Source organism: Vigna angularis, chromosome 3 (genome assembly GCF_016808095.1).
Source record: "Vigna angularis cultivar LongXiaoDou No.4 chromosome 3, ASM1680809v1, whole genome shotgun sequence".
In the NCBI taxonomy this organism is placed as follows: domain Eukaryota; kingdom Viridiplantae; phylum Streptophyta; class Magnoliopsida; order Fabales; family Fabaceae; genus Vigna; species Vigna angularis.
In genome coordinates this window covers 9,847,297-9,919,385 of record NC_068972.1, presented here as the reverse complement: position 1 = coordinate 9,919,385, position 72,089 = coordinate 9,847,297, and the positions used below count along the sequence as shown (strand labels likewise).

General features: G+C 29.6%; 3 protein-coding genes and 2 non-coding genes across 5 annotated transcripts; 4 read left to right on the top strand and 1 right to left on the bottom strand.

Annotated features, from left to right (window-relative positions):
• Positions 1–14,631: 14,631 nt before the first annotated feature.
• Positions 14,632–19,060, bottom strand: LOC108325120 (receptor-like protein 4). Its single transcript, XM_017558131.2, has 9 exons — positions 18,783–19,060; positions 17,654–18,709; positions 17,421–17,571; positions 17,259–17,330; positions 16,813–16,881; positions 16,650–16,718; positions 16,347–16,424; positions 15,870–16,075; positions 14,632–15,118 (listed from the first exon to the last, which is right to left on the bottom strand). The coding sequence occupies exons 1-9, from the start codon at positions 18,895–18,897 to the stop codon at positions 15,012–15,014; spliced, it is 1,923 nt and encodes a 640-aa protein (XP_017413620.1). The 5' UTR covers positions 18,898–19,060; the 3' UTR covers positions 14,632–15,011.
• Positions 19,061–28,328: 9,268 nt separating this feature from the next.
• LOC108325047 (30S ribosomal protein S16-1, chloroplastic) lies at positions 28,329–30,276 on the top strand. The gene is made up of 5 exons (XM_017558034.2): positions 28,329–28,472; positions 28,590–28,741; positions 29,066–29,111; positions 29,689–29,843; positions 29,924–30,276. The coding sequence occupies exons 2-5, from the start codon at positions 28,609–28,611 to the stop codon at positions 29,965–29,967; spliced, it is 378 nt and encodes a 125-aa protein (XP_017413523.2). The 5' UTR covers positions 28,329–28,472; positions 28,590–28,608; the 3' UTR covers positions 29,968–30,276.
• A 1,205-nt stretch (positions 30,277–31,481) lies between these two features.
• Positions 31,482–31,553, top strand: TRNAD-GUC (transfer RNA aspartic acid (anticodon GUC)). Its single transcript has one exon. It is a non-coding gene; the product is annotated as a tRNA-Asp (tRNA).
• Positions 31,554–31,619: 66 nt separating this feature from the next.
• TRNAD-GUC (transfer RNA aspartic acid (anticodon GUC)) lies at positions 31,620–31,691 on the top strand. Its single transcript has one exon. It is a non-coding gene; the product is annotated as a tRNA-Asp (tRNA).
• Positions 31,692–37,660: 5,969 nt separating this feature from the next.
• On the top strand, positions 37,661–38,170 carry LOC108325697 (small polypeptide DEVIL 4). The gene has a single exon (XM_017558793.2). It carries the CDS (start codon positions 37,763–37,765, stop codon positions 37,901–37,903), a length of 141 nt encoding a protein of 46 aa, XP_017414282.1. The 5' UTR covers positions 37,661–37,762; the 3' UTR covers positions 37,904–38,170.
• The last annotated feature ends 33,919 nt before the right edge of the window (positions 38,171–72,089 follow it).

Genomic DNA, 72,089 nt, shown 5'->3' with positions numbered 1-72,089 from the left:
AATCTCCTATTTTATAACAATAACCATCTTTTTATACACATAATCATCAATAATAGTGACAATAAATGATGCTGTGTGTGTTTTTTTTTACCTAAAAGATGCATGCTCTCAACCAGAAACAAATTCTTGCCCATCCATCCATCAGTCCCCACCGAACTTAACATCCCAGTTCCAGTTTGTCTTTTCGACCAGGTTCGCCTAAGTATTATTCCACGATTTTAACAAAAATAGAAAACGAATAAAGAAAAAGCACATCCATTGCACTATCCTCCTTTTGCTCATCGCATTATCATTCATTTCTATTGTTTGTCCCATGATTTCTTTATCCACAATCCTACTTCTTAGAATGACTAGGATTCGGCTAAGACTATGCTCATTCACACAATTATTGTCAACCTCGGCTACAATTATATACCACAATTTACCCTTTTGGAGTCACTCTTCCTAATACCTATTGCATTACCATCACATCACTCACAAACAGTCTTATTATAACTTTCATTATTAATTATTTTGGTGATATATATATAGCTGTGTGTGAGTTGTGGGAATAAACGAGAGCCAGACATGCTATGAACAGGGAAACAGTTTGAATGATGGGACTACGAATAAAAAGAAATACGAAAATATAAAAGCGTGTTGTGGGTGTTAGCATGTAGAACAAAATTCCGTATTATTGGGGAAATAGACGATGTACGGAAAGAGTCCTTGGGCATTGGAAGGAATGGACCACATGGCAACAACAAGTTGATCAAAACCGGAGGGCTCTAAGACGGTGGGCCACTTTATTAGTTTTTCTTAGATGACTCGGTTCTTCTTCACTGGTTTTGGTTTTTGTGGACCACCTGGATGAACAAAATGATCCCACCCTAACTTTTCAATTATGGCCTCCAACAAAATTTTAAGGATTATCCATGCAGGCACATCGACATCCTGGATCATTAATTATTACCAATAATATATGCACCCTCTACATTAATCCAATAATACAATTCACTGTCCCTGGTTTAGCTCTCTACTCTTGTCTCAACCCATCCAATTCTATGCAACTTGTACTTCCATTTTATATTCTTCCTTATAAACATAATATATATAATATATTCTTTATATTTTACTGGGTTTTCTTCAATTTAAAAACTGAGTTCAACATTTTTAATTCAATTTTTTTAATAAATTTGTTTTTTAATTTCATTTTGAGAAATTATTTTGTGCAAGATGATTTAATTTTTTTTACCCAAAAACTGCATTTGAAACAGGTGCCCCCCAAGAATCTTGTTTTATCAAAACTTCTTTTTAAGTCCAGATATATAAACACACAATAATTTGTCGAGAACCGAACCAACTTTATTTAAAACCCACTATATATATAATTACCCGTAAAAAATACCCACTGTACATTGTTTATTTTAAGTGTAATTCGTATTTAAAACCGTATGGTACGAATAACTATTTTTTTTAATTAAAATTTATAGTAAGTCTACAATGTTAAACAAATATGGATTATAAATACACAATGTTGTTTTAATTATTAAATTTTAAAAATATTAAAACTGAAATTATTAAAAATAATAAATTAAAAGATATTTTAAAAACCCAAAAACCCTCATTTCCTACAGTAATCCAAAGGAATCACTAGACAAACATCGTATTGAAACAGAGACCAAACTTTTAGATTATGATAGACCATCATCTAGCATTTGAACGGTTTTGAAATTAGGTGTTTACTTCTTTTAACCTTCGTCCAATCAAATAAAGAATATGTGGTTATGAACCAAAAAAAGGAATGTTATCCATTGATGTTACGATCAATTTGATGGGAGAAATCATGTTAATAAATTAAATGAACAAAAACTAATTGAGAACTTAAAAAAGCAATGAGAAAAAATTCAAACCAACACAATAATAATGAAATGAATTATAATGTTAAACCTAAAAACAAACATAAACTACGATATCGGGATTCCTGAAATTAGTTTATTTGAAAAGTGTTCGTAAATTGAAGCAAATGTTTCCAAACAAAAATATAGGCAAAAATAATCAGGATATGTCAAGTTTAGAGTTCGATTCGATCAAAGTAGATAACATAAAACTACATTATTTGATTGAAATTAAATAACTAAAATTATACATATTTTCAAATAAAAAATGCATTTTGGCCTTTACTTTTAAAACAGTAAAAAAAGGATTTTTCATATGAAATAAAAAGGTGGAAAATATGATGTAATGAATAAATGGTCTTGTTGAGTTGAAGTGTGGTGGGAAACAAATATCCATTTGGATTTTTGCGGGCATCTAATAGTCTACAACTGGTGTTATTTAAATTCCGTCGACGCGACGCATCTCAAACCACAATCAATTTGTTTTTAAAAAAAATAGAAATTAAATAAAAAAAGTGTTAATAAATATGGATTCTTTATTTTAATTTAAAATTATACAGGTAAAAATTAGGGTTTTAGTAATGGTAAATAATCAACGATGCCAGATGGGATGGTTTGTAAAAGTCTTTCGGTTGATATTATTTGTACGCGGAAACGGTTTGGTGGTCAAACACGTGCACACTGACCTCTGCATCGCCAGGCTAATTAAGCCTCTAATTAATAATTAATTACCCTATGTTCATGCTTATCTTAATCGTTTGCGTAAATCACACACAGTTCCACTCTATGAGATCCGGCTTTCATGATGAAAGATATATACTAGAAGGAGCAAAATCCCTTTTTTTAATTTATGAAAGATGTCGACATGTGAATCTCTAAAATTGTTTTATGTTGATAATGTTACTATTAATTCTATTGGTAATGTAAAAATTGGATCAATTGTGAGAGTGTATATATTAAGTACTAGTGATTTTAAAAATTTATATTAAGTAAAAATGAAAAAAATTATTATTTTAAAGTTTATAATAAAAAATAATATTAATTTATTATATGAATTGGATTCAAGTATATAGTTCTTATGTTTTTCTAAAAAAAAAATTATTGATAAATCATCAGTGATATTAGAACTACAAATTTATTATTATTATTATTGATGTGAATTGAGTTAAGATTTTATTATTATTGTGTTTTTTTTATTAATTATTTTTTGAATAGATTCATCACAACACTAATTATGTGTTATACATTGTTGTCATTCATATTCAATTCAAGAAACCAAATTGTGTTTATTTCATAGTTTTTAATTATGAATTTTGATAACTGGAAAATGATTTTCATAATTTATCTTGGGAGTCTTTTGTGACATATTTAGTGTAGGAGTGGCACATGATGGAGGATCTTATTCCATGTTGTGGAATAAAGCAATGAAAACAAAACCTAGAAGTAGTGTTGTAAAGGAAGGAATAATGAGAAAAGGAGATTATTAGATTGGATTAGGGTTAGGTTGGTTAGGGTTACGAGGTAGAGGTATGGATGAAGTGTGATGGACACTCTGGCATTTTTTCTATTATTAGATATAGGTTGGTCCCACTGTACCATTTCCAAGTGTGTAACATAACTATTACTATTAAGTATAAAAGCCTTTATGATACAGGTCACAGGTGGTGGGAGGGAGCCTAATAATTTAATAGACTGCTTGATTCTCATTCTGATTCCCTTCCTTTCACCCTCAAAAATTAAACACTACTTTGCACAATAGCCTCCCACAGTTTCTGGGAATTCTGAAAAGGCCAAAATTTAAATGCATTAATTAAGTGTTGGTTGCGTTTTTGTTTTATTCAAGTTGGAAATACTATTTTAATAAGAGATATTGGAAAGTAGATTTTAAACTTAATTCAATTTTATAAAATCAGTTTAAATAACGAAATTTTTATCTACTTATATATTTTAAGAATTAATTTTACTTTTAATTAATATAAAACTTCTAATATACTTTTTTTATATCAAAATATATTATATGTAAAATTAAACATTAATAAATAATTAATAACAGATGAAACAATATAATAATAAATATCAAATTTTATTAATATTGACTTTCACTTATCATTTTATTATCATAATAAATTTTAAATCTAACTTAATCTTACAAAATTAATAAAATTTATATCTATTTATATACTATAAAATTAGTCTTAGTTTTATCTCTCATTAAAATGAAACTTTTAATAACAGAATTAAAAAAGAGAAAAAATATTTTAAGTTTCTCCTCAGTCGAAGACTTCATATTTAGTCTTTTCGGAATTTTGAATTTTCCCAAGGTTTCATAAGAAACACGGTTGTCAAAGTGATTCACTAAATTTAATTTGAACCGCTTATGTTATGGTTTTCATTTATTTTAATTGGTCAAATATTTTTTAAAGAAACTTATCTCACCGTATCTAGTAGCTATTAATTTGTATTTGGCCATTAGGAATAGACTGAAGCATTAAATTGGTGTCATTTAATTACAAATTATGAAACTTGTGTTTTTTTTAATTTACGTAAATAGACAAATCGAATTCAAAATCACGATTTCTTGAAGAAAAAAAAAGTATGTTCTCGAGTATGATTTAATTTTTATTGTTTTCGATTTGTATTACAAAAATAAAGTTTATAAACGTTAGTTTGGGGTTTTAAATGATTTTTGTATTCAGAATACACCAATGGACTCTTTTTAACCTGCTACCTAAATGAACTCAGGTCTATGGCTGACTCATTTAAAAAATAATTATTATATTTAAAAATTAAAGTGATGTTTTCTTAAACGTACTTATATTATAGTTTATATTTCTTTATATAAAAAATCATCATACCCGAAATTTAAATTTAAGTTCAATTACATGACTTGAAATTTTAAAATATAAATTTGTTTTTTTTTTTTAAGTTTAATATTCTTTTTCTTAAAGTAGACCAAGATGGTGTGTTAGCTTGACGTAGGATTAAGGTACGTGGAGTTAGAATGAAAATTTTGTAACCCAATTAAAAATAAAAATAATATTTTGATATGCATAAATATTTTATATTTATTTAATATATTTTTTACGCTCTTTTAAAAAAATATAAAAATTAACTTTTACTCAATTAAAAAACGAACCGGTCCAATTGAGATTTGTTGCTGTTAGTCCACATCAGACTGGCCCCATCTTACCAAGTATTTGCAAAATTTATAAAATTCAAGTTCGGTCAATTCAAAATCAAAATTACAGAAATTCATTATTAACCCTAATATGTGACGACCGTAATCGAGAAAATCAACCATTATTCTCGTTCACATTGAAATAAAAACATGCTTATAAACACAATTATAACATAATTTAATTCACAATAAAATCATATTTGTAATCTAAGTCTTTTTCTAGACACAAAATATATAAAACGCCAAGTTATATATAAAAAAACACGACCTTTAGATAAAAATTAAAAGAAAAAAAGTTAAAATTTCGATTTTGTTTATAAAGGTGTATTTACAAATATACACACACACACACATATATATATATATATATATATATATATATATATATATATATATATATATATATATATATATATATATATATATATATATATATATATATATATATATATATATATATATATACACACACACACACGTTCAGAAGCAAATTTCACTATTTCCGTGCTTTGCCTTGTAAGATACTTTATACATTCCCGTTGATATGTATGGTTTTGCTGCGTTGAAATTCAAAGGAAATCGCTCTCACTGTCACTCACAGGTCACACGAAAAACGTCACTCTTATTTTGACAGAAATAATGACATTGCATCTTTCTTATTATTATCTTTATTAAAAGTTTTGAGAAACATATTATTAAAAAAATTGATGATTTTTTGAGTATTCAATAAAATTAAAACTTAATTAAGTTTTTCAGTTAATTAATATATTATATATTATAAATAGCGTAAATGAATATTGTGGTAGTGAAAGAGAGATTAGAAGTTGCGGATATGACATGTGATAGTGTTTCGTTTGAATGATTTGGACAAGTGAGAGATCTAGATGTTTAATATGTTAATAACTTTTTTAATAATTTTTTGAGAATAAAACACGTGTTACCATTTTATTTGTATGTTTAAATTTATATTTTAAAAAATATTTAAAACAGACCAATCACACATAGTCACACATGCATTGTAAGAAAATGGTCAAAGAAAATAAGTTTATTACTGTAAGCCTTTTCTTTCTCACTAGAATGTGGTCGACCAAATATTTTCACTCTGGGCAATCATGTTTAACTCACATTTACAGAAATAAATGAAAGGTCAATGCATAACTACAGGACCACCTTACATTAATCCCGTCTAATCCGGTGCTACTTTGCATCCTAAAAAACAAACTTTAAGAAAAATAGAAAGCAATTGCACCAAATAACAACATTGACTTCTAAATGTCTTGTTCAAACAAATAATCTTTTGGTTCTAGAATGTTTTAGAACCCTACTTCTCATGCATGTAAATCAAATAATTAAGCCAGGTGAAAAACAAAAAGGGCACGAAGAAAAAAACAGTCTACAAGAGCTGCTACCAACAAACTAGAGCCAACAACATGTAACTCTTTCACACTAGATTCATCGTAATGGAATATCAAAATGTTTTTTTTTTATATATGGAATAATATATAACACGGAAACTTATTAATTATGAACAGATATTGATCCTTCAAACAGATACTTTAAATGATAAAAGCACCCTAATTTAAAAGAAAAAGAATAATTGTCACAAAACTCATATGACCAAATATCATAAATTCTTTTATAAATTAAAAAACTCATTTATATATAATCGTCCAAATTATGAAATGCAATAGTTTAAATGGTTTTGAATCAACTGTCTAATTATAGAACTTAATTAGTAGTAGAATTATTGAGTGTGAATCCGTGTTTTGAGTCAAAGCATCGGTGGAAGAGAAAAGGATTAAAAATAAAATTAATTGAGAGTGTGTAGTTGGAAATAATGTGGTTGAGTCAGACGGTTTGTTAAAGTCAATTTGATCACATGCTGGTTAAAGTCAATTTCAACACTTATGTCAGTGACTGTGCATGGGTTTGGCTTGGTCAAAACTGGATGAATACATAATCCAAATTCTTCTTTCAAAATAAAAATGTCGTTGTAGATACGCTTTTAGATGGAAGTTATTATGCAAACATGGTCATTTCAAAACGCGCGTTTAGTTTACCGCGTGTTTGGAAACTCCAAGAAGTCGTATTTCAGATGTTAAAAATTATAAATAATTTAACTACGCTGTCTCAAACATTGCCATGCCGATGACAATATGGAAAACTGAATCTGACTATGTCATAAAAAGTTAGAATAAAGTTTGTACGGATTACGAGTACGCAAACCCAATTTTTATGTAACTTTTTTGTGAGACGCAGCAATTGCCAAATTGGATCAATAGATAGGTGGGCTTAACGAGTTTGGGTGGCTAGAAGTAGTACGAGCATTGATGGACCAAAACTAGAATATAAAAAATGCCTAACCTCTGTAGTTTCTCCGTGTACTTTCTTAAGAACTGAACCGTTTTTATAGTTTATTCTTTCGACGCAGCACTTCTATTTATATTTTAAGTTATACAATTTAGAATATATTTTTTATTTTTTATTTTATATTTATAATTTATAATAAAAATATATATTTAAAATTATACAATTCAAAATGAAAAATAAAAAATATATTTTAAATTATACAATTAAAAATACAAAATTTGTATTTTAAATTTTTTTCAAATTTTATATTCTAAAGCTCGAGATAAAAAAAGATAAATTATTATTTTTTAAATATATGGAAGTATAACAAAGAATAACAATATTAAATAGAATAGTATATAAAAGGGTTAAGTGGATTCAATAAATAGATTCTCGAGGGTGACAAAATGAGTTAATATATCTATTTAAGTTCGGTCTAATTTTGGCTTATCAAAATAGGTTCCGTTGGATTAGTTTGCAACTTAATAATGGATTGATTTTTACAATATTGCTTGTTGAACTGTCGGGATGTCAGGCTGAAACAAATTTATGTTAAGTTGATGCTGAACTTTTAGACAGGTTGTCGGGTTACATTTGAATAATTTATCACTTATTTGAATATAACATCATTATCTACATTTGAATTTCCTATAATATATCAAAATCTAATTGTACACTAAATTATTTTTGTTTCCACAATCATTCGATTTATAATATTAAAAATAAAAAAAAATAACAATCAGTTCCATCATTATTCCTTCTTTCAAATTCATCATTTCCCCTTTTAAAGTTATTAGATGCAATATTAGAAGAACTCTCTTTCTCCACTTTCATCTTCAACAACATCATCATCTAAATCACGAAACTCATGCTTTTGTATGGAAGTACAAATTACTATTTCAACATTTTTTGACAATAGATGACTTTTATACTTATTCAAAAATTTTGAACCAATGCTGAAATCATATTTAGATGCAACTATAGTAATTGGGATACTAAGCACTCTAGCCAACAAATCTGAAAAACGTTGATAGTTACTCTTCTACAATTTAGTAATATCAGCATCTAATGTTGGTTCATCCAAATATATATCAAGTTGAGTCCTTCTCATTTTAACAGCAACCAGAAGCTTGCGTTTTTTATTTCCTAACATAAAAAGTGAAATCAAAATTTAATTTTTATGTATAATAATAGTAATTAAATGACAACAAAATAATATGACTTACATCAATAGTGGATGACTTGATTGAAACAACTCAGGATGACATTGACAAATCACTATCCTTACGTTTTATAACAGGGGAAGTCTCATTCTTTAAACAACATTCAAATAATAAGTTGTGCAACTTTTGCTTCATCTTTTCTAATTTTACTTTCTAGTTAGAGGATCTATCTTCTTATGGTAATATCCCAAGATTGGGTTGGTCTATCGAGCTAGATGAGTTGGTCTGTCTGGCTGAACAAGACAAGTTATGTTGGGTACTAGGATTGATGACGTCGTCTCAGAATGCGTTGTTTGACTAAACGATCAATTAATCTATCATACTTTATTTTTTTTTCATCCTTAATGCTTTATTTTTTTTCATCCCTAATTCTAATCATGTATGTTTCATTATTGACCTTTTAATTTGAAATGGACTTTAAGCAAGTAAAAAATTTACATTTTGGAAAACTTGTTTCAAAATGAACAAAGATGTTCAAGAATTTTATGAGAATAATGTAAGGAAGATATCATGAGAAAATAAATCAAGGAAGATTTTTTTTATCCCTTTCCGTTTTCCTTCTTTATTTTTTAAATATTAATTTGTAGAACGTATATTTGAAATTTTGTAAAGTTTTGAAACTTGGGTTAGAAATTTAGTTATTTAACATTTTGATTTATGTTAAGGTATTTTGTTTCAAATCGTTAACATTAAAGACATTGAATTTTTTATTTTGGAAATATGGTACAATAAAAATAAAGGTTTGGAAGTTAGTGTCATACCATAAGAAGTAGTAGCCTATGGGAAACGTCTAATCAAGAAACTACTACTAGATTCTTCCTATTTGTAATGTGAACGAGTTGAACAGACAAATATTCCATTTCAACTCACAGAATATTTGTTCAGCTTCATTTATTAATTAAATAAATAAACTTAAACTTGATATTTATAATTTGAAATTTTTTCTGTAAACATTTTTTAAAACTTTTAAAATTCATTTGAAAAAAATGTAAACATTTATAATCTTATTCGTGGTATATGAAATGAGACCTATGTTTCCATTGATTTTTAGGTGTTTTTATTTTAAAGAAAGAGTTGCTAGAGTGAATTTGGGGGTGAAAAAGTGAATCAATTTGAGAATAAAATGTTCTTGTGTTTTTAAAGAATTTAGAAGTGATTAAGAATAGATTTAGAAAGTTTATGCAAAATTTAATTGATGTGATATATTAAACTTTTATCTTATGTAACATGGCATTGTCACAAATATGCATGAATATCGTAATAAGTATAAACTACACTGAACACAACTGATTAGAGTATTCATAATCTGTCCAACAACTTTCAGACAAAAATTATTGTTGATTTGGTTATAACCCAAAGGAAGGACATTGTTTTAAAAATTCTTTGGTTATAACCCAAAGGAAGGACATTGTTTTAAAAATTCTTACATTGTGCCAGCCATCATATATTTGCATTTCCATTTTATTGAATATTGTTTTCACGTTGCATTTACTCCTACGAAATATTATTTTTCAAGTTATGTTTTTGTTTCAAATACTTTACCCTTTCTATTAATTCACAACCTTTTAGAAAAATTATTTTTCAAATGATAAATGAACTAGTAATTTATATCATTATTGTCATATTTATGACTGATGTAGTAAAGTGAATTTTTTATATTCATACATACTTTTATTCAAAAATCGGACAGGGGGAGACAGAAAATAATTAATGTCATTCATTTAAAATATTTATCAGTCTTCTAATAAAAACAACTCAATTAATTAAGACTGTTCTAGGATGAAGTGTAAATTATATAACACTTTAGAGGACTTAAATCTAAGTTGGAAAATGAATTTTGTAGTTATTTATATGTTTGGTTAAAAATATTCTAGTACTATATACCGTCTTTTATTACCAAATAAACTAGCTCATCAGCATTAAAAAAATAGTTAATTTCATTGAAATAAATTAGAAATTTCCTGTATTAATATTTTTTTTTCTATAGTTCATCTTTAAATAATACCACTAATTAACTTATTTATTGAATTGGATAAAGATTTTCGAAAATTACAGTACATTCAAAATACATTTTATTTGAATTTATATAATTTTAAATTATTTTAATTTTCAAATATTTATTTAAGTAATATAATTTATTTTCTTAAATAAAATAATTTATTGATCATCTACTTAAAAAATATATTAATTTTTTTAATAATTTAAAAATAATTTTAATCAATGTTGGTCGAATATTGAAAAAAAAAAGAACAATCAACTTTTGGTTTGGAAGTAATTCTAGTTGATATTAAAAATGTTATTGAAATTATAATACTTAAATTTCCGCCAATCAAAAATTGAGTTAAATATAGAATGAAAAATGAAAAAAGATACTTTAGATTATAAAAAAAATTACTTTTGAAATAAAATTTTAAATTTTACATTTTTAATTTATCCAACTAATCTCAAGTTTTCTCTAATTTTAAAATAACCATCTCGCTAAAATGGAATTGGTAGCTACTTCTCAATTTGACCAACTTAGAAAAGAAATAATTAAATTTTGATATTCATTATATATGTAAGAAATTTAATATACTTTCGACTGAACACTATAAAAATATAGATTCTAACAAACTAATGAGAATACACAACTGCAACACCAATCAAAATGACAAAAAGAAAAGGAGATGAGAGAAATAATTGGAACAACTCTATCAAAAACACATGCAAATAACATTTTTTTATTAATTAAAAAAAGGAAAGAAAATCGGTAAAACATAATATCTCGGGATGTCAGTTCGATTTGGCTCATGTAAAAAAAATTCGCGGTGAATATCCGTAGATAAAACTTGCGACGGATAGTTATTATCTGCGAATATTTATTACTTGCGAGTAACGGGTATTTTAATACTCGCTTCTAAACGGGTGCGGGTATTATATTATCCAACCCGCAGATACCCGTTATCTGAAAAAAAATAATAAAAATTTAATTAATATTTTTTAAAATTATTTTTTTTATTACTCTTAAAAAAAGGAAATTTTAATAACAATGACTTAGGATTCCTTTCAAATTACCTTTTTTTTAAAAGAAAAAAAGAAAAAAAAGGGTTAGATTACTTTTGACCTAAAACCCTAACAGAGATATTAAACATATACATAAAATCCCATTAGAAAATTCTCTCTTTAACGGATGGCTCTATTCTTCTTCCTTTTGGTTCAGCTCGCGTAGGGAGTAGGCTTCATTCCCTCTTCCTCTCTCTCTTGGTTTTGATTGGGGTTTGGTTCCGATTTGGGATTTGAAATTAGGGTTTTATTTGTTCTCTGGTTTTGGGGGTTTCTTTTGTACGTTTTGATTCGCTTTTTGAGAGTTCGTTTCTTGATTTCTTCCTTGATGATTGGTGACACGATTTTGGGTTATGATTCGAATGAGTGTTTTGAGTTTTTTTGGATTTTAGTTCATTGATGCAAATTGGATTTTTTAAGACCATGGTGGTTATCGCGGTTTGGAGATTTATGTGATTGCGTTCGTTTTCAGAATTTGGGTTTAGGGTTCTTGTATGCGTTCTCTTGGAAATTCTTTATCTCTCTGTTTCATACATTGATAGGTATTTGTGGGTTAATCTTGTGACTAAATTGAGACTTCAGTTATGTGGTGCTTCTTCCTTTCCTCGTATCTTTTTTTTTTCAAAAGTTGTTCAGTATTTGTTTTCTTTAACTTGTTTAAAAATTACATTATATCTTTTTAATATATAGCAAATATATTAAATTGTTCTCTTTAACTTATAATTTAATTTAAACCTTATTTAAAAATTTACAAAATATATTTTTTAAATATTTGTGGGTTGAAAACGGGTATCCAATGAGTATCCAACGGGTAGCGGGTTAGGTTGCGGGTAGACACTATCCATGCCCGACCCGACCTGTTGCCTCGGTATGTCATTGATCTATTAAAATGGATTAGCAGTTTTAACCGTTACACCATAAGATAAGTTGCCAGTTGGTCCGCTATTTTTTCTAAAATTTTCTAATTTTAAAAATTGTTTGTATATGTATAAAAATAAATATTAAAAATATATTTAATTATGTAAATATTTTATAAATTTTTAATTTAATATTTTTATTAGATAAGTTAAAATAATTATTATAGTTACATATTATATTATAATTAAAAATTAGAACTTAATTTATAAGTGTTAAGATTTAAATTATAATATAATTGTATATTTACATCTTTAAAAAATATAATATCAAAAAAATAATTTTTAAATTATTTTTTATTTTAAATTTTAAATTAAAAAGAAATTGATTAGCACAGGAGGAATTAGCCTGTCTTTGACTTATCAATTTAATTTATTAGATGGATTACATCAAAACAGGTTAATGGATTGAAAATTTTAACCCAACATTTTTCTTGACCATCTAACCTATCAGGCATGACCCGTTATTGATGATATTATAATCATCAATAAAATACTTATATTTTAATTTCAATAAAAGAGACTCACTATATATACATGTACAATAACTTAATTTCAAAACATGGGTGTGGCATCCTAACCAATAAACAATTAAATTCCCCGTGATTTTTTAATAAATATAAACTTTCTTTGTGTTTTTAATAAAAATTATTGCTCACTTTCTTTATTTTATTTATATCTTTTTATTTTAAAACATGGGCTCTTAGTTTAAGTTTTAGTTAATATGATAGTTATTCTAAAGGATCACTTTTGAAAACATAAAATAAAGAAGTTTTACTTATTAAAAATATAAACTTGTGTTTGGATTTAAAGATAAATTTGTAAGAGTGAAAATGAATGAATTTGAGAAAAAAAAAAGTAAAAGTGAAGTTGTTTGGATTAAAAAAGTAGTAAAAAATAAGATAAAAGTTTGTGAAAGTTTGTAAATTATTTAATTGATATGTAAATTATTATTTATATTTTTTATCACTCATGTTATTATTTATATTATTATTTATAAAATATAAATTTATATTATTATTAATTGTAATGGTTAATATTAGTAATATTATTGTTATTGTTATTTTATGTATATCAAATTATAAAATATTGTGAAGTTTTGATTTCCAAAACTTTCTCCACTTTTCTTTGTACACGAGACAGAAAAACCTAAAAAAGTTGAATAATGATATTTTGATAATATTTTTTTGATAATATTTTAATATTATTTAGTGTCATTATGTGATTCGTCCAAAAAATTACTGCACAATCAATAATAATAATCATAAATACCAATATGGACCAATCATATAATGACACGTAAATGATGTTAAAATGTTGTAAAAAATATTATCAAAGTATATTATAAAATAAAATTAGTATCCATCTCAATTTTTCGTGTTATCCTTTCAAATCAACGTACTCTGTTTCTCTCATTGGAAACAAACATGGACTAAGAGTGAATACAATTTAAAATGTAAAGGAATGTGAATCTCTTTACATTAAAAGTACAAGGGAGATAAATATGAACTTTAAATCTTCTGTTTTTTTTTATCGTTTTTAGTGGAAGACAACACTGAGTAATAAGCTCTCACTTTATGGAAGGTTCCAACAGATGAAAAAAAGAGTTCAACTAGAGTTGTCTTTATCCTTCCATAATTCTATTATCCAAGAAAGATCCGTCTTTCTAGAATCTAGTGTTGGAAATGAGCCGTAAGTAAATTAGATATAAGTTTTATTATCGGAAGGTAGTAATTTTAAGTTCAATAGGATCCCTATCAGTTAGGGTTTAACAATGAACAGCAAAATTTTTATAAAGTGTGCTTATTAATTATCTACAGCACTGCCTACTGTTGGCATCAATTCTAAATTGTAGCTTTAGGTAACGCGACGGGACCAAATCAAAATACAAGTATTTATGTGCCTAAAAGGCATGGAATCTTCTGGACCATCCTTTACTTGGTAAATCCGTGGAAAAATTTCAAACAATAATACAGTGTCCAACAAAACTCACTGATGTTTTGCTACATAGATCAGTATACAGGGTTGTGTATGAATCGAGCAGAACATGAAAAACTGGAGGCCAAGTTCTGGCTCCAATTGTATACATTGATGAGGTTATTTATTTGTCAGGTATGTGTGTTCATCAAAAGGTACAGATGGCTAGAGATACAACAAGGGATATTCCTTTCTTTGATGATTCAGGAAACTATTTTCACTGTGTGTGGCACTAGGAATCTTGAGCAATCCTCGACATGGCAAAGTTGTAGAAGAAAAGCAGACCAACCCCTGTAAATCATTTTCTTTTTTTTCTTTCTAATGTGACTTTGCCTGATGGCCCAGGGATGCTGCTAGCCTGTTACATTTAATTACCTTCTCTAAGCAATAACTGTGTATGTTTACCCGAAACCAATGAAATGAATCTTTCATATCAGTTGAAAAAAAAAAGTTATAGTGGAGTAAAAGGTGAAGGTAGTCCCTTGGCATGTTGACTCTCTAGCTCAAGAAGCATCAACGATTTCTGCCTCTGATAGCGGTTTCTCTTGGCAGCTAATGCTGCAGAAGAAGTCACAGTAACAGTCGATATTAGCACAGGATTTCAATATTCAAAGTTGATAAATAGAACTCTTAAAACTAAGAAGTCCTTTTAAAACCGAATATCTCATCATTTGGTGGAATTTAAGCAGCTGGAACCCAACACTTGCTAGAAGTGAAATTCAATAAGAGGATCCATTTTATAGAAGAAAACAAAATATCACAGCAGATGCCATGTCCAAGGCCCCTAAAAAATCGGTTAGATTGGATTTAAATGACTTCTTCATTTATCTTTGATCCAACCCCGGATTGAACCGGAATGGAGGTTATTCATAGGAAAAAACTAATGATTAATGAAGACTGGTACATTAACTTAAATCTTGATTTAAATTCCGATATAGAATGTACGTCATTTTGCCACTTTTGAAATAATGAACACGTGATGAAACTTGAATAATACACATGACAGCAAAAGTAAAATAATATTTATGAAGGATGCTTTCATGATCATGACAGGAGCAGTTAGAAATTTAACCCAGTCAGAGTTTGCCAGAACAAGAGAAACTAATATAAATACTGCACGAAAATGAAATCCTATGTGTATAAAGTATATTCATAAAAGAGTCCGATAGTTATAGAATTGAGCAACTACTACTCCCACAAAGCAAATAAAGCAAGGTCACGTTAGCCCCAGAAAACCAATACACGTCACAAGGAATATTATAAATAAAGATGCATGACAAACACAGAATCTTATTGAAATCATACTTACAAATTAATTCATGAGGAAGAGCAAAATCATAATCGTTCCTTTTCCTCCTGATGTAGATATATGCCAGCAGCAGTACCACACACAAAACAAAAAGACATGACAAGCCTATTGCAAGTTTACCCCGACTGGATAATCTGCCATGCTCCCAAAACATAGGACATGATGGAAGAGATGGTACACCGCACAATCCCTTGTTGCCAGAGAGACTGAATAAAAAAAAATCACATTGAATATTTAAAAAAGATTATTTCTCGTTGGATTATACAACCGGTCACACATGATTGATATGTAGTTCTTTTTTGCATCCATAGAAAGTTAAATAACTAGTAAGGATTATTATACACACAAGCAAAATAAGGATAGAGCAGAGATAGCAAATAAGGATTATTATATACACAAAGTTATTCAACATTTCAATCTGAACACAAAATTATGCAGAAGCAGATAGAGCAAAGATAGCAAATTAAAATGACATACTCAATAGCTCCACCATGCACACCAACAGAATAAAGTTGCTCTGGAACTTGCCCTTCCAATAGGTTACCATTCAGTAGCCTGACATGATTAAAAAGATTAGAAAATGATATATTTTTTATAAAGCAGAAGCATTGCAGCATCCCCATTTGTGACAGAAAAAGATATTGAACTTGAGGGAAAATAAGCGCTAAATCTAGAGGAAGGACTACACGTCTTACAAAACAGAAAAAGAAAGAAAATAACGAGGTTATAGAACCTAAAGAGACGATCACATTAATTGATGCAGATGTAGTAGATACTTACACGAGCTTCAAATTCGAAGATGTCAAACCGTCAGGTATGGATCCCGTTAACTGATTGTTTGATAAATCCCTACAGTAAAGTAGGACGAGAATTTTTAAGGAGATGTAGCATTATTACTCGTCTGCTAGAACTAGTAGCTAACTGGGATAATAACTGTTCTTACACTTGTATAAGAGATTTTTGACCCAGTCCAGCTGGTATTTCGCCCGCCAAGGAATTAGAACTCAAATTCCTGTAAAATTAAGTTGCCCACAATATGAAAATGAGAAACACTGTCTGGCAAAACACGTGCTGCATGAATCAGAATACGTATATGGCAAAGGCATAAAAAATCGTTTCCAACATTGAAACTGAGAGCAACACTTAATTATAAATAATGAATGTGGATACAAGACAGAAGCCTCCACTAAAAGAATTATGGAAAAAAATGGCAATATGAAGGACAACAAACAACAAACTTAGAGAAAGGCCAGGTATGGAAAATCGAAATACTTGCAGTAGCCATAGCATTCATTTATGAGGTAGAATGCAGAACATCATGAGTCTATCTAAACGGTTTCACATATCAGAAAAAAAAAATGGGTTGAAAGTAGAGACGGTGATACTTACAGGCTTACCAAGTTGGACAAAAGACTAATCTGGTCGCTTATGTACCCTTTCAAGCCCTGAGTGCCAAGATCTCTGAAACCGCAACAGGAATTAAGATTTCATTGCAACATGAATTGGCAGAGTAAATAAATTGAAAAAGGATGGAAAGAAGAGTTACATTACATCTCACTTATGACGAGAGCAGTTTTATCGGTAGTCATGCGGCAGGTAACACCCTCCCAAGCATCCCAAGTAGTAGGGGCGCAGGGATCACCATTCCAACCCATTCTATCAGGAATACGAAGCGACTCTTTCAACGCCTTCATCGCAGTCGCTGCAAACACATTACAATTCGTAACTTTCTATTATGCCAGTATGAAACAATGAATGAAATAAAATTATACAAAATGTGAGACCTTGGAGAGGGAGAGTGGAGGGATCGATAGGAACCAATGCGTAATTCTCAACGCCACTAATGAGAGGGGCACCCACAACCGGCACGAGCTTCAGTGTGAACGCGTTGGAGCTCAAGTTCTTGAGGGTGTAATGCAAAGTCAACGCAGAGAAACCACCAACTTGTTTGTATATGTCAACCCTGGTAACATTATCGCCGTTGATGAACACGTCGAAGACCCTCTCCCCTACTTTTTTCACGCTGGAATCGATTTCCGCGAAGTGAAGCCACACGGTATAGTCCATCTTCGCGTCCACCTCCAATTCGTACTCCAGCGTCCCCTCCGTGGTCACCGCCGACTGGTACACCTTCATGGGGAAGTAATTAGGCTCCTCGTCCGCGCCGGAGATCGAGTTCGAAGTGGAGAGGAAGCTGACGTCGTTGGAATCTTGAGGGATTTTTCGGAAGGCAGAGTCCGGCTGCCAGGAGCGGGCGAAGCGGTCGGTGTCGTTGGAGAAGGCGGCTCCCCAATGCTGGGGGGCGCCGCAGGAAATGCGGCCGTAGTTGACGAGGATAATGTTGTCGGGTGCATCGTAGGCGGCAGGGTGCACCTGGATGAGCTCGATGGAGGAGATGAGGGGGGCATCGGTGGCGAAGCCGTAGAAGCAGAGATCGAGGGAGGAGGAGGTGTTGGAGAGGGAGGCGAAGAGGTCGGAGTAGGCGCCCTTGGCAGCGGTGGACTCGGGCCAGGGGGAGCGCCAGCTGAAGAGGACGGTGGAGGAGAGGGCGACGTCGAAGGAGGGAGGGCGGGACTTGGCGTCGTAGTTGTCGTAGACGGTGAAGGTGCGGAGAAGGTAGCGAGAGGAGGAGGGGAGGGAGGGGAAGGTGTAGCAGTTTTTCTTGCCGTAGGAGGAGGGAGGGAAGAAGCGGAGGGTTTTCTCGGAGGGGAGGGGGAAGTTGAGAGGCTGGGAGACGAGGGCGGAGGAGCCGGCGGAGAAGAAACGGTCGGAAAGCCATGTGGTGTTGAAGGAGTCTGTGGAGTTGGCAGAAGTGCCACAGTTAATGTGGTAGGATAAACCTGCGGAATGAATTGAAGAGTGTTACTGAAAGAATGAAATGTGAGAGGAGAGAGGAAGAGCTAAGTTTCTTACCGTAGGGGTATGGCGGAGGAGGAGGAGGAGGTTGTGGTGGTGGTGGTGGTGCAGAGGTGGTGATAGTGATGGTGAAGAAAAAGAAAAAGAAAGAGATGAAGAAAAGTAAAGTCATGGTGTGTGTGAAAGTGAATGAAGGTGGAAGTGAGGATAGAGTGGGGTTGTGATGCGGAGATGATAATTATGACAAAACCAGAGAGAAGAGAGTGGAAGATGGCGAGATTAGCGGGAGAATATGGTTGAATTGAAGGAGAGAGTAGGTATGAACACTTTACTATACTATGCAATGACCGTTGTTTCATTTCTCTTTCTAAACAAACTCCCTTCTTCACTCCACACTATCACCTCATGCTCATTTTCTCACGACATTTTTTGAAAAATGTTTTTTTAACCATTTTTTTTTATAACTTTTTTACATTTTTAAGTGTTGATCACATTTAAAAACCTCATGCTCCAACTTATCACACTCCTTTAAATAAACATATTTTGCTTACATCATTATACAAATACAATATGACCATTTTATCGGAATACATATAAATGTTATGAAATTAGTTACATCTTTCACGGGTTTTGTATTTTTGACGTTATTAAAACATCCAAGGCATAAATTTATAAACTGTTACAATAAGATAAATTATATGACATCACTGTTGTACGTCTTTTAAAACCATAGTTTTTTCTCGTGTATTTTTTTTTAAATTACCGAAATTGGTATATTTGAAAAAATTCAGAATACAAGTTATGTTATCTTTATACAATTATATTGAAAGAAATTGACACAATTTTAGTTTAAAATATTTTTAAGTTGAAATCATATAAAAAAAAATACAATACATTTAGAACTGAAGACGTATCAATGTATAATCACTTTAATTCAATTCTGGTGGAAATTATATTAAAATATATAATTTTAGTTTAAAAAAAATGTTCTGAACTAAAGCTATATTGCATTAATAAAACTTTAACTTTAAAAAATCATTTAAACTAAAGTCGTGCTACATTTATCTGACTTATCTGCCATCCTAATTTTTTTAAACTACTCATTTTGGTAATTTTTTTAAAAATTGCATCAAAATTATGTTTTTGTCCTTTTATTTGTCCTTTTCTTTATGATATATGTTCAAGTTAAAAATCATCAAATCATCCAAATATTAGTTTATATTTGAAAAAAATGTCAAAATATCATTTATTTAGCTTTTTATGTCCGTTTACAAAACATGGAACCTGACTGATTATAAACAAATTCAATTATCAATTCTCATTTCTATCAAACAATGGTTTGCAACTTCAAGTTAAATACAACTCAATACTGTTATAATTTACTAACTCCCCCTACTTGTGAGCTATTAACACAAATAACTCTACCGAGACCTTTATACACATATAATACAATATTTACACATAAATATTCATATGAAAAGCTTGAACACCTTTTAACAATTCTGACAAAAAAGAGAGATTCACCTTAAATATTTAAATGACACATACAAACAAATTTTTTAAAAGATAAAAAAAAATAAGACAAAATAATTGGTAAAAATTGTAAATCTTAATGTCAGAAATCCTATAACATTCTCCAATTGTCAAATACACTAAAAAAAGTTAAAGGAAGAAAAAAAAATTAGTTTTAAAATTATGGTAGTCTTTATTTATGAAACTCAGCTAACTATTTTTTTTTTTCATTTATAAATTCGATTTTTATTAGTGAAAATAATCAAGCTCCAGTTTTAAAAGTCATTTATACTCTTAGTTTTTTCATAACTCTTACATTTATCAAACATATATTTTGTAAGATATAAAACTGTAACTGGTTAAATTACATATCAATTTTTAAATATTATCTATCTTAAATTTATCACGATTAAAAGTTATTTGTAGATAATTGATGTATTTGGGGAAATAATTTTAAGAAAGTAATCACTTTACTATTTAAATTCATATGAATTATTTTTTATTTATTTAAATTATTTTCTAGACCATTGTTAATTTTATTAGATTTTTAATTTTATCAATGTAATTTTTTTTAATTAACATTTGTTGTGTCCTATTACTTTATCATAAATACTAAAGTTATTTTTTCTCAATAGTTTGATATATTTTTTAAAAGTTGGCTAAATAGATATTTTAACAAACATTAATTAATTTTTAAAGTCGATAACATAATTTCAATTAACAATATTGTAAAACTAACATGATCAATATTTGTAAACAACTATAAGTAAATATATTAAATATAACATCAATTTCATTGATTATTTATTAATATCAACCGAAAATAAAGTCTAACAAATTTTAGTCGACTTTGTCATCAACCAATATTCATTAAAAATTTATAACATTGATACTTTTATTGAGTAAACTACTATCTCGTTAGAAATTTAAATTCAAAAAAACGATTGAATAAGAACTAATATTTATCAACTAAACTGTAATTTTTCATGGTAAGAATATTTTTAGTTGATCACTTTATTAACTACTTGTAAATAACTTAATTGTGAGTAACCAACGACTAATTATATAACACCAGGTGATCTCTCAAGAAATTATTAGAACAATAAATAATTTGTAGTCTTTGAAAACTGATATAACATTCTATAACTAGTTGCGATCACGTTTCTTTTCCACCGTTAATACTCTAATTATCATTTAAAAACATATTAACAAAATCCGTCTGATGTATTTGATAATAATTTTCTATTCAGCGAATGGCAAAATCAAATATTTACAATAAATTATGAATAATTAGACGAAACGAGTTTAACAACAACCACATCCAGGTTTGAGTTCCAAATATCGAGATTAATTCCAAAGTTCCTTAATACTTAACCAATGTACGTCAAAAATAATTTATTTTCTTGTTCTTTTCTTTAAGTTTATAAGTTATTGAGATAATTTACCGTGTATGATTATAATAATATATATACAAGTTATCGCTAGATAAGTTTAAGAGACTCCTTTATCTAAGAACCTTCAGAACAATGATTAGTGTGGCCATTTTTAAAATTATAAGTATAAATTTTTGTTCTTTAGCAAATCAGTGAATAGATCTATTAATGTGCCAAAGCTGTTATTTTATTTGACCTCAAGAGGTAAAAAATAGGGATGCTTCACTTTTGCACATTCGTTTTTTTTTCTGTGGTCATCACATTAGTCATGAAAGAAATTAAGATACAGTTTTTCTTAATTAAAATTAACCTTTTATTCTAATAATCTAAGTAATAGAAATTTACGTCAAATGTAAATATTTAACGCTAATTAATCAATAATAGCAAGAGCGTTTACAAAACTGTATCTGGTTTTCTTAAATTCGTAATTGTTTTACTTTTTTATTTATTAAATACTATAGGCATGAAATTGCATTGAATAAAGACTTAATTATAATATGATAGAAACTTTTTAAAATGAGTAAACAGGAGAATTAACATGAAGTGATTATTTGGTATTAAAGGGTAGTAGGAAGGAAGATTAAATTTCATAAATGTAAATATATAAAATAATAATATGATGCATAGTATATATAAAAATATGTTAGTAGTAAATGTGAGTGGGTGAGTAGTGGGGTTTGATATGCGAAACGTTAATTTTTGTGGGAAAACGTGGTACCCACTAAGTATTAGGGTCAACCCACCACTACCTGCACGGCACGCCTAATCTAGCCAAGGGGCAGGTCTGGTATTTACTGTCTATAACATTCCTCATTTTTCATAATTTTTATAATTCTTTACGTTCACAAATTCACTTAATTTCTGTTGCTATTCCAATTTAACCAATTCAATGGATTTCTTTTTTCAAATTTTAAACTAATATGTTAATCAGAATTTATGATTTAAGTTTTCAAGTTAAAGGTAGTATCAAATCTTTTAGTCATTCATGGTTTCTTATCACTTCAAATTTCTCAAGTTATATAACAACTTTTTTAATTTATCTACTAGAATTAATATATATAGAGAGAAAAAAGAAAAGTATACTGATTTTTCTAAATACAAAATGAATGTTCTTTTCTTTATGTTTTTAATAAATAACATTTACTTTTCATAAATTTTTAATAAAATGAAACTCACTTCTCATTTTTATTTTAAAAACATCACACTAATTAAAATTAATTAAAAAATTATGAAAATTACAAATGTTTTTTTTTATAGCATAAAATCGTTTATTTATGTCTAAACTAAAGCTAAATTTAAAATTTGAATTCTTGCATTATAGAAGATAACAAGTTAGAGGTAAACATATTTCCCTCAAACTTAAAGTTAGTTTTGTAAATATATATTAAAGTAAATAAATTAATAAAATACAAATAAGATGTCATTAATTAATTGTTGAAAATTTTAAACATTGCATTTAAAAAGAAAATTTCATTAATTTAGCCCACAAATTAGAGAAGCTTTTTAATATCACTTAGCACATTAAATTAAAACATATATGTATAAATTAATTTAGGAATTTATTGTAAACAGAGTCAATATATTAAATGTTAAGTCATGTCTTCAAATGCGTTATCTTGTTAATATTTTTCTAATTTAAAATATGAATATAGTTTTATGTCAAAACTTACAACATAAATTTTTTAGTAAGTATAATATTCATGACTGAATTGAAAGAGTTCATATGCAAGGAATTTGTTCTTAGTATTTAACGAAGTGTTTGAAATCATATAAAGCTAATAATTAAAGATACTAAATGTTCAATAAACAATTTAATTAACTACGTACTTTTTTAAAAAATTAATTTTAAATTTAATTTAATCTTATCAAACTAATTTATAAAATAAATTTTGTAATATATTCTAAACTAATCTTATTATAAGTCTATGTAAAATTTTTAACATATTCTCTGACTAATATACATGGATTATTTATATTTTCATGGAGGATATGGATTATTTATATTTTCATGGAGGATATTAATTGTGTTCAAATATTTGTACAGTGAGAAAAATATTTATAATATATATATATATATATATATATATAGGTCTGCTAACGTGCGTACGCCTGTTTTTCAGTTGGTATATTTTAGTAATGTGTACTGAGTTTTAGTAGACAAAAATACCCTTATATATTATCGATTCTAAGTTTTAAGGTTAAGGGTATTTTAATAATTTTTATTTTCAAAACTAAAAAAAAAAAAACCCCTTACTCACCTCTCTCATTCCTCTCAACCATTTCTCTTTCATCTCTATCACTCCAACCTTTCCTCTGTCATTGCTACTGTAGCCCCAATTATAAAAAATCAGAAACACTTGCCGTTAAACAATCTTACAAAAAATGATTTTATAATGAGTTTTCATTTTATATTTTTTGTCATATATAATTTTATCTAATTTTCACAAGTATAATGACATTAAAAGAATTGGTAATTAACCTGTAAAAAATCAGAAACACTCGTGGTTAAACAATGTCTTACAAAAAATGATTTTATAATGAGTTTTCATTTTATAATTTTTGTCGTATATAATTTTATCTAAGCATAATGACATCCGAAGGAATTGGTAATTGGCTTGGAGGGTTTTTTTTAGAGATGATGATTCAACATATGCAGATGATGAAATTAGAGAGGTTAGTGAAGATGGTGAAATTGAAGAGATCTTGAATGAATCTTTGCCTGAAGGTGAATATATTAATTACTCAACTCTTTACAAAGACAAATTGTTTAACGTCAAGTGTTTCTGATTTTTTCAATTGAGGCTACAGTAGGGATGACAGAGAAAATGTTAGAGTGAGAGAGATGAAAGAGAAAGGGTTGAAAGGAATGAGAGAGATGAGTAAGGGTTTGGGGGGTTTCTTTTTTTTTTAGTTTTGAGAATGAAAATTATTAAAATACCCTTAACCTTAACTTAGAATCCATGATATATAAGGGTATTTTTGTCTACTAAAACCCGGCACACATTGCTAAAATATACCAACTGAAAAACAGGCGTATGCGCGTTAACAAACCCTATATATATATATATATATATATATATATATATATATATATATATATATATATATATATATATATATATATATATATATATATATATATATATATATTTAAGTTTTGTATTTTGAACTTTAAAAGACCGAGAGGAATGAGGTGAGTTTGGTAAAAGGTGGTGCAACTAGTAAATCAGGACTTTTTTTTCTAATTCAGCCAAAAATAGATCTTCTTCTTTCATTATTACTTAGTTATCCTCCTCCTTTCTGTTTGTCTCCTTAGAAACTCAATTTTCTTTTTCCTTTCTTATGTAAGCGTCTTCTTTCCTTAATGTCTTCTGCTTCTTCCTCAGGGAGGCACTTGCATCTTATGATAGTTAATGATTAGGGTTTTTTTTTTCTATGCCACGAAGAGATTCATTTGGCGTGCAAGCAAAGTCTAGGCACGAAAGTAGCCTTGTTTTAATTTTCAATATACGTTTTATTTTAAGTTATGTATATTGAATGGAAACTTTTGCATATGAATAAGGACATGATAGATAAGTAATTAGTTTAATTGTCTACTTCTATTTTTGAGTTTGATATTTGATTATTTTTTTGGATTTTGTGAAATAGTTTAGTTTGATCCTTTTATTTGTGCTATTTAATGAGATTGGTTTAATTTGATCATTGAAGTTCATCTAATGTAGAAACCCATAATTAAAGTTGATCTAATGAGATTCTTTAATTTAATTGACTTTGTGCTTCCATAATAGTTTAAAGAAATTTAAATGAGTTTTAACTTATTATTCATTTTGGTTCATCAAATGTTTCAATTGAAATAAATTTAGTTTTTTTAACGTAGAATATTGTTTCATAATACTTAAATAATATTTGAATATATATTTTATTTATTTGTCGAGTTATTTAGATTTAAAACTTCAATATAATGAATATAAAAAATATTAAAATAACAATAAGTCAACTTACTAATTCACTGATTCACTAATCAAATGTTTGAAGTCTATTACATTGAAATAGATTTAGTTTTTTTAGCGTAGAATGTTCTTTCATAGTATTTAAATAATTTGAATATATACTTTATTTATTTCTCAAGTTATTTAGATTGAGATTTTAATATAATAAATATTAAAATAACAAAGCATTTTAAGTGAGTCAATTTATTAATCTACTAATCCATACAAGTTTAATTGAGTTACAAAAGTTTTGATTCAACGAGTTTTCAGTTTAACATGTATTGAGTTAAACTACATAAACGGAATTGACTCACTATGACATTCTAAATATACATAAAATAATACAATATTAATATTACTTTTAAAAATTATAAAACATAGCATAATATATATTAATACAAACAATACTAGTATTATTTTCTAAATTTATTACAATGGTGATTTGTTTCTTATTAATTACGAGAATATATATATATATATAATAAATAAAGTGTATTAAATTTTAGTTGACAAAAATATTCTCATATATTATAAATTATAAGTTTTAAGATTAAAAGTATTTGAATAATTTTTTATTTTTTATTTTAAATTAAAAATAAAAATTATTAAAATATCTTCATGTTTAAAGTATGTTTTTTTTCAATTAAATCTTAGTATATTTTAAGAGGTTGCATAAGTTACCAAATCCTTATAATAAATATTCATATACTTATAAACTAAGCATAAACTTGATTTATAAAGATATAAAATCTTACCTAATTGAAATTACACCATGTTTCAAAAGTGAAAAAGAATGAAATTATGGACTTATTAAAAATCATAAGAAAGAGAGAAAAAAACACAAAGTTTTGATAGGAAGAGCAATTCAATATGAACTTTCATGCTATGTTTCATAAAATTAAGAGTTTGAAACTAATCTCCTATACAAAAAGACCTAAACAATACTTTTAGAGTAAAAGAATATCATACAATAGAATAAACTAATATCCTAACAAACATAACAAGAAAAACAAAATTTGGCAATCATTGTTAAGAAAAAATTCAACAAAATTCGTATTGTCAACAAAAAAAACTAGATAATTTTTCGTTTGGATAAAAAGAAACTTTGACAAATTCATTTCCACTGTATCTTTTTATACATATGGGAGTACACTATAATTCCAACCAACCTTAAAAAAATAATAAGTAACATATAACTTTTAAGTTTTGAACGTTGTAGGTGTCCAATAAGATTTTTTCAAATTTGAAATTCAAACATGAAATTGAAAAATGTAAAAAAAGGTGTGATAATCAAACATGAACTAACTAATGAATGATTGAATTTTGTTTGTATTTTAGAAATTTTATTTTTAGAAATTTTATTTTAGTGTGGTAATGTTGGTTGTTTTAAATTTATAACTTTTGATATTGTATCATGATTAAAAAAGTATTATTATTATTTTACTTCCAAAAAAAACTTAAATATTTTAATACTAAAAAACACTTAAATTAGGAAGTTTTATATTTTGATTAAAGTAATTTTATACCATCAACTTATTTTCTTTCTTACCAATTATTGATAAATAAGAAACTTATAAACTAAATTTACATAAAAAGTTATCTTAACAACTATAAAGACCACCACCTAGTCATTACTATATATTTCATTGAGTTTTCATCAAAATAATTATATAAGTAAAATTCTAGACACATTGTGTATAAAATAATAGTAAAGGCATATTTACAATCATACACTTTCGTGAGTTTACTGTGTAAGATAAAAAAAATAAAATTTAAAGTGTACCAAACTCATTCATTTTCTTAACAAATACCACTAAGAAATCACATCATACTCTCTCCTCAATTTGAAAACTTTCAAAAGACGATATTGACTTCCTATTCACAAAATATTCAAGTTAGGTTAGATTACCAACTAGGAAACCACCTCTAATACAATTATACATTATATTATATCCAATCATTAAAAAATATCAATTACTAATAATTACAAAGTTTTATATTATAATAAAACTATGTCATAATCACAACATTTGAAGGATGATTTAAACGGGTATAATTATGTTTTAGCATAACTCTACAAGTTTAAGCAAAATAATTTCATTTAAATATCCTCTAATAAAATAAAGATCATAATGTGAATAACAAAATAGCATTTGAATGAGAAACTTCAAAGTTCAGAATCTTGTTTAAAAACTCAATTTCACTTGAGAGAGAATATATAGCTCGAGTGTCACAAATATAACTAATCATTCAACATGCATTCTATAACTCATCGCTCAAAATTTCAACAAGTTTCAAAATTTAATTAATATATAAATAAGCTCAATAGTTTATAATTGAAACAAGAACGTTTACTCAAAAATATATAACGATCATATTAACTAAGTTATTCATACCTATCAATCGCATGTATCAATTAAAAGTAACTCTTTAGTAGCAAATGTAAATTTTATCCGTGAGTATAATAATGTAGGTTTTTTTGACATCCCTACTTTGATGGTCTGTAGTTCAAATGGTTTTGTAAAAAAAGTTGGAGAGGTGTAACAAGAAAAAGGGGTGGGAAAAAAAGCCCAATGCGTGTGTCGTGGAGCCCAAAAAGGCATGGGGGTGTGTGAAATGGAAATGGCACTAGCACTGGAATTTTCTTAACCGTTGGATGGGTTTATTGGATGACAAAACCCACTCTATCGCACTTTTTTGTTTGGATGCGTTGAACCCAATCCTTTTCCCTTATCCTTATCTCAGTCTTCGCTACAAATTACCACCCAAAATTTGTTCAGTTTATTGACAGGAGAAAGTTTAAGTCTTTCTTGGTAATTTTGTATTGCTTGTTTCTTGCTCAATGTTTGAATTGCTTCACGATGATTCTTGTTTAACGGTTGGATACAAATATTTAGTTTGATTGCTTCTCCTCACGAACACTGTTGCAGGAATCAACCAAACTCAAAGATGGTGGTGAAGATTCGATTGGCAAGGCTCGGCTGCAGGAACCACCCATTCTATCGCGTGGTTGTTACTGACAGCAAAACACCTAGAGATGGCAAGCAACTTGAAGTTTTAGGCTTCTACAATCCTATCTCAGGTTATTCTCTTATTCTTAACTTATTGTAAAATGGTTCTGTCCAGTGAGGTTGAAAATTTCCTTTTTCAAAAGAAACATTTACAGGGTTATACCATTCAAAATTCCAATTTGCTCTTCAGTATAAGGTAAACATTTTCTTTCCTAAAAGAAACTAAAATTACAATTAAGCCATTGTCGTACATTTGTATAATACGAAAACCTGCTGCCAATGTAGTGTGTATTCGTTACTGTTATGTCTAATGTTTAATTGTTAGGAATTACAAAGATAATGGAGGATGGTTGTAGTTGGTCCTAATTTTTCTTCAATGTATTACTTTTCTGCAGGCAAGGATGATGAAGAAAATATGCGTCTCAAACTGGAAAGAGTGAAGTAAGTAACTTTCTCTAATGTTAGGTTATCTAGTTGTGAGTGTATCAATGCGGGAAAATAGTGTTACTGCCCGGAACACGCTTTCATTATTTGCTTGGCAAAACCTCACCAGGAACATGCAGAGTGTAGGCTTCTAGGGTATACAAAACATTGTGAAATACTTAAATCAAGGCACATAGTTTTCGTTACTCCGACCAAAATTGTAGCTCCAAATTTTTCAATTTTTTGTTTTCTAGTCTCCTGACATTTCCTCAATACAATAAAATTGTGTTTACACTATGTTTTTTTTCTTTATACATGTACTTCTGCTAAATTACTTGATAGGTGTTTTCATGGTGGTAATGGGGTTGTGCAGTTGTGCAGAAGGCCATTGGCAGTATAATGAGATATATTGAACTTGCATTTCTATATTTCTTTAATTCAATGATTAGGATTAAATTACCTATACAATTATCTTTGAGAAAGAAAAAGAACTGTTTCTGATTGCATGAATGACAGCCCAAATTTATATCTATGAATTTAACTAGACAGCCATCTCCATTTGTTTGATAGCATAAATTCTCCGTACGTTTTATAGGTATTGGCTTTCTGTTGGAGCTAAGCCTACAGAGCCTGTGGAATATCTACTATATAGAGCAGGTTTAGGACGTCAGGGTGGACCATTTGAGAAGTTCTCTTTTGCTGCTCTTAACCAAGAGCAACCAGCCAATGTTGATGACAGTAAAGACAACGGTGAACTGGACTCTCCTCCATAAACCTCTTTCGGTGCTAGTTTTTGATTTCTTTCTCATTTCTTTTACCATTTATTCTAGGTACATCTCCAGAAGCTATATTTTCTATTGGCCTACAAGTCTGAAGATAACACCTCCATAGGTTTGGAGGAGGTGGGTGGTTCTGTGAACATGTCATTCAAAGCAAGGGCAAGACTTTGATCAATTGTTTGTACTGTTCAATACCACCTAGAACAATTTATGAGTTATCTTGCTGTTGAGAGACTGATTTCATTTGTTTTCTGGAACTTTTGTATTGGAAAGACATTAGCACGGTAGCAAAAGCAGTTCATTTTATTTTGGCTCGTTTATGCATGTATGACATTGTTGTCAACACTTGTGCATTTGCAATTCTTCTTGATTCTGGGGATTAATTTTGAAATATTTTCCTGTTATCTCAAGTGTCTGTGTGTGTATGGTATAAAAGAAATAACAAACTGTGGCTCAAAATATTTGAAAATTATGTAATACTTTTAATTATAAATGAATATAACCTTGTTCAAAATTCGAGTTTCAGACACTGTCCTGCACCCACACACGAGACTTAGCTTCTGCTCTACAAGATTTGGCAAGGAGAAACGCTTCAAGGTTCATATTGAACAATTTTTTGTTTACTTTTATTTTATATTTGTTTGACTCTGTAAGTACTCCGCATGGAATTAGAGAAATAATGAGTTTGAGATGTCCGCACTGTCACTTTGGTTTTTCTGCTCTTATTTCCGGTATTAGTAATTTAGCGGCATACATTGTGCTGTATTTGGATTCTTAGACTGTTCCAGCAATCAAATCAATGCTTTTGATGAGTACTTGTTCAGCTCATAATAAACAATTGTTTCTAGAAGTAGCTCATTTTTTAAAACAATTCCAAGCATATCGAACTAACCCAAGAGTTTTTTTAAACAAGAGTTGCTTCCTAAGCAACTCCTAAGCATCCACTCTAAACAAACGTTTATTCATAAGAAAAAAACTCCCATGCTCAAATATGAATGATCAGGAGCTATTAAAAGATTTATGGAGACCTTTTATATGAAACTTGGAGTTACTTAATTTTTTTAGTTGTTTCTGCAGGTAATTATTGCTTTAAATTAAATAAAAGCAATATTTTACAAAACTTATAATTAAGTATAATTAAAAGAATATAAACTTATTAATTGTTTAGAGTTTTTTAAAATTTGTTTTATTAAATAAAATTTAAGTATAAATTTGCGACACAAAGCACAAATGTAGTAACTCCTCTCATGACTTCTTCCATTATATCTGTAATTAGTAATTCACTGTTTGAGCACCTTTGCTAAGAATTACGATTTATCTTTATAAATTCAAAATCCCGCACCTTAATATGTCCAGATTTTAAAAGATACAAATATTAAAATATATTTTCCCGCTTACTTTTTTTAATGATTTTCTTTATTATTCATTAAATAAAAACTACATTCACACAAGTTTACAAAAGTAATAAAAAATCACGTTAAAATCCGTGTTACCAATATGACATTTATGAATTATTTTTCTATCCTTGTGTTCTTTTATTCAAACACAGCGGGTGAATTTCATATACATTTACTAAGAATAAAATTATCTTAAAATTCCTAACAAGCAAGTCGTTGTAGTATAGTGGTAAGTATTCCCGCCTGTCACGCGGGTGACCCGGGTTCGATCCCCGGCAGCGGCGTTGTTTTGTAAACTTCTTTCTCATCATTTAGTTAATTTAAATAATGGCTTTTATTCTAACAACTGAGTCGTTGTAGTATAGTGGTGAGTATTCCCGCCTGTCACGCGGGTGACCCGGGTTCGATCCCCGGCAGCGGCGTCTTTTTTTTTAAGTCTTAACTAAAATTAATTCAGGGTTGGCCTTTTAATAGTTCTTGTTATACCTTTAATTTTTGCTGCATTTCTGGACCAATTATTTATCAATCCGTTTTATTATATTCTTGATGAAGATGTAGTTTGAAAGAGAATGTAAATTATGTTATTCAAAGAGTTTCTACCTTGGATTAAGCTCAAATAATAGATTCATAATTTCACCATTCAAGTAGGTTACTTTCGTAAGGTGTTAGGGTTGAATGGGGAAAAACTCTAGACCCTTCCTTTGGTACTAACTAAATATGTAATGTAAAACCCTTCTTGTGTTTAACTAAGAACTTAAAAACTTTTACAATAATTGATTACATTTTTATTACTCTTTATGATTTAAGGGATGACATAGTCTTCATTGCATTCTTTCAAACCTAAAGGATTCTTGTCAAGAGTGGACTTGAGACCATTTTCTTATCTTTTTCTTCCAACTTTAACTTCTGCGCTCAAGAGAGACCTTTAGATAAATAGAATGAGAAGTTTTAAAATCAATGTCAATAGTTTGATACAAAGCACACCAAAGGCTTAGTGCAAAAGCAACATTAGCAAATTCCTACCATAACCGGGAAGAACTTCTTGTAATACTTTTCTGCTGCAAAAGGGTGATAGACTGTAGCTTTTATCAGCAGGGCAGCAGGACTGAGAAAGTTATGTTATGTGAGTGTTACTAAGCTGATCGAAATGTCTCTGCAACTATAAACCAACTTCTTTTCAGAATTTATAATCCAGGTGGTAAGTTCTTTTCTTTTTATCTGTAGAAATTTGAGCCAAGAGCAAGAAAGATATCTTGCAGGGAGAAATGCTCTTAGGCTATATTTGGATAAAAGTTGAGAATACAATTAAATTACATCAGTAAATTTAACATCATATGCAATAAAAAACTTTACACATTAGATTTGCGAGCATTTTTATACTTGTATGCTTAATTTGTTTATTTTTATCTTATATACTCTATTTTTACATTTACACACGCACATAGACTTCAGAGAGGGATTATATAAAGACCATGAATGATAGTATAAATGTGTTCCTCGATCAATGCAGAAAAAGTCTTTATGTGGCAGATGGATCCCCACGGAGGAATGAAGATTATAATTATGGTACACTAGAAAGACCCAACAAGTTTGTCTGTATTTTGGATATCAAAATTATTTATCTTGATGAGAAAGAACGACTTTTGATCTGAAAAGAAAGATAAACAAGTGTGATGGAGATGTAAGAGGAATCTTTTGACCGCACGTGTGATGCTGCTTTTTTCTAAGATATGTTGAGAAGGTGTTGAATAATGGAAATCGTGATAAAAATAACATGACATTATCTTAGAATGACACCTTTTCTGTTTTCCTTCTGGCCAGCTGTTATCCCATCATGACTTAAAACTCCATGTTGCCTTTAGACTTTGGAGAGAGCACGAAAACACCTTGTAACTTCTCACTTTATATTTCTCATTTCATCACGGTGTGAATTATTGTAACTTCTTTTCAATGGATGCCATTTTACTTGATCAAGATATCATCCAACTTTGGATCTTCAAAAGTTTAGCACTTTAATAATTTCCTCGTACTCTTTCTCCTCAAATTACGGGATAATAATTGGATTACATAATTTTTTTTATGAGTAGTTGAGGTAACACTCTTATCACTAGATGTGAGAGACAACAGTTATTTATGTATGGCTAAAAATGACTCTGCTAAAGATAATTATATCAACATGATTATTGTATAACCAAAGTAGAACTATTTCTTGTCACTGCCAATCTCAATATGTTGGTAAGAATCCATCTTGGTAACAGAGTCAATTGATCTGTCATTGTTACATAACCAGCTACGAACCATGTTGTTTACATAGTAAATTAGCAGTTGTAAATAGAGACTCAACCTGCTAGTATTGTGTCCGTACACAAGTGAAACTGTACTTGTTACTTAACTAGTAAGCCACAGCGTGAGTGATGTTCACATAAAAGATGGAAAAATGTTGAATTTTTCTGTTGTATTACTTAGCATATGTATTAGTTTGTTTTACTGTTTTTTCTTCTTTTTTGATATCTCAGTCCATCCCATTTTGGGGGTGTACGTTTATGATTACCCTTAAGGAAGCAGTGTGGAAGAAATTTACATTCCATCTGTGATATGTTGGAAAGAGAGGACAGTGTACCAAATAAAAAATGCAGAAAAATTAAAATCCTTCACAGATGTTGTGGTGAAGAAACATGTGGTGAGTTTGTTCCGTACTGAACAAGCATGTAGAAGAGAATGGAAATGGGGTAGTGGCTTAATGACTGAAAGTACACGTGACTATTAAATTACTATATATGTTAATTATACCGCAGGCAATGGTATTGTGAATCACGAGAACTTCACGTGTAACTCTGACCTCCTTGTTCTGTACAACCGACCAATTTTTTTTAGATTCAAGATATGCCGTGTTTGGACCACTTTGATCACGGAGCATTTCGGACATTAATGTTATCACCTCTGTCTGTAATGCTGTTAAGTTCCCACTGTTTTCCATTTCTATTGCGCTTTCTCAATTACAAAGTTCTGCACCCATGCTTTAAATGAATATAATAAATTTATAATTTTTATATGAGGGTCCAATCAGCACATTAAATATTTTCAAATGACCATTTCTCTAAGAAGATGAAGTTACCTAGAAAACCTCATTGTTCAAATTAAACGACCCCAGTTTGGTTTTGGATTTCTTATGGCTGATGACATCTTCGCAAAAAGTGATGCTCTTTGAATTTCAATGATCTTGAACAGGGAATGATGCTTGAGTCTGCTATATGTTACTGTGAAAAATATAAGAAAAACTTGGCATCTTAACCTTGATAAAGGACTCTGTGTCTGGGTTGGAATACGAGAATTGATTGATGCAAATAAATCGAGAGGATACACTGTGAAATATGTGAAGATCTACCGGTTTCTGAGACAGGATCGGATGAAGTTTTTGCAAAATTTTGATGGGGATTTGTGCAAAATTTCACGGTAAAGAGGAATTTTGTGTCAAATCAACGTGATGGAGAAAAGAAAAATTGTTCTGAAATTTAGAGAATAGACTGAAACAAGAAGCAACGCGGAAATACAATAGTAGGCTATTAGGGGGAAAGTGGTAAGAAAACTGTGTAGTTACTGCTCAAAACGAGTGAGGAAGAAACATGAGATTATATATACTCAGAAGAGTTTTTCTCTCATAAAAAGTTTAATGTGATAGATAATTTCTATTCAATGTGTTGTCACAATATATAGCAGCAGGAATATTGGACATTCATTTCTTTAAACAGAGAATAGAAAAACAAAATAAGGCTTCGTGCATGAATAATAATTATAAAAATGAAAAAAAAATTAATCGTTCAATATTTATGTCTAAAATATTTAAATTTTTTAAAAATAAATTTCTAAATAATTTTTTTAAAATTGTAGCTTATGATCATCCGATGAATTTAAGAAACGGACAGTTAATACAACATAATTCAATTGTATAATATATATAATTTTACAATTTTTCTATGTTTTATCATATTAACATTATTTATTTATGTATCATAAGTAATGTTGATATGTTGACAATATTAATTTTTTTTTAAGTGATGGAATTTTATAATTAGAATCACTGAATTTGATGAGTTAATCCAACTCAATTGAACTATAATCTGGTTGATTATTAAACAAAATATAAATCTCAATTTAATCTAATTAAATTACATAAAATAAAATAGATTAAATTCCATTCAACTTCACAAGTCCTCAGTTTGATATAAATATATAATTTTGTAGATAAAGTGTTTGAAATTGGATCGATTAATCTAAACTCATTTAGTGGATGGGTGTATAACAGGTGTAACAGTGAGGTGAGAAGAAGAAGATGGTAGAAACAACAAAGTGCTGACAAACGCATTATTCAATATGAAGTGCTTAAAATTTGATGAAGACGGAAAGCAAAGAAGGAATAAAATAGTAGCAGAGATTATTTAGAACAAGTCGTTGGAAAAAGGTTATCATTTGGGAAGAGCACGAGGTAGAGCAAGTGGGTGCTATCTATGACTAATTTAGTTACACACTTAACTGGCTTTTTATCACACTTCAATAAAAATTTATGCCTCTTCTTATGGAATCTTAGTCAAAAACTTGAAACTTACGTCCTTGGCTACTTTTATTGGGCATATGAGATGCTGCACAACAAAAACAAAACTTTCTCCCTTTTGTTTCATTTACTTAGCAAAATACTTTCAGGCCTATGCAAAAGTCACTTTAGCTTATTTTTATATCTTTTCTGGGAAGAGATACCAACAAGGATTTATCTGGATTTCTTTCTGTAAGGTGAAACAAAAATACAGTGTGAAGGAGCAGAAAAATTCTGTCCTATCATCATGTGTACGAATCTTGTGATTCAATCCATTGCTCATGCAAATATCTCATTACTGCTTCTATATTCTTGCTGTCTCCTCCAAAGCTGTCAGACTCCTGTAACATATTCTGATATTCAGTTGGCTTGGAAATCCATCCATGCAGCTTTTTGCTGCACATTTTAAACTAAGCTCAACAAAAATCTCCCAAAGGCCAAATAACTAGATTAGAGTTTGTGACATAAATGAAGCCTAATTTTTAAATCTTCTAAACCGATGTATAGGAGCATGTTTTCATCTCTAATTATTATTATAATTTATTAAGCCTTCTTTTCTTTTAGTCTGTGAAATTAAATGTTTTAGTGTAAGGATAAAGATCGTCATTTTTTTTATACAAATGATTGAAACGAGAATAGAATCTAAGATATATTTAGACTCATACTCACTACACCACTCTTAATGGTGTGGACTAAAAATCATGCAACCAAGAAAAACTGGAAACAATTTTGTGCTGGTTTGTTTCCACCAGTGGGGAACTCAGAGCATTTGAAGGTTTGAAGTTGCACCCTCCATTATGTACAATTATAATTTTTATTTTTTCACCCCCATAAATTAATATATTAATATCATGTGAAAGACTCATATAAATACAAACAGATATATATATATATATATATATATATATATATATATATATATATATATATATATATATATATATATATATACTGTTTAGCCCAGATTGTTGAAAGCCACTGGTTTTCACCTAAGAAAATCTGAACTGATTTTTACAAAAATGAAGCCAAATCTAGTATACTATTGGTTAGGATGAGGTGAGGGTCATGACATTCTGTTTCTGAGTGATAATCCCAGAGGTTCAATAATTTATAGATTTTGTGGCATTGGATAAGCATGATTTTCAGCCATGGGAATGCAAAGTTTGATGTTGAAAGCTGGGGCCCTAATTATGTGCAACTTTTTGAGATGAAGTCAAGGTAGTAATAAGTTAGTCGATTATGCTATAAAACCTTTGTAATGGTTGTTGTTACGAACTGATATGTAGGATTGAAGAGGGCTTTACTTACCCAAGTCCCTCATCTATCAGTCACTTCCCTGATAATGTGGATCCAGGGAAAGATAGAAAGAAAGAACAAAATAAAAGGCAGTGAGAAAAAGAAGAAGAAAAAGGAGAAGGCTTTTTGAGTTTTGTCCTGATGGGCAACCATAAACTCTCCATCATGCACAAGATTAAGGTAAGGTTATAAACTGAAATAAAATAGGTACCACATAGTTGAAAAATTGGAGACCCATGATGTTGGTGGGTGGTGGCTACACATAGGATGATAGAGTGTGACATGGCAATGGAAGAAAGAGAAGGGTGGTTGAATTGCTTGGGTTGTTTTTATCAGTTCCCGGTTATTGGGGTAAGGATTCCCAAAGGGTGAGGTGGGGCCCAATTGCTGTTTGTCTGGTGGGTTTAGAGGCACTGCACGCCCTTTCATGCCCCATCGCTGCCTCTTTACTAGACCAATGTGAGATAGGACCACAACCTCAACCACTCCTATAAGAACCCCCCATCCCTCACTCACTCACAACACAACTCAACTTCAAAGCTTCAAAGCTTCAAAGCGTCAACAAACCTTAAAACAAAGGATAACCCTACAATAATATACTCTACAAAAATGAAGATGGCTAGTCCTAGCATGGGAGGTTCAAAGAGAAGGCTCTCAAGCAGAGGGTTTGGAGGAGCCCTCAGGGAACAAAGGGCAAGGCTATACATAATCAGAAGGTGTGTGGTCATGCTCCTCTGCTGGCATGACTAGTACTATTTCACCTCTTCAAAATCCATCACTATGGAAAACAAGATTGCTTCTTTCTCTCCTTTCTATTCTATTTTTCTTCTTCTCTTCTTCTCTTCTTCTCTTCCTTTCATTCATATCGTGGAGTGTGTATATAGCTGACGGCTGGTTATTGTGGAAGAGTGTTAACAATTTTTTGTATGGCTTGCTGGCCTTATAAATACATATATGACTTGGCTTTATGTACATCGCAATAACAGAATTATTTATAACAGTTTCAATTTTATCATATACATTCAGAGTTTATTTTTCTACTGTTTTTTCTCTTTAGCTTTCTTTTCTATTTGATGCACTGATTCACTGGGATCATGCTCGTACCTCCAAGCTAATTCATTGTAGTGTTCTTCATCTCTCTTGTTCTCTCTCCATATTAGTTAGATCCACATGGAGGAACTATTATTTCAAAAATAGAGCATATAAATAATTAGTTAACAGCTTGTTGTGCATATTCAGAATCTAGAACAAAGTTTGTATCTTAATATGATCTTTTATGAGTTCACTCTGACATGGCAAGTTTGAAGAGTGATTCCAGTTAAGGAGTATGAGTCCCCCCAAAATCCCTTTCTCAACAGAATTTCCGGTGTTCTTCAAAATTTTGTACAAATTTTTCATAGGAAGAGACTTTATCTTACCATATTTATGGTGCTTAATTTCGAGCATATACTTTCCCACAGATATGGAAACTTGGTAAGAATCTTCGGATATGGTGGGATTTCTATGGAGAATAATGATTTAAATCCGAGAATAAATAACATTATATAAGAAAAGAAACTCCTGAAACTTAATGTTCGAAAATTTTGGGTTAAAAGTGTTAATCACTTTCCTGGTTTGACTCAAGACACATATGAACCCACCATCAATTTCATAGATAGCTGGGAAAAGAATAGCTAATCCGAATCCAGATTATGTTTTGAAGTCTATTGAATTTCCGCAATTTCACTCAACTGGAATAATTATACACAGACTATGGCACATTAATTTCATATTTTACAGCAGTTGTGTGTGTGAAGGCTCTTTATCTAACTCGTTAAACAAGTGTAGACACAAATTTTGGCTTATGAAATTTACTACAGTGTAAAAGGTAATATGAAGATTTTATCTTTTTGCTAACTTAGCATGAAACTTTCGTTTGAGACGAAAAAATGCAGACAAGACATGCAGGTGTTGGTTAAGACTTAAGATGACATTATGAGTAATAATGAAAAATTAATGAAAAAAGAGCGCTTAAGAAACAAAAAGATGGTATGTAAGTGAGGTTAAGTTGATAGGAAGTAAGACTGAATAATTATTGGCATAGTGTAGGCCCTGTTAATCATTTGAAGTAAAGATTTGGTTGATGACTCAAAAATTGGAACAGTTAGCACACAGTTGTAACATTTTATATAGATGGATTTTGGAATCTACCTTTTTATCTTTTACCGAAAAGGGCGGCATCTATAAAGTGTTTGCAGCTTGAACTCAAAGCGTTACACTGTTCCTTTTTTCAGGCTATAATTGATGTTAGTTTTTATACACGGAAAGATTGTCATTAAATTCCAAGTTTATTAGTTATTTGTAATTAAGTCTTTTCATTAGGCAGCATGATTTGATCTTTCAACTGTTTAAAACTTTTTAAATAGGTTCCGTAATCTTAATAGAGATAAGAAATGTTTGGTCTAGTTTTGACAGGATTAAAAATATTATATAAGTTTAGATAATCAACACTACATATATTTAAAGTATACCTAACTCACTTTTAAGAAAATAAAAATCAAATTGAACTAGTACATTAATATGCATGTCATCAATAAGTGCTTAAATAAACTTACACATTATTACTTAATTTAGCCAACAATTTAAGATTTAAGCTTTTTATGGGAGTTCCCTCAAACTTGAACATGGTTGTCTCTAGTGATAAAAAGAACAAATATTTAATATAATTTTGAAAATTGTTTAAAAAATAAGATGTATGGTATTTAATGATTTAGTTTTTTGTAAAAGCATAAAAGCAACCCACTTACTATGGTTAGACAGTATTGGGAAACATGAATTGAGTTAAAACTCACGTGTAGGACAAAGACATTTGGTTGGTGTGCACTAACAATAAGAAAGGGTGACATGAATAATTTTGTTCTCCCATCTTAGTGAAATGGTTAGAGCAATTATCCTCTTTGTCTTCAACCTAACAACATTACATAAACTATTTTAATTAGAATATATTACTTTTCATTCATCTTACTCTTATTTTAAATCAAAGTATTAAAATAAAGTGTTTCCTTTTTCAAGTCTCAAGGAAAAGAAGTGACTTCTTTTTGTCCAGAAGGAAAAAAAAAGAAAAGAAAAGAAAAAGTGTTTCTATTGAATTTTTTGGTGAGAAAAAAAGGTGTCTAAATTAAAACTCTAGACACCGCACTTTTAGCTAAACCAAGCAACAAAAAGGTTGAGTTTACGGTCAAATCTTTATGGAAGGTGGGCCTTGCTGAATTATTGGCATTGAGCCCACTTTCACGTGTGCCACGTATCCACTTGAATGGGCCTACTTCTTTTACTAATGCATCTAATTCATCAAAATTGACCAAAAGAAAAAAAAAACGATTACATGAAAAATGAATGATGGAACGTTACCCGTTGAAGTTGTATGAAGTATTAGAACCTACAAATTATGTTTGTAAACAAATACGTATCATGTACAATTCTAAAAGAAAAATAGGATTCCAACAAAAACAAGAGTCTCAAAATCACAATAAGTGTCTTAAAAGAATATGCAAATTGGCTACAGAATGAATAAGGATAAATTAGTAAATATACTTTCAAATTGTTTTTTTGGGTCGTTTAGTTTTTTTACTTGATTTTGTATGAATTAGTTGTTGAATATTCATATCTACTATGCATTTTTTATATTTCAGATGTGAAAAGAATGTAGTCATGCAATAATGATTACATTTAATGATTCACCTAATCATGAAAAACATTTTAAAACTTAGAATTTATTACTTAACAACAAAATTATAGTGGCACAGGCTTTTGTCGGTGTACAATTAGGGTAACATTGTAAATAAGGGTAGCTCAATGGTTGTTTCTGAAATTAAAATGAAAACGAAGCCGACCCATAAAAATATTTTATCAAAACAACTTTATTTTATAGATTTTTTAATCTGTTTTATTTAAATTTTAGATTGGAGATTAATAACATAATTAAACTATTTACTTATAATAGTATAGATTTAATATTAATTGGTAATCAATAAATATACATGAATATGTGTTTCACGGTGAGAGTGTATACTTCACTTAATACATACAAACACACTCGTACACATACACATTAATTTTATATATATATATATATATATATATATATATATATATATATATATATATATATATATATATATATATATATATATATATATATCAAATTCGTATTATATTTTCTAACTGGTATAACATAATATAATTATAAATATAAAAAAATTAGAAATTAAAACTATGGATATGATAATAACTATAAAATTTCAAAATATGTATTTATACTGAAATTTTTTACTATAAAATATAAAATAGTTTTTTTTATGAAAAGTGTTTAATAATTTTATAGTAATAAAAATGGTAAAAATCAATCTATTACATGATATTAGTTTAATTTGATTCGACTTTTATATTAAATTAAACTCCATTACAATAAAATCTCTAAATAACGACTAATTTTAAAGATAAAAAATAATTAATTAATATTATAACTAATTTATAAATTAAAATTTTTTTGATATCTAAAATAGTTTTATTATAATAAAAAGATATAATTGATTTGTGAATTAGATTCTAAATAATTTTTTAACATTAGTTATCAAAATTTTGAAAATTAATTTTAGAATCTATTTCATAAATTAATTATAATTTTTTATTTACAATAAAACTCACTTTAAATACCAATAATTTATAGTTTATAAATTAGTATCTAAATTAGTTAATATACTAAGCAATTATTTTTTTTCTTTAAAATTGATTTCTAATAAGGTTTTCTTATAATGAGTTGAGGGACTTTTAAATAAAAATTAGAACCACAAACACTATATTTGATATATATATATATATATATATATATATATATATGAATTTTAATTGTATTTTTCTATCACGATATACATTTGGCTTACAAGATATGATATAATGTATTTTCTTAGTTTATTTTAATCAGTACATTTGATTTAAAAAAAAAAATACTATTTTCAATTTTATTAGATGTTTAAATATAATATTTCTATAATTTTAAGAATTTCAAATAAATAAATAAAATAATTCAAAACTATTATGTTTCTGAAAAGAAAACATTTGATTTATATAATTTGATTTATCAGGTACGGTGACTCGTTTAGGTTACTCTGCAAAACTTTTCTCTAATCCTATTTAATATTATATCTTATATGATTTTTTTATTGTATAAAAATTATTACACAGTATAATATTTAGAAAATGTAAATATTAAAAAATATTAGACAGTGTAACATTTGAAAAATGTAAATATTAAAAACACCAGTTCTATATCAATCTGAAAAAAAAAATATCATAATGATCGTGTAAAATTTACCTTTTTTTCATTAAGTTGTTCTTTTGTTTTTGAGTCCTACATGTCTGAAACTTTTTTTTTTATCATAGATCTAATATGACCGACTTAACAATGAGAATTTAATGAAATTTAGATGAAATTTTTGTTAAAATATTAGTGCCATCACCATAAACCAAAAATAACATTTTTATTATAGAAATTTCTTAATTGTTAAATTTTTAAATTTAGATGTCATGTGAATCATCTCGTTTATAAGAATATTTAAGGTAAAGTTGAGTAAACAAAATTAGCTACATTTGTGTTTTTTTTAACATTATCCTTTTTTTTTATAAAAACATTATCCTCGTATGATGTACTAGTTTCTAATACAAATGTGAATAGTAATGAAACATTATTTAGTACAATTTAGCAGTAAATATGTTTTTTTTAATATGCTCAACATATTTGCTTTTTTCAAGAAAAAGTTCACGTATTGTATGAAATTTCAAAGGGCCAAATCATTAACTAAAATTAAAATTTAAAATTTTGAAAGAATAAAATTGTAAAAGCATCGTTGAATGGTGTGGATGAGAATATATTTAAGCGCAATGATGGAAATAAGAAAAGACAAGTTGAAAAGAACAAAATATCAAGAATATTGAAAGCATCCATTGAGCTCTAGGTCCATAGAAATGGATCTAATAATCATATGATTTCTAGCACTTTCCTTTTCATTTCTTTCTATCATATTTATCATGTGTAACTAGTAACTTAATTCTACCATCTTAATAACGTAACTTGGATCTAGGATGACACGTCACTTTTTCTATACTCTTTCCATTTTTAATGTATTTTTTTTTCTGATTCTTAATATGAAATTTGTGTTTAACTTTGGTTTTCGCTAAAATCCGTTTTTGTCTCTTATTTATTTCTTTTATAATGAGATTATCCGTGTATCACTGTTTGTTTGTATTGTATTGACGGTGTTAACACACTTGAAATCACATATGCTACTATATATAATGGTGTCGCCTTTAAAAAAACTAGAAGACAAAGGGTTTTGACTAAAAATAGAAAAGACTTAATCTACTTTTGTAGGTAGATACTACAGTATAAAAATATATCATGCCAGATTATAGGTTTAGTTGCATAGGATAAAAACGATGAAATTTTGTTTTAGATAATTTTAATTACAAAATTATAAAGCTCATCTGAAGAAAAAGTTCACAATATTTAACATATAATGAGCTTGACAATGTAACATTTGATATCATAATATTAATACTAAATGGAGGACTCTGTGGTCCTAATTGAAACATCTTAAAACTATTATTTCGGTATATGAAAGAGAAGTCTTGTATTATTTTACCACCAAAATCAAAAGAAATATGTAAAAACTTTTCTCTCTTAATTTACTGGGATATTTTTCAAAGATATTTAAATAAATACTATGAAACAAAGAACACAATCGATTTTGTATTAATCAACTAGAAATTCATAAACATAATAAAAATAATTGTAATGTGTTAATAAGCTATTTTGCACTTATATTACAGCTTTATATAAAAACTAGCATCCCTATTTCGCATTCATTCTTAAAGCAACGTATATATAGATAAGTATTTACATATAAATATTTGGGTGTTGAGAATCCAAAATTAGTATCCTACTACGGGATGAAAATATAGGAAATGCATGTAAAAAGGTGAGTGTAAAAAAATTGACAAGTGTTTATATTAAGTTGAAGAAAAGTATGTGAAAAATAGAAAAGAAAAATATTTTTTTAACAATTTTTTTTGATAATTTTTTAACAATTCTCTGTATGATAACTTGTGATGGGTTCGTTTTAAATATACATATCAATAAAATAACAAGGACGTAATACATTATAAAAAAGTTATTAAAAAAATTGTTAAAATATATAGATCCAATAGAAAAATAGAAAAATAGAAAAATAAAAGAAGTGTGTTATGTTTGGGGATGACAGAGATGGAGGAGAGAGAATAGTGGGGTGTTTGGTTGGGTCAAATAAGGTTTAGGGCACCCACGTGCGCCTCCCTTATCAGAAAACCCCACTGCGTCCTTTTGATTCTTTTCCAGTCACACCATGTCTCTTCTCTTGTCTCGGTCCCCTCCAGTTTTGATACATCCCCTTCTCCTCATTTTATATGCACTCCTTCCTTCTCTTATCCTCTTATAAAACCCATTATCATCATATCACCTAAATTTTCTCTCACAAAAAATAATCATCACTCGTCAAACAAAGAGTGTCGTTTCTTGTAAATATGGAATATCCGTCTTCACAGAATAAGCATAAATTATATTAGATGCCGTTAAACAGACACAACCATTGTGGGAGGTGTTGATGGGTCTGACTCCTAACGGAATGACATTCCCTGCACTGCACCTGAACCAATAAAATACCTATTAATCATCATTAGTAGGGATTACTTATAATGAGATTTATTATTTCATAAGTCAGAGCACAACATGTATGATGTAATAATGTTGCAATTGTTTATAAAAAAAACAGTGACGCATTGTTGTTCCTTCGATCCTAACAATAATATAACTAAGACGTTAGGGCTGTAGTGAAAATGTAGGAAGATGATTTTCTTCTATAAACAACAAAATAAGTAATACGATTGGATTGGCTTATCTTGGCGAATGAAGCGAAGCAAAACAAGTTATAATTTTGCAGCTGGTCATTGTCTAAGCCAGATAATTTGTCTGTGAATAACAGCACAGCCAGCATTGTCTTTGCTTCGATAGCTAAATATTTTAAACAATATAAACTGACCATTGCCTGTTTATGTTGCCTCGTGAAGAATTGAATAAGAATGAGAGACACAGTTTTATTACGCTTTGGATTGTCTCTTGTTCGATGACCCACCATTTTCTAATACAAAGACCACAAAAGAATCATTTATAGTGTCTGTCTCTCTTGTAGTATAAGACGTTAATTGTGATATAGTTTTCAAATGTTTGGATTGGAGGTAAATCGAGACAACCAAAAAAAAGGTTATCAACTCATAATTACATGATATAGTTATGCATATTCTAGACAAGAAACAAGATTGAATAGCATTGCATTAGAAAGAACTACAGACCATTCCTTAATTAAATGCCATATTATTCCTTTTATTTTAATTTATTTTGGATCAAAGTAAAAGAAAAAAAAATAGCCTGTTCAGGGGCTTGCCATTGATCAGTTAAAAGGACAAGTTGATCCATTAAGCTAACTGAAAATCTTGCCTGATTTTACCAAAAGATATATTAGTACATTGGTACATTGGTGAACGTCAATTCTTTTAATCGGGTATATATATATATATATATATATATATATATATATATATATATATATATATATATATATATATATATATTAAAGTCACACTTAATTATATAAATGTTTCTACCTTAATTTGTAAGTATTTATTATTGAACTTTCAATGCTTTTTCATATGATATACATAATATAAAGAATTTAATATTTTCATTTTTTTTATTTTATATCATTTAAAATAAGGGATTGACATGTGAGTTTTTATGTGTCAAAATTTGAAGGAATACTCTTATAAATTAAGGAACCATTAATAACTTTTCTTAACAACTTTTGTAATAAATTATGTGTTACTTTTTTATTGGTCCGTATATTTGAAACGAACTAATCACAAGCTATCATATAACTTGTTATAAAAAAGTTGTTAAAAAAATTATTAAAAAACATTTTCCTAAATTAAGACTCACTTTGTCATCATTATAGTTATAATTCTCTTATTTACGGTTTATAGAGAAAGAAATGCAAATGTGTTTTGTTCTATAAATTTGAAAGGATTTGTGAACGTAGAAATTGAGAGTATGAGTTTACCGTGGTTTTAAAAATGAAGACATTGAATCCCTATATTATAAAAGTATATGAATAAGGTCCTGTACGTTAAGTTGACAGTAACGACATTAAGTCCATGCTGATGTGGCCGTACTTTTTTTCTTCTCTCTTCTGCTGTCCAACTTTTCCTCTCTTGTTCAACCTTTTCTTTGATGATTTGCTGAACTTGTTCTTTCTTTGTGGACCTTATTCATACATTTTTATAACATAGGACCCAATGTCTTCATTTTTTAAAACCGAATACTAAACAGAAATTCACCTCTTAACATGAGAACGAAGTAAGCATTTAAGCCGAAAAAAAACTATACTGCATTTCAGAAATAATGACAATAATTATAATAATAATAACAATAATTATAATAATAATAACAATAATAATAATAATAATAATAATAATAATATTTACATTTAAATTTATATCACATTTATTTTTAACAATAAATTGACAATACTATAATTTTATCTCTTAAAAAAAATTAATTTATTATACATATCACATCTAGGGATGACAACGGGTCATGTCGGACACGGATAGTGTTTACCCGCAATCTGAACCGACAAGAAAAAATTCACCTGTTACCTGATCCGTTACCTGCACGAATAGCCGCTTAAAAAATATATGTGGATATTTTAAAACCTACGGATATCCGTGGATACCCGCAAATATTTAAAAAATTATATTTTTATAAAATATTATAATAAAATTTAAATAAAATTACAAAAAATATATAAAATATAATATAAATTAAATTAAAGATAAATTAAAATTGAATTTTAATTATATTTAACCTTATAAAATATGAATTAATTTTAATTAAATTTAATAAAATATAATTTAATTTTCTTTTAATTTTTTGCGGGTAGCGGATATCCACGGGTACGGATAGTATAATATTCGCACCAGACTCGTTTATAAGCGGATATTAAAAAACCCACTACCTATAACCTACAGGTAGTAAATATCTACGGGTACCAACTATCCATCGCGGATTTTATCCACCAATATCCGTGGACACAGATTTTTTTTGTCATCCCCTACTCACATCATACACAACATTTTACAAACTTTTATCAAATATACTCAAATTACAATATCTTTTCCTTTAATTTAAAGGACATCATTTCATCTATTTTTTCTTTCAAATCCACTTAAAACCACTGATTTCAAATCCACTGTCTCCGATCCATCTTCGTATCCAAACAAACAAAAGAGTATAAATATCAGCAAATGAGAGCAAGTAACCCACAAGTAGATACGATAATAGTAAATATACAGTCAGAAATAGTATATCTAAAATAAACGCAAATTTATTTATAAAATAGCGATGAATATTTTATTTAGATAAATAAAGTGTAACTTGACCTAATCTTTCAAAATTTCAAATACTTGATTACTACTTAATATCACCTTTATGCTAGTAATCTTAGTGATTAAAAATGGTTGGATGTATGTTACTTTTGAGGGACACCCTGAAGTACCGATAGGCATTAATGCTACCCCTGAAAATGAAAGCAAGCTCGTGCCCAGCTCTTACAAGGCAAGACAACCTGGAATAAACTGTAACACTCTTGATGTTCATGAATCTGGCAACACTAGAACATATTTTTAGGGTTTATTAGGTAGACAATGCATTTGACTGTAGGGAATTTATACTTGAAAGTTCATAAAACAGTAATATACATGTGTCTGTCTACATTTGAGCAAGTCATGGTCCACATCCAAAATCTGAGAACCTGGAAGGGACATATTACAATTTCACCACAACAAAAGCAAGGTTTGATTCAGCATGGGTGTCAAAGCATCGAAGCAAAAGTTCACTGTCATCCACTAAAGCACAAGTGGTCAAAGAAGCACAAGTTCTATTAATTTAGTCCTGATCCTAAAATGAGAATTTCTCAAAATAAATAATTGCAGAAATCTTTGCTTCCCATCTGAGGTGAAGAACCACGTTACACCAGGAAGCCTACTCATTCCATCAGAGGGCCTTGGAAAAATGTTGTGCAGCTAAAACAGATGAATAAGAATTCTGTAGGTAGTGTAGCAGCTGTCCAATTCCAAAAATGTCGGCAATCAAGTAAATAGTTCCACGAACGAATGGATCGTATCGAATTGAAAATAGAAAGATCTGTAGAAGTTATACCCTTGGTTGCCACTTTACGGAAAATCATTTGGTATTAATATGTTAAATACATGTAAGACGATTGGTGAAATAATATCTCTTTTTAGAAAAACATGTTTTTTTACCATCCAAAAAAAAAAGATTTTGTTGGAAAGATTTTGAAGAATTGTCCATCCGTAAAATCATAATTGTTTTCCACATAAAAAGAGAATCTTTTGTTACAATAGAAACAGAAGTTATATTGATTATTCAATAATCAAAGTCGATTTAAGGTATTGACGAGATTCAACCAATTGTATAGATCGTGGAATATCATTAAGAAATAATAATGTGTTATTAAAAAGTTTCCTCCTATGGTTTAATCTCTCAAGACTTTCAAATCACTGTGGTTCAGATATTAAAAGCATATGACATCAAGAATCTTAGTAAAAGAGTTAGGTGACGTTTCAAGTGTGTGAAATTATTTCAGAGTGGTGCCAATGCATGTATCTATTGGAATCAAACCACAGGAAATAAATATCTACTACCATGTCATTAACCTGAGCAAATTAGATATTTGTAACATAGAAATAAAACCACAAATAGGCCTTTCGTATTAGAATAATATTTCATTTTGAATTTGACCCGTCTACTAGAAACCATCCAGTGTTGTTGAGAATAATTAGACTGTCTAATGCGTTTTGTTATAAATGTTTTAACGGTTTTGTTTTCTTTTAAACCGTTTTTATTATTCCCTTCGTTTAGATTTTATTTCTAGAGACTGTTAAGAACTTAGACTATGAATCATAAAAAGAATATATATATATATATATATATATATATATATATATATATATATATATATATATATATATATATATATATATATATATATATATATTCTACCTCAACTAAGAGATTCCACCTTCTCTGCCTCGACAGAACTCTATTCCTTCTAGATATAGATATACCTTTTCTTGCAAACATTGATGTACGGATTACCTTTATATGATTGCTTGTGCCTATGTGATTGTCATGCTTAATGGCATTGCTTGTGAAACTGGGCTCTCCAAGACTATGGTGCGAAAGGCTTTCACCTGAGTACAATTTTTTTTTTCATGTCCATTCTGACCCTTCTTATTCTCCTTCTTCTTTTGATATTGTGTAGCTTAATACATAAGAAAGTGCAAGTATACTCCCAAGCATGCCCATATCTTTTTGCAAGAACACCGGCAAATACATCCACATATGCCCAATTTATGCACCAGATAGAAGAACAACAGAACTGCAAATAAACAGAACATACAAATCCAATTTCAGGTTCGTGTCAAGCACTACAATAGACCATGCTGCAATCTAACAAACAGTTGAACTCACCAACGTACGATAGCATAAATACCATGGCTAATTTCAGGATATTGGCAATGCAAAAATTTTCGATATAGCACATGAAATCCCATGTTGATCCACACACTGAGCTGAAACTCAAAGAATCAAAGAGCTGTAGGAGATATTCATCAACAGTTAATACTATTTATTACCAATGAAAAATATTCAGTGAGGGTTTTAGCAGAACACTGATGGGAATGCATTCAGGAAGAAGCGAATAAATATCCTTGATTTGAATATTATAGCCCGTGATGTTCTCAATATCCAAAACCTAATTTTGCCACAATCTATTTGCATGCTTACATCATATAATTAATATCTTTATATTTAACATAAAAATAAAAACACATACATGTGTATATTGATTTATATCAAAGAGAGTACATTAAGAGAGACTGGTGCATTAGCATAGAAGCATCTATGTTCTGTTTTATGGTGCATGTGTGTTCCTTGTACGCAGTGTGTACAGTTATTTTTACTACACTTTTGAATTTCTTGCTTTTCTTTAATTCTAACTTGTGTAACTCTACACTTTATTATCTCTCTTTGTTGAGGATGCAACATATTTACATAGATAACAAGTTAAAGAAAAAGTGGTAACCGTTAAAATTTGTTACATATTTTTGAAAGAAAGAAAAAACTGTCGACAAAAAAGCTAGGTCTAATAACTGCTTGAAAAAGAAGAATCAAATCAATCCATCCTTTGAGATGACCCAGGGAAGAATAGCAGAACTACCAAAACCACAACCATACATCTAGGGTGGAGAAAAAAAAAACCCTAATCCCACTGAACCCAAGAAATTCGAATAATATTTAAGAATAAGATCATTGGATAAAAATAATATTGAATAAATAAAAGGAAAACGTTTCTTCAACAACGCCATTTTGACAATAATTTGACAACGACACATATCGTTCTATCATTTGTTGTTTTAAATGAATTTTTAAAAAATATTTGTTTTCGACAGCACTTTTGGAAGAAGAAGATTGCTGAAACTTGTTCGTGCCTTCATCTCTTACGAAAGTCTCTCTCTCAATCTCTTACGAAACTCTATCTCTCTCTCTCTCGCATATCCATTCGAAACTCTGGCGCCACCGAAGTCCCCTTTCTTCGCCGTTGTTCGTTGGTGCTTGGGTTCTCCATTCGAAAGTCTCAGTCCACCATTCGAAACTCTCGCTCCGCCATCGAAGTCATCTTTGTTCACTGTTGTTCGTTGGTGCTTGGGTCCACCTATTCTCTGCAGGAAGTCCTTTGTCTCTGTGCGTCATTGAAGTCGTGGGAGGAAGTCTCGCTTGGGGCCACCGTTGGCATCTTTTCTCGAAAGGAGAGGTTTTTTCGCTGTCGTCGTTGTGATTTTGGGTGTTGGGTGCGCTGGTGACTTTCTCTGCAGCATGTTTTTCTTTTTTAATATAAAGGTATTTTGTATTCGCACACTTTCATATAAGCTAGATGAGATCCATCACATTTTTGCCATATATTCAATGACCTAATGTATTCATTGGTGTAGGGAACACATCCATTCACATGGAACTCAGTCACCCATTCACAAGAAATGCAAAAAGTCACAAACAAGAGCAATAACCACTATGGGAAGTAGTGTTTATCTAACTGGGGAGTACAGTTGAAGTTTCTGTACAAATGAACCTTTTTCCTCTAGTAATCGATTACAGGACCCATGTAATCGATTACCAGAGGAAAAAGGTTCATTTGTACAAAAACTTCAACTGTACTCCCCAACTAGATGAACACTACTCCCCGGGGTTATTTTTATGTCCTTATGGGTGATTTCTTCCACTTTTTGCATGGATGTCTCATGTTGCTAATCATTGATGGGAAGCTTAGAAAAACGTTGTTTTTGGGAAATTAACTGCATCTACTAAAGTGGTCTAAAAATTATGAGTTAGTAATCATTTGAAAGATCTTTGAGTCTGCATTCCAACAAAACAAGAATCAACTCATTTGGAGTTCGGTGGAGAAAGTTATGAGCAAAACAACCAACAAAGGTTAGAGGTGGTAGAAATATATAAAACGTTAACTTTAAGGAATTAACTGCACCTACTCAGGTGTCCAAAAATTATAAATTAGTAGTCATTGGAAAGATGTTTGAGTCTACTTTCTGATAAAAAAAGAATCACATCATTTGGAGGTCTGTGGAAAAAGTTATGATTAAAATAGTCAGCAAAGGTCAAAGTTGACAACATGGGTTATGCACCTCACCTCAATTGGAGAAAACCACCTAAGTGGACATTTTTATTTTGAATAAATCAATGATCTAACCTCATTATTGGTGCATGGAGCTCATCAAATAACATTGAACTCACTCACCCATCTCAAAAAAGGAAAAATTCAACAAAAATAGAGAATAGGGAGAAGTGTTCATCTAGCTGGGGAGTACAGTTGAAGTTTCTGTACAAATTACCCTTTTTCCTCTGGTAATCGATTACAGGGGTCTTGTAATCGATTACCAAGGAAAAAGGGTAATTTGTACACAAACTTCAACTGTACTCCCCAAGTAAATGAACACTGCTCCCCAACTCTGTTTTTCTGACCTTTGCTACTTGTTTTGTTCTTAACTTTCTCCACCGAACTCCAAATAACATGATTCTTCTTTTGTTGGAATCTAGACTCAAATATCTTTCCAACAAAACAAGAATAAACTCATTTGGAGTTCGGTGGAGAAAGGTATGAGCAAAACAACCAGCAAAGGTTAGAGGTGGTAGAAATATATAAAACGTTAACTTTAAGGAATTAACTGCACCTACTCAGATGTCCAAAAATTATAAATTAGTAGTCATTGGAAAGATGTTTGAGTCTACTTTCTGATAAAAAAAGAATCACATCATTTGGAGGTCTGTGGAAAAAGTTATGATTAAAATAGTCAGCAAAGGTCAAAGTTGACAACATGGGTTATGCACCTCACCTCAATTGGAGAAAACCACCTAAGTGGACATTTTTATTTTGAATAAATCAATGATCTAACCTCATTATTGGTGCAGGGAGCTCATCAAATAACATTGAACTCACTCACCCATCTCAAAAAAGGAAAAATTCAACAAAAATAGAGAATAGGGAGAAGTGTTCATCTAGCTGGGGAGTACAGTTGAAGTTTCTGTACAAATTACCCTTTTTCCTCTGGTAATCGATTACAGGGGTCTTGTAATCGATTACCAAGGAAAAAGGGTAATTTGTACACAAACTTCAACTGTACTCCCCAAGTAAATGAACACTGCTCCCCAACTCTGTTTTTCTGACCTTTGCTACTTGTTTTGTTCTTAACTTTCTCCACCGAACTCCAAATAACATGATTCTTCTTTTGTTGGAATCTAGACTCAAATATCTTTCCAACAAAACAAGAATAAACTCATTTGGAGTTCGGTGGAGAAAGGTATGAGCAAAACAACCAGCAAAGGTTAGAGGTGGTAGAAATATATAAAACGTTAACTTTAAGGAATTAACTGCACCTACTCAGATGTCCAAAAATTATAAATTAGTAGTCATTGGAAAGATGTTTTAGTCTACTTTCTAATAAAAAAAGAATCACATCATTTGGAGGTCTGTGGAAAAAGTTATGATTAAAATAGTCAGCAAAGATCAAAGTTGACAGCATGAGTTATGCACCTCACCTCAATTGGAGAAAACCACCAAAATGGACATTTTTATTTTGAAGAAATCAATGACCTAACCTCATTATTGGTTCAGGGAGCTCACCGAATAACATTGAACTCACTCACCCATCTCAAGAAAGGAAAAATTCAACAAAAATAGAGAATGGGGAGCAATGTTCATCTAGCTGGGGAGTACAGTTGAAGTTTCTGTACAAATTAGCCTTTTTTCTCTGGTAATCGATTACAGGGGTCTTGTAATCGATTACCAAGGAAAAAGGGTAATTTGTACACAAACTTCAACTGTACTCCCCAGGTAGATGAACATTGCTCCCCAAAGTCGTTTTTGTGTCCCTATAAGTGGTCTTTTCTATTTTTTTGCATGGATGACTCACCTTGCTCATCATTGATGGTATCAAGTGCATCAAAACACAGTTTGGCCCACTCAATTGTGGATGAAACACATGTTGCTCATCATTGATGGTGTCAAGTGTATCAAAACACAGTTTCCGGCCATTCAATTGTGGAGGAAAAAACTCCTATAGGTGTTTGAACCAAGGTAGTTCAAGTTCATGACAATTTTTGCACAACTCGTAGAGGAAGAACTTATTAACTTCCGCAATCAATTTGATCGACAACCATCTTCTTAGATTACATTTCATTGTATATTGTTATGTATCTTTTCATTTCAAAACTTGTTGTTTCGTGAAATGTCATTACGTTTTCTTATTAATGTATGTGCTTTTTAATATTGTTATAATTTTTCATTACTCAATAACCTTCATTATTTTGTTTATAATTTTTTAATATTGAAGTATTCCAACTTGAAGTGTTCCATTAATGATCCATTCATAAAACCTTCAAAAGACAGTCATAACGAATCCAAAATATTCCTGGGGAGTGCTTAAGCCACGTCTGGGTAGCACTCTTCAACTTTCGGTACAAAAGGAGATTTTTCTACTGGTAAGCGATTACCAGCTCCCTGTAATCGATTACAACAACATCAGTTCTGTGTCAATGGTGCAGGAACTCACCTCTCAACCCAGAAACACCTTAACTTGGTCTTTCAATGATGACGAACAAACAACTGCAAAAAAAATTAATATTTGTTGGTACAAATAACCAACGTAAGTGACAACCCAAAAGCAAGACACACCAAAAATGGAGGAGGGAGAACACTGCTATGAAGAGAGAAGTTGAAATGAAATTCAAATCCCTAAAATGGAGAGAGAAGACAGTGATAAGGAGAGAAGATAGAGTTCGGAAACGAAGAGGACAGTTTCGGATTCCAAACTTAAACCCATTCCAAATCAGATTTTAAATTAAAAAAAAACATTCAAATTCAACCAATTAAAACTTGACACGTAGCGGTTGTCAAATTTTTGTCAAATTCGCGTTCTTAAAATATCGCGATCCTAAATAAAATTAAGTGAAATGAATAATCAAGGTAGAAAATAATAAGTTACAACTGTAAGAATATTTTATTCAACTCAAACTTATATTTTAATTTCTTATAAATATATTTAAAATTTTATTTTTAATATCATACTATTGTGTTAAAATTTAATAATAAGTTATATAAAATTAAAGTCCATTGTAATAGTCATTATAAAAATTATACATGTTATTTTTTAGTTAAAGATTCAGTATGTTTATGTATTTATTTTAAATAATTATTTTTATTAAAAAAATTAATTTAGTATAAATTTGTAATTCGATAAATCCAATCAAATTAATTTACAATTTGAATAATCAGAATCTGATTAACCGACAAATTAAATGCTCAAATAAAAATTTTAAAATATAAAATTAGAATTATACTGATTAAATTAAATTGAATTCGAATGTGATGCGACTCGATTGCTACATATAGTATATGAATATACATGAAATTCATATAAAATTATACAAAAATATTAAATTAACTAAATATTTATTAAATTTTAAATTAAAAAAAATTAAAAAATATGTTAACCGGATTTTGAGAGCCTGTTAACATAATTTTTTTTTTGTTTTTAATTTTTTTAATATGATTTATTTATTTTAATTTAATAAATAATATTTTATAAATTAAAATATTAATTCATATAAAATTATATGAAAAATATTAAGTTAAGTAAACATTTATTAAATTTTAAATTAAAAACAAAATTTTAAAAAATATGTTAAACGTATTTCCAAAACCAGTTAACATAATTTTTAAAATTTTTTTGTTTTTAATATTTTTAATATGTTTTACTTATTTTAATTTAATAAATAATATTCTAAAAATTAAAATATTAATTCATTCTAAATCATATAAAAATATTAAATTAACTAAACATTTATTAATTTATAAATTAAAAAACAAAATTTAAAAAAATATGTTAATCGATTTCTTAGATTTCAAAAATTAAAATAAATTTCTTTGTTGAGTAAGAAATCAATGACTATCGAAAATCATTAAATTCTTAACTAACTTCCAAAAGTTAGTTAAGGAATATTTTTTTTCTTATTCTTTTATGTTTTTATCTCTTTTTCTTATATTAAAAAATTATAATAATATAACATAAAAATTTTAATATTTTCTTATATTTGTTACGAAAATTTTCTTATATTTTTTTAGTAATAAAATTGTAAGATATTAAAAGATAAATAAAAATAAAAAAGTTAACTAAAATTTAGTATTAACAGTTTTTAAATCGATTTTCGAAAATCGAAATCAAAAGAGTGTACAGGGACTGGGACAATCAATATGCATAGAGAAGAGAAAGTAAAAAAAATTAACTTAGTAAAAGTTTTTATTATTGAAAGTTATATTTATAATTTTAGAGGTGTAGAAAAAACAAAGCGAGATACATGGAGAAACAATCTAATTATTACGCTATGGATAACATTGGAAAAAAAAAAAATCAAAGTGGCCCGTGACTAAAAAATGGTTATCTCAATAAAACAATTTTTTATTGGGTGTTGCTCTCTCCACCACCACACCTTTCTCCTTCTACCTCCCTTTTACTATTTTATTCCTCAGTAAAATTTTATTTTTAGGGTTATTACTTTTTAATTTTATCCATTTACAACATATTTCACTAATAACCTATTCTAGAAGTTGCAAAGGTTAGTGGTGGTGGAAAGAATTATCAAGCAGTCTCCCTCTCGTGGTGCATTCGCTCTCGTGGTGCAGTGCGTGTCGTGCTTTTTCCAGGTGCGTATTCGAATAAACCTTGAAAACAAACCCTAAAATAAAAAACGTAACCTTCGGAGGTCACATCCTTCAACGGATGTCAACATCCGTTTAAGGTACGACATCCGTTTTTCCTTAAACGGATGTTGACATCCGTTTAAGGATGTGACCTCCAAAGGTTACGTTTTTTATTTTAGGGTTTGTTTTATTAGGGGACATCCGTTGAAGGATGTCACTCCCGTTGATGTATACTTCCTCACGTTGGTCGACTCTCTGGATGCTCCTCCACACCACGGCGGCGACACTCCTTTACACTACGGCGGCAATGGAAGCTTTCAAACCAAAAAAAACTGGAAAGAAAAAGGAATGTAAGCGTGGGAGGTGGGGAAGTGAAACAGAAATGGAAAAGGAGAAGAGAGTTTCGTGGATGGGTGCTGGAAAAGTAAAATTAGGGTTTCAAATTATTTAAAATAAGGTAAAAGTAAAAATCTTTTTAACTTAAGGATATAATTATATTTAAAATAATCTGGGGAGATAGAGGAAGTATAGGATAGTGGTGGAGGGAGCAACATCTTTTTTATTTTGAACACTGCAAGATGCACGCTGCCTGACGTGCAGAGACCAACCATTTTCTCCTTATTCTTGGTGCTGGTCTATGAAACATTATATTCAGCCTTTCTGACACAGAATCATGTTATAAAGACTGTTAGTTGTTTCACCACATCTCAAATACAAGATTGATAACAAGAGTTTTATAAACGAAATTTATGTAAATATGTTATTTATCAGTGTATAAAAATACTGAGTGGTCAAAAAGTGATCAAACATACTCAATTTCAAATCATAAAAGTGGTTAAATATACTTTATTATAAAAATATGTTGTTAGTGAAATTTGATATAAAAATGACAATGATAAGTTGGAAGAGATAAGTGGATAGATCGATTCCAGACAGAAGTATATCCCACTTGGTAACACCATATCTTCTATTCCATTTATTTTTCTCACTTTACCGATCTTACATTCATTATAAATCAAATTATATAATTATGAAATCAATTATTTTGTAAAGAATATTCTAATAACAATTTTCAGAAGTTAGAAAATAGTTTAAAGTAATGACACTTGTGTAAAAATGGGTTTCGATATTGTTTCTCGATCTTTAACAACCAACTCAAAACCAACCTAATAGCAGGAGACATTATATTGATATCGAACTATAATACCGACGTTAATTTACGATATATGACTCGATCCATAACATAGACAACGTCATATTGATGATCAATGGTTATGCTTCTGTTGGATGAAAAAAAGGATATGATGTCCAATATTGAGAGAGAAAATGTGGATTTGACGTCGAATTTACGTACGGATCGACGTCAATCTCGCTGAGCCATAAAGAATATCAGTCAGCAAATATTTACTTTGGGAGTCCACTGTTAGGGAGTTAACATCGGTCTATACCATGACCGACGTCAACATATATGTATTTTAACGTTTAGTTCATAGTCCGACGTTAAATTATGTTTTTTTTTTTTAAAATGAATCGTTTTCCTTAATTTTACCACACCTGAAAATTAGAAAACCAGTTTTTTCAATTGATATATCCAATAATGACCTATTCACAGTTCAAACTATATCAAAACTAAAAACTAAAGCTATCAATATCAAAACAAAAAGAACTTAAAGTAATATTATTCTAGCCTAATTCCATCTTTCATTAAGATATCCTGCCCATTCCTTTCCTAGCTTCCTTATTGTGGCATCTGTTAATGAAGATGAATTGTTGAACCGCTGCAAAATCATGTACTCTTATTTTCATTCTAATTTTGAAAGTTGATTGAGATTTGTAAGATTTCAAATATAAATTATTACCTAAGTCCAATCAACTCTAATTTATGCTTCCTATTGTCTTCATTTATGACATGATGTAGTATGTAACCTTCCATTTTAATAGTAGAAAACTATTAAAATAAATATTACATATACGATGATGGAACAAAAACTACATATTTCTAATGAAGTGTTTTACTTTACAGAACATATTATTGAACTTAGAATAAAATTACAAGTAGCATGATTTACAAAAATATTTAAAATACTTGTTAAAAAAATAATGTAGAGTATAAAGACAAAATGTTTGGGAAGACCGAAGATATTAAAATATGAGAAAATACAAACTTTTACAAAGCTCAATCTAAAAGATGGATAATAAATTATTTATTATTTGTTAAGAATTTAAGATGAGTTAAAAGTTTTTTATATTAATTTAAAAATTAGTAAAATGAATAATATAAATCTGATTCATAAATTTATTATTTTAATTTTTTTAGATAATATTCTTAATCCTTCAAATGGGTTTATTCATTATTTGTCTCAAATGTTACAAATGTTTTCTCAAAAGACCATAACATTTAAGATTGTTTTTGTTTTTGAGAATATTTATGTGTATTTAAAAGTATAACCTATTCTAATAGGAAGGAATTGCTGGGTTAGATTTTGTGAAGTTGTTTCTTTAAAATTTGTCTTCATGTTTTGTTCAATAGATTTATGTTTTTCTATAAATCCAATTAATTTGAAGTGGATTATTGTAATAAAATTAGTAAACAATTGTTTTTCAATCAAAATTGGAGTGTTTTAAATTAGGATTTGATAATTAATAATTTATACATTTTTTTTAATAAATAGAGTTCTTAGAAATCTCTTATTATTGAACTTAGATTTTGCTTTAAATGGTGTGAATGTAAATGAAATGATGTGAACGAAAATGATGAACATGAAAGTTGATTAAAGTAAAAGATGATTGAGAAACTGAAAACATAAAGTATAAGAAATGTAAATGCTTAAATTAAGAAGGATAAAATGGAAACTAGTAAATGAAATTGAAAACATAAAGGATAAGATGAAAGTGCACCCGGGTGATGTAGTAACTGGGATACCCTCAACAGCTGCCACCCGAGGTTAGTTCTATCTGTCCAAATTAACTATAAGGACTAGGACCTCCTGCCGTTCCCACACATGATTTACTCTTCTCTACGTGAGAACGAGTAATCACGGAACATCAGGATGAACCGCCAGCTTAGCATGCCCACATTCATACTTTACCAAATTCCAATATCCATTCATGAGATATTCCTCCCCGGAATACTCGTTCATAATCATACTCATTTCATCTATATCATATTCCATCATCTTTCATTTTCAAACTTCAATTTTAACGAAGATCCATTAAGATACCAAATACCTAACGTAAAACTTCAACCCCTAACGAGACCAAACACTTGGACTGAGACCAAGAGGTTTCCAGTTCCAGAACATATCAAAACCGAGAGAGAATTACTATCGGGTTTGGGAAGAAACCGAGTTCAATAATATTTCTCAAGATTAAAAGGATCGAACGTTATTTACAAAGTGAGTCAATTTAATGAACTGACCCATGAGCGTTTAGACTGAACACCTTAAAGCCTAGATCGAGTACTAAGACTTTAGGATGAAACCAATGGAGACAGACACTACAAGACCTTCAAATAATAGTACTTAAAAGAATCATATGAAGAAACCGAACGTTATAAATACTTAGCTTATTTATAAATTTATCCTCAAGAAAACCGAATGTCAGTCGAAGACCGAGCACGGTAGAGAGAGAACACTATTGAGTTTGGACGAATGCTATTTTCATCAAGGTAGATTATAGAAAAGAGAACGAGCGCTTGGTGTAAGACCTAACATTAAATAGTACGAACGCTTGGTGAAAGACCTAGCATTAAATAGTACGAGCGCTTGGTGAAAGACCTAGCACGGAATAGTACGAGCGCTTGGGGAAAGACCTAACACTACATGGTACGAGCGCTTGGTGTAAGACCGAACACTACTTAATTTGTAAAAGAAAGACTTGATAAATATACAATATAAATTAAATAATGTTCAAGAACGAACGGACATACTACTACACATAGATATACTTAAATTTATAACAGAATGCCAAGGAACGAATATCCTTGGTTAAACGCCTATACATACAAATTTTACTAGACGAAGATGCTCGGTCTTCAACGGGGAATTCCCTCCAAATGAAAGAATCCAGCTCTAACCGAGTCCCAGAGAAAAACCGAATGGTCAAAGACCATTCAGTAACGGACATACATTATCATAGGAAATTTCATACTTAGAATTATTTATTTCTATTCGTTTCTCAACATCCATCTTCATAATTTCATACATCCATATCATAGTAAATTTTCATACAGCCAAAACATAGCAACAATCATATTTCATATTAATTCAGCAACTCAACGAACGTACATGCAATACAAGCAAACTTACAAATTAAATTATATAAGCTTCCCTTACCTCTGAGTGTGACCGAACGTTCACAGAGACAGATTTTAGTTTCACCACTACGAGTCCTTCTACCCTCAAAGCTTAACAATTTTCCAAACTAAATCAAGTAAGACCAAAACACTATCAGAACCTCTCATTTTAGAGGAGCGATCAACACATGAAACCAGAACTTGGTTTGCATGTCCAAGAAACGCACAACTAAGTGACGAGAAGAACTTACCAGTTCAGAACCCAAAACCGATCGGTTCAAACTGCAGCTCTTGACACCGGAGGAGTAGAAACGGTGCCTGAATGGTGATCGGAGGAAGAAACGGTGAGGCTTTCTTAGAGAGAAGATGAAGGAGATGTAGAGAAAAGGAGGAGAGAATGGAGATTTTCAGAAATCTGGGAAGAAGGGTGCATGCAGAGAGTGGCGTGAATTTCTGAAAATCAGAGTTTTCCTTCCAACATCAAAACGAACGTCTGCTCAGTTGCTTACACATGTCTTTCACCCTCTGATTTGTCGCACCTCCTTCTTGACACGTGAAATCCACTAAGACGAACCTTGAGTGGATTTTAATGGTTCTCACATAACTAATTCAATCATCAAATTCAAAATTTATATTAAATAAATAAATTTTTGAAAATTAGTAGTGTGATTTAAATATGAAACCGAGATACTCATTTGAAAGTTTTTGAAAGTGAATTATTGGAGAAACACGAAAAAGTTGAATGCAATGTGTCGCCTTCTAAATGATTCTTTTGGATAAATTACAATAAAAGTACGTATATATTGGTTTAGCGCAAACCTTTATAATTGATGTGCTTTTTCAAGAATTTATCCGAGCATATATAACAAAATGATCAAATTCTAATAGTTTATTGTGTAAAAAAACATAGCTTATATTACATAACAATGAAATTTATCATTCTGAGATATTGTGTAACATTAGTTTTATAGTAAAGATATGATAATTAAATTTTTTATTTATTGATACTTATTATCATAATTCATCCGAATCCCGCATAATTATGGACTCTGCGGGAAGTGAGCAACAGCTTCTTTCAGATGATATTTTAATCTAAATGGTGTCGGTGGAATTTCTTTTTTCGTTTTAGATGTATTTCTAAATTTTGGAATATAGATGTTGGGACATTTCTATTTCAATGATTACTGGTAAATAATTTTTTAATAATGATTGATGAATAATTTTTTTAATAATTATTGATAAATAATTTTTTTGATAATTACTACATATAAATTTCAATAACTATCTGGACAGACAAATAAAATTATATTATAGATTGACACAAAAAAGTTAACCTTTTATTGAGTCTTTTCTCTTAATAAAATATTATAGTAATACTAATAAATATTTTTATTATGAATTAAAATATTTTTTTGAGAAGTTAACCCAGAGAAAAAGTATTTACAGGAAAGAGAATGTAGGTAGAAACCAATATAAGATTTAAGAAAAAAAAATGGTACTGTTTAATAAAATAAAAATCAAATGGAAAGAGTTCCCTCAAACTTTAAGATGTCTGGATAAAAAAAATATTTAATATAATTTTGAAAATTGTTTAAAAAATAATATGCATGGTTTAGTCCTTTTGTACAATAACAAAACAAAGCAACTCACTTACTATGGTTAGATTGGGAAACATGAATTGAGTTAAAACTAAAAGACGTTTGGTTGGTGTGCACTAACAATAAGGAAGGGTGACATATAATTTTGTTCTCCCGTCTTAGTGAAATGAAGAGAGCAATTATCCTCTTCGTCCATGAAAAATGAATGAATACTTACATGAAAAATGAATGAATAAATGCAAATCAAAAGTTGTAAAAAATGTCATAAATATAGAATATACGTGTTCACAGAGTAGGCATAAATTAGATTAGATGCTGTTAAACAGACACAACAGTAGTGGGGGGTTGATGGGTCTGACTGTTAACGGAATGACCTTCCCTGCACTGCACTGAACCAATAAAATACCTATTAATCATCATTAGTAGTGACTACTTATAATGGATTTATATATTATTTCATAGGTCATAGCACAAAATGCATGATGCAATAATGTTGCAATTGTTTATAAAAAAACAGTGACACAGTGTTATTCCTTCGAACCAACAAGAATATAACTAAGACGTTAGGGTTGTAGTGAAAATGTAAAAGATGATTTTGCTCTATAAAAATCAAAATAAATAATACGATTGCATTAGCTTATCTTGGCTAATGAAGTGAAGCAAAAGTTATAATTTTGCAGCTAGTCATTGTCTAAGCCAGATAATTTGTATGTCATTAACATCACAGCCAGTCTTGTTCTATAGCTAAATATTTTAAACACTATAAACTGACCATTGCCTGTTTATGTTGTCTGGTGAAGAACTAAATAAGGATGGGAGACAAAATTTCATCATGCTTTGGATTGTCTCTTGTTCAATGACACACCATTTTCTAATACAAAAACCACAAAAGAAACATTTATAGCGTCTGTCTCTCTTGTAGAATGAGACGTTAATTAAGATGATATATTTTTCAAATGTTTGCATGGAGGTAAATCAAGACAATGATAAGAGAAAAAAAGTTATCAACTCATAATTACATGATATAGTTGTGCATATTCTAGAAAAGAAACAAAATTGAATAGCATGGCATTAGAAACCACTACACACCATGCCTTAATTAAATGTCATATTATATTTTTTTTATATCAAAGTAAAAAAATAAAAATAAAAAAATAGCCTATTCAGGTCTCAAATGGGTCGGTTAACATACAAGTTGATCCATTAAACTTTAGCCGAAAATCTGGGCTGATTTTACAAATTAGATACATTACAATGATTGGTATTTTTATATGTTAATTTAATCTGTTTATAATTAATTATTAAATAATGTGGAATTAATTTATTGTAATTAATTATATCTTACTTTGTAAGCATTTATTTTTTAACTTTTCATATGATATAATATAAGGAATTTAATATTTTCATTTTTTATTTTATATCTTTTAAAAAAAGGGATTGACATGTCCGAGTGAGGTAGTGAGTTGGTAACTCCAACTTGATTTGTCATTCTTATTGTTATAAAAATTGAGAGTCTTAATTACTTTTTATAGGATAGGGACAGAAATGCAAATGTCCTTTATGTTTGGTTCTATAAATGTGAAAGGATTTGTGGACATAGAAATTGAAAAGAGTATTAGTTTACAGTCCTCCCATATATGAATGGTGAGAATGTCCCTCATGATATCTAAAAAATAAACGCAAATTTATTTATAAAATATTGATGAATCTTTTATTTAGATAAACCTAGTGTAACTTGACCTAATCTTTCAAAATTTCAAATACTTGATTACTACTTAATCTCACTTTTATGCTAGTAATCTTAGTGATTAAAAATGGTTGGATGTATGTTACTTTTGAGGGACACCCTGAAGTACCGATAGGCATTAATGCTACCCCTGAAAATGAAAGCAAGCTCGTCGTGCCCAGCTCTTACAAGGCAATACAACCTGGAATAAACTGTAACACTCTTGATGTTCATGAATCTGGCACCACTAGAACATTTTTTTAGGGTTTATTAGGTAGACAGTGCATTTGACTGTAGGGAATTTAAAGTTCTTAAAACAGTAATATACACGTGTCTGTCTACATTTGAGCAAGTCAGGTCCACATCCAAGATCTGATAACCTGGAAGGGACATACTACAATTTCCCCACAACAAAAGCAAGGTTTGATTCAGCATGGTTGTCAAAGCATCGAAGCAAGAGTTCACTGTCATCCACTAAAGCACAAGTGGTCAAAGAAGCAAAAGTTCTATTAATTTAGTCCTGATCCTAAAATGAGAATTTCTCAAAAAAAAAAAATAATTGCAAAAGTCTTTGCTTCCCATCTGAGGTGAAGAACCACGTTACACCAGGAAGCCTACTCATTCCATCAGAGGGCTTTGGAAGAATGTTATGACATCAAGAATCTTAGTAAAATGGTTAGGTGACATCAAGTGTGTGAAATTATTTCAGAGTGGTGCCAACAAATAAGCATGCATCTATTAATCAAACCACATGAAATAAGTATCTACTCCAAACCATGTCATTCACCTGAGCAAATTACATATCTGTACCATAGAAATAAAACCACAAATAGACCTTTCGTATTAATACGTGCTAAAATTAGGGGATTTTTCTTTTGAGGGAATAAATTGAGAAAATGAACTAGATGATATTCTTGTCAAGTTTGTGTTACTTACAAAAAAATATAAATAATATTCCCAATATTTCTGGGAGAGATAAATATCATGGCCAAAAAGTAGCATAGGAGAGCTGTATTGGACTAAGATGAAAATGTTAGGATATGCATAAGACACAAGGATTATTAATGATATTCTCTAGAACACAAGGCCATGTTACTTCTACAATGGAGTTGAGAATTCATCTTCATTTACACTTGACACCAATATTAGGAATGAACTTCTTTATGCTACAAGCTGAAACTGTATATGTGCAACCCCCGAATAAATTCTGAGCATTCCAGATTCTCGTATATTCCATTTTTTTTGTTTTTTCATTCTGACAAATCAGAAACATGCAGCGAGACAAAATGGTTCGCATACGAAACCTCAACTATTCTACCCTCTCTGCCTCGGCAGAACTCTATTCCTTCTAGATATACCTTTTCTTGCAAACCTTAATAAGATCTCTACTAATTTCAACTCTAGCATGATGTCTCCTTGGTTGCAAAGACTTCCTTGGGTGAGAGGCTTTATAATCTCTATTACGCGAAATTGATCTGCTTATTTTTGTACGTGTTGGAAAATGGTGCGAAAGGCTTTTACCTGAGTACAACTTTTTTTTTTTCATGTCCATTCTGACCCTTCTTATTCTCCTTGTTATTTTGATATTGTGTAGCTTAATACATAAGAAAGTGCAAGTCTCATCATATAGGGATTAAGAATAAGGGAATACCAATGCTTAGAAATACCTAAATTGTATAATATCTTTACCGAAAGTCATGCCATTATTTCTATAATCATATCGTCGGAAAAAAAATTGAAAAACAGAAGTAGCAGGACCAGCACCGCCACTACCATCGCTTCCCCTCTTTGGAGACTCCATAATTGAATAATGAAATAATGTGTTTGTCCTTTGGACAAATATATAGGTTCCGCTCTCCACCGCCGTTGACTAGGGTTAGCTTTTCAAAAAATATTTTAATTCACAATAAAAAAAATATTAATATTATTACTCATACTATTTTATTATGAAATAATATTAAAATTTTATTGATAAGAAAGACTTAATAAAAATTAACTTTTTGGTCGTAAACTACGCTATAATATAATTTTGATTTTCATCTCTACTTGAAACTTTAATCTTCTTAAGTTTTTATGTTCAAGAAATGTATTAATACAGTTTTTTTCATCCGAAAGTGTTAACCTATTTTTATGTGATAAAAATAAATTACGTTTTGGTTTGGATGTAATCCAAGAGTTTTTATCTGGTAAAAGGTATGTCATTTATCATCCAAAAAACATTGTAAACTTCTTAGGACAAGAAAAACTCTTTAAGATAACAACGAAAATCAACGGTTTGTATCAAAACTTTATACACGTAACTCACTAAAGTTTTACGTGTCAATATAAAATAATCCAAAAGATAAGTTTGTTTTTGGACATGCATTTTTAATGTTTTATACTTATTTTGGAGGAAAACAACAGTGATGCAGAGTTGAGCAACAACTATTGAAACTAAGCATTGAACACAGAAGAATCATGACAACGAACTTTGACCTTTAATCCAAGCGGTACAAAATGATAATGAGTCACACAAGAAAACCACTCGTAGAATGATGTTAAGCCTATTAGAAGTGGGTTTTTAAGCCTAACTCAACCCTACAAAACCAGCTTATAAAGTGAGATTCACCTCACTTATATATTATAATTTGGTCTTATCTCTAGTCGATGCAGGACTTCCAACACACCCCTTCACACCGAGGTATAGAGATCTCGTGCGTGATAGTAGAAATTGGGTGGCACACCCCCTTCACGCCGATGTATAGACATCTCGTGCGTGATAGTAAAAATTGGGTGGTCCGATAACGGTCCAATAGCGGATGGAATAGAAGAATAGAATACCCACTTAGTACTCGCTAGGATAGGCTCTAACCATGGCTCTGATACCATATTAGAAGTGGGTTTTTAAGCCTAACTCAACCCTACAAAATCGGCTTGTAAGGTAAGGTTTGCACCTCACTTATATATTATAATTTGGCCTTATCTCTAGTCGATGCGAAACTTTCAACAAAGCCATCAAGGAACCCCTCAAAAGAAAGAAAACTCAAGTGTTGATTACCGAAATAGAAGGTTGAGCTCAAAGAAAACCACCATGAGAAGAAAACTTTTTTAAGGACTGAAGAATGAAGCTAAGCACCACCCAAAATTATATTTAAACCAAGGGCCTAGCTTTTAGTTTTGTCATTTCGTTCTAGCTTTTTTAGGCATTCTTTCTGCAAATTAGAATATCTTAGTAAGAGGCATATAACAAACTTCTAGAGCTTACATTTCTTAATCAACATTAGTAGTTTAACTCTCTTGTGTTGTGGTTGAATATAATTGATTCTAATTCTCTATACTACTACATCTTTAATATTTATGTATGACTTTATTCGATATTTTTTGGTTTGATTTATGTTTATTATTTAGATGAATTGACAACTCATCTTATTTCATTAGTTTGAATTAATTTGAAAAACTAGTCTCAAAGTGTTGTCCAATCAAATCACCTCATTTTTGTCAAAGGCCTGTTGATGATATGAAGAGTGTCTTGTTTATAAGGTCATGCACTTAAGGTAAGAATTCATGCAATTATAAGTGAAGGAATTACATTAGGTCTGAAATTCTTAGGTTCTAAGTTGCAGTAATGAACCTAGATATACCTTATAATATTTCTAAGATGTTAAATAAATGACATACTAAGTATAAAAGATAAGTGATATAGTATAGTAGAAGAAGAGAAGATAAAATTCAACCTTCACGCTTATTTACCATTATATTTTTCAAAAGTTAGCCAAACTTTGTTTTTATGATCAACACAACTTTTACAAATACTATTCTATTCAATTTAAAAGTGAGTATTAAACCATCTTAACAAATTCTTAAAGATGTGACACTTGTTTGGTACTACTTCACATCAATACACTTGTTATAATTGGTTGTTACTCAACATCTCATAAACCACACTAAAAATGTGGAGTTTTATTTTAAGATATATTGTAAAAAAATAAATATAATGTATATTTAATGTTAAAACAACTTAATTACATAAAGATAGTTTTTTTTAGAAACTATAAATATTTGTACATTAAAACTTTAGTGATAGTGTATGCTACATGTTCGGTATCTTCTACAGAATCAATTTACTTATTAGTATAATTTCATTTTATTGCTTTCAATTAAAAACAAAATATTATTTTAATTTTAAAAAGTGCACATAAAAACATGAATTTATTAAATTTGTATTTCAGTAAAACCATTTTTATACTAGTTATTTAAATATGACATTACACCATTCATATCACATAAATTACTTTAATATAAATTAAGATAAGTCAAATGTATCTTTTAGAAATAATTAAATATCATCAAAATTAAATGGTTGAAGACGAAAATATTATCAAAAAATTCTTCCAAAGAATATTCCTGGGATAAAAACTAAAAAAAGACTTGATAAAATGTTAGATAATAAATTTATGTATAATCCAATCTTGTAAAGTTAATATTTGTTATTTTTCTTATATTATGATTTTCATTTCCAACAAAAATTAATTTAAATTTGTGTTATTATAATTAAATAAATTAAACTGTATTTAAATTCATCTTATTTTTTGTATTATAAATTCATCCTCACTCAAAATCTTAATTTTTAATATAAAAAATTCATAGTTTCATGAAAGTTTGAATTGTTTTCAAATTAACTAACAAACTTATATGCATCCGTCAGTTTGATTGCTAGTTTTTTTTTCACAAGGAAGAGTTAAATTTAAATAACATTGGTAAAAAAAATAATTATAAAATGAATTTACAGACCATATTATTGGACATAGAACGAAATTACAAGTAGCATGATTTACAAAAATATTTAAAATACTTGCTAAAATAATGAAAATATAAAGACAAAATGTTTGGAAAGACCGGATATATTAAAATATATAAAAAATACAAACTCTTATAAAGCTCAATCTAAAAGATGTATAATCAATTATTTATTATTTGATAAGAATTTAAGATGAGTTAAAAAAAATATTAATTTAAAAATTAGTAAAATGAACAATATAAAAATCTGATTCATAAATTTATTATTTTAATTTTTTTATTGGATAATAATCTTAATGGTTCAAATGAGTTTTTATTAATTACTTATTAGTCTCAAATGTTACGAATGTTTTATCAAAAGACCTTAACCTTTATGATTGTTTTTGTTTTTGTTTTTGAGAATAATTATGTGTATAACCTATTCTACTATTTTACGGAAGGAATTGTTGGGTTGGATTTTGCGAAGTTGTTTCTTTAAAATTTGTCTCGATATTTTGTTCAATATGTTTATGTTTTTTTATAAATCAAATCAACTTAAAGTGGATTATTGTAATGAAATTAGTAAATAACTCTTTTTCAATTTATATTAGAGTGTTTTAATTCAATATTTCATAAGGAACACAAAATTATATATAAATGGTTTATAGTGTAGACCAATTTTACTAGTTAACTAAATTGTCTTCTGTAAATATCAATTAAGAATTTATATATATTTTTTCAATAATAAGAGTTTTTAGAAATATCTCAGATTTTGCTTGAAAATGAAATGATGTGAATGAAAATGATGAAAATGAGAGTGGATTAAAATAAAAAATGTTTGAGAAATTGTAAAGGTAAAGTGTAAGAAATGTAAATGCTGAAAATGAAATTAGGAAAGATAAAATAGAAACTAGTAAATAAAATTTATAAGAGGTTGTGTCATTATCCTCCTGTCTTTTTTTAGTAGTTTGATAGTGTTTATATTGTAAATAGTTATCACTATTTTTTTTTAACATAAATAACTTATTTATATCTACTCATTCCTTTTTGAAAATTAAATCAAAATAAAATAAAATAACGTAATAATTGAAATATGTAACATCCCAAAAATACAGTCTAAAACTATATAATAGAATAATCATATTGAATAATATTACAGATCAGTCTTACATTAATAGAGAAGTACGCTTGTGGCCGAACGGCCTTACAGAGACAAGAAATTAAAACCGAACAACATAAGCAAACCCCGATCGAACGGTTTATAAAAGGACTATACCGAACGGTTCTACAAAAGAAAAAGAAAAAGATGATCGAACGATCATCTTAAAACTAAACTAATATACTGACCGAACGGTTCTACTGTTCGGTCTTAACTTCTACCTCAACTAAATTCTCTTCTTCCAGCAGTTCGTCTCCTTCTGCTCACATCCACATGGATGATCATTGCAATAGAAAGACAACCAAACGTACAAAACAGACAAGACAGGAAACATAGGGTAAGCTTATGCAATTTAATTCATGTATCAACATATGTTTCACACAATTCAACTAAACAAGATAATTCATTAACTCTTTCATGCAAAGCCTAATACTAGACTCTGACTGTCCGGACTGTATGAATTCTGTGTAGCTACGACGTTCGTGCACCCGGGTGATATAGTTTCTGGGATACCCTCAACAGCTGCCACCCGAGGTTAGTCCTATCTGTCCAAATTAACCATAAGGACTAGGACCTTCTGCCGTTTCCACACATGATTTACTCTTCTCTACGTGAGAACGAGTAATCACGGAACATCAGGATGAACCGCCAACTTAGCATGCCCACATTCATACTTTACCAAATTCCAATATCCATTCATGAGATATTCCTCCCCGGAATACTCGTTCATAATCATACTCATTTCATCTACATCATATTCCATCATCTTTCATTTTCAAACTTCAATTTTAACGAAGATCCATTAAGATACCAAATATCGAACGTAAAACTTCAACCCCTAACGAGACCGAACACTTGGACTGAGACCAAGAGGTTTCCAGTTCCAGAACAGATCAAAACCGAGAGAGAATTACTATCGGGATTGGGAAGAAACCGAGTTCAATAATATTTCTCAAGATTAAAAGGATCGAACATTATTTACAAAGTGATTCAATTTAATGAACTGACCCATGAGCGTTTAGACTGAACACCTTAAAGCCTAGACCGAGTACTAAGACTCTAGGCTGAAACCAATGGAGACAGACACTACAAGACCTTCAAATAATAGTACTTAAAAGAATCATATGAAGAAACCGAACGCTATAAATACTTAGCTTATTTATAAATTTATCCTCAAGAAAATCGAATGTCATTCGAAGAACGAGCACGGTAGAGAGAGAACACTATTGAGTTTGGACGAACGCTATTTTCATCAAGGTAGATTATAGAAAAGAGAACGAGCGCTTGGTGTAAGACCTAGCATTAAATAGTACGAGCTCTTGGTGAAAGACCTAACATTAAATAGTACGAGCGCTTGGTGAAAGACCTAGCACTAAATCGTACGAGCGCTTGGTGAAAGACCTAGCACTACATGGTATGAGCGCTTGGTGTAAGACCGAACACTATTTAATTTGTAAAAGAAAGACTTGATAAATATACAATATCAATTAAATAATGTTCAAGAACGAACGGACATACTACTACACATAGATATACTTAAATTTATAACAGAATGCCAAGGAACGAATATCCTTGGTTAAACGCCTATACATACAAATTTTACTAGACGAAGACACTCGGTCCTTAATGGGAATTCCCTCCAAATGAAAGAATCCAGCTCTAACCGAGTCCCAGAGAAAAACCGAACGGTCAAAGACTATTCAGTAACGGACATACATTATCATAGGGAATTTCATACTTAGAATTATTTATTTCAATTTGTTTCTCAACATCCATCTTCATAATTTCATACATCCATATCATAGTAAATTTTCATATTGCCAAAACATAGCAACAATCATATTTCATATTAATTCAGCAACTCAACGAACGTACATGCAATACAAGCAAACATACAAATTAAATTATATAAGCTTCCCTTACCTCTAA

Coding starts and splice junctions, on each gene's coding strand:
- LOC108325120 (XM_017558131.2), bottom strand. CDS start 18,897: ATGACTTTACTTTTCTTCATCTCTTTCTTTTTCTTTTTCTTCACCATC. Junction 17,572..17,653: donor CTCCACTCTCCCTCTCCAAG/GTCTCACATTTT, acceptor ATGTGTTTGCAG/CGACTGCGATGAAGGCGTTG. Junction 16,425..16,649: donor TCTTCGAATTTGAAGCTCGT/GTAAGTATCTAC, acceptor TAATCATGTCAG/GCTACTGAATGGTAACCTAT.
- LOC108325697 (XM_017558793.2), top strand. CDS start 37,763: ATGAAGATGGCTAGTCCTAGCATGGGAGGTTCAAAGAGAAGGCTCTCA.
- LOC108325047 (XM_017558034.2), top strand. CDS start 28,609: ATGGTGGTGAAGATTCGATTGGCAAGGCTCGGCTGCAGGAACCACCCA. Junction 28,742..29,065: donor CTTCTACAATCCTATCTCAG/GTTATTCTCTTA, acceptor ACTTTTCTGCAG/GCAAGGATGATGAAGAAAAT. Junction 29,112..29,688: donor CTCAAACTGGAAAGAGTGAA/GTAAGTAACTTT, acceptor TACGTTTTATAG/GTATTGGCTTTCTGTTGGAG.